Here is a 58,193-nt window from a genome sequence, read left to right as displayed (position 1 = left end):
ATTCAGATATTAATGTAACATGCACGGTAAATAAAAATATATTTTTTAAAATAATAAAAAAAATACAACCCAACAACTCGGAACCCTATTTCAATGGTTCAATTCACCAATCGAACCAATTCAAAATTTAAAATTTTGGGTTAGCCCGAGCGAGAGAGACTTTAAAAAAATAAAATTAGAGTCAATGGGGAAAATAAAAAATTAATTTTGGTAGGGAGTTTCCACCTAATACAGTTTCCTTGGCATTTATGAAGTCAACAAATAGAAAGTCAAACAAACAATATTTTTGTCACAAAAATATAAATATAAAAAAACCAAAAATAAAAATATTATTTAATTCCCCCAACGATATTCCTCAACTATCCTCCAATTATTCAATACAAAACAGCCCCAAAATTGACCGAAATTCCCGATTTTCTCCGATCAATTTCCGATTCGCCTCCGCCAGATCTGCCATGAACCCGCCGGGATATCCCGCCGGCGGCAGCCCCAGAAAGAAGGAGATCCAGCTACAGGGTCCCCGTCCGCCGCAACTCCGCGTCAGTCAAGATTCCCGCAAAATCAAGAAGCCGCCGCCACACCCTCAACCGATTCCCCCAGCCGGACGCCCACCTCTCCCACCCGGCGCCGGCGCCACCCAATGGCCTCAGCCACTCATCATCTACGACATCTCCCCTAAAGTCATCCACGTCCCAGAGAACAACTTCATGTCCGTCGTCCAACGACTCACTGGACTCTCTTCCTCCGGCGCCGCCGCCCCCGACGGCGATCTCTCCCCAGCGGCGAGGCTGGCCGCAATCGAGAAAGCCAGTCCCCGACCGGAAAGAGAAAGAGAAATCGACGTTAGCGAGATGATGGATTTGGGGGAGATTTCGGTGGAGTTATGGCAAACCCCTGGAATCCTATCTCCGGCTCCGGCGAGTCTTGCTCCGATTCCGACAGGGTTTTTCTCGCCGGCGACTGAGCTTCAAAATTTGTCGTATTCGTTAATTCAGGAGCTGAGCCCTCATTGGCCAAGCCCTTCTGCTCTGTTTTCCCCAATTTCTTCACCAAATCTTTTCAACAATCTCTTTGATTTCTAGCTAAGTTTTTTTTTTTTTTTTTTTTTTTTTTTTTTTTTTTTTTTTTCACGACATTTTTCCTTTTTGCCAATTCGTTAAATTACCTTAAAAAATGTAATTTTTGTTTTTTTTTAATAAATAAATACCATTTTTAACACCTCATTTATATTTGGTATTTCTAATTGTAGTATTAAAGAGATAAATTAAAATTTCTAATTATTTAATTTATATATATATATATATATATATATATATATATATATTATGATATTAATTAGGGAATGGGATCCAAGGTTGACTATTTGTTAATTGCTATATGAATTAGATTTTTTTTTTTAAAAAAAAAAATTAATTTGGTCTAAAATATTGGTCTTTTATGTGTAGAATTGTTGACTTTTCGACATGCATGATATTTAATTAGTTTTATGATGTCTTTATTTTCAAATTACAATATCGCTAACGAAACGTCCTACGTCCTACTAAACTCTTATAAAATATTTTTTTTTATTACGTGATCCGATGAATGTTTTTGGTAGGGATGTGTATCGATGAAGTTGAGTTGAATTTTTTTTTTTTTTTTTATTCACTTGAAATTTTGGGTTAGTTGGATTGGTGACCAAGCAACTCGAATAGAGTAACCATGGGTTGTCGGTTGGGTTCTCATCGAGTTTAAATATCAAATATTGTTAATTTTTATAATAATCTTAAAAGTAGAGTAGGGTTGAAACCCTCTTTTTTGGTTGGTCGGGTTGGCTCAACAAAAAAAACCTATCAACTCACGAGTCGATTGAAATTTGTAGTTCAATCGGAACGAGAAATTTATTTTAATCCAACTCAACTTTTATAATTTGAGCTGGGTACTTCAGGTTGGTTGGGTTATTGCTTCGTATGAACACCCCTAGTGTGAGATTTCACCTCGGTTGTTGATAAGGGTGTGGAAACCTCTCCCTAGTAGACGCGTTTTAAAACCGTGAGTATCAGAGCTAGGCACTGAGTGGTGTGCTAGTGAGAAAGCTGAGCTCCGAATGGGGTGATTGTGAGATCCCACATCAGTTGGAGACGGGAACGAAGCATTCTAAGAGTGAACCTCTCCATAGTCATTTTTTAAAAGGGTGTAAAAACCCCGTTTTAAAACCGTGAGAATGATGACTATACATAACGGGCCAAAAGTGGGATTTGAACCTATACCCTCTCACAAGGACTAGAACTTGAGTCTGACACCTTAGAACACTCGGCCATCATGACCTATAATCAAGAACTAATAGTAAATATATAACATTTTGAAAATCCAAGTAGATCTGAGTACCCTAATCCCTTGCCAACAGATGAAGATACGCTCAATGGAAACATTGTTGATGAGATAGAAAACGAGGATGTCATTATCTCTATGCATTATGAGGACTAAAACGTGTAGTCTACTACCTTCTAATGGAATTCTCTAGTAGTTGTTAACGAAACCTTCTTACCAAAACATGAAACACTACCAAAGAGACTGGAAAACCTTTCAAAAATAGTTTCCCATATTGATTTGTTAGTACGTAGCGTATGAAAAGAATTCATTAGTTGGGTTCGAATATATAAATAACTTAATAAGTTGAGTTGGTTCATGCGTTCTTTCCGTCGTAAAACAAACGTATCCATAGAGTTCAAGAATTATCAGCCCACACAGAGATGAAAAGGTTTTCGGTATAAGTCGTTATCAATTTTTAATTGGATAACTATCTTGTTAACCTTAGACTACTCAACCATCTTGACTTTTATTTTCTTCAAAATTTACTTTAAATATATATCGTTTTTAAATTCAGGCAAATTCGAGCTAGCAATAAGGAAGTATAATGACTTCAGGTTAAGCAGCTACATAAGTGGCTCTACTGTTGGTTCGGTTGGACGAATTGTATGATGTATGATGATATGTTATGCCCTATTGTGCTATATCAGGTTTATAAGCTATGCTATAATAAGATTATATCATATTGTAGAATTCTGTTTATGATATTGATAACCTGTGATGCATTAACCTCCATACACCAGCTATGTTAAGTACAAAAGATTTATGAGGAATTAAGTATGCATGATTTTTAGGTTCGTTATGTCATTAATGAATGAATGTTTGACTTGCATCATAACTTATGTCATGATTTTAAGCTATGGTGACTTCATGCAATTTTTTTTGTGTCATATGCATCGGGAGAATTCTCCATTATGATTAGTACGAATCCATACCTTACAAAATTTATGTTCGTCATGATATTATGCGGGTCCTTTCCCTCCGTGGTGTTCGGTAGCATGAGGGTGCACTAACCTGATGAGCCAGACTTAGAGGGTATGTAGTGAATCTATGTGCCGATGCGTAGACAGTGTGTAGGGAAGTACTACTCATCCAACCTTGTCCGAACAGGAAAAGAGTTTAAGGTCATGTCTTGATGTTTTTATAAAATGATAGGTCTCTCCATAATTTTGACCTCAACAATATCGTTACTAATAAAGTATTTTTTAAGATACTCAAGTCACATTCATGTCCGTTTGGTAACCCATAGGTTAGATAAGCTTGTTTTATTTTGTTTAAGCTCAAATCATTTATACTCCACTCTCTTATTCCATGACATTGTTGCTTTAAAGATTTTTTTTTATTTTTTTATTTTTAAAATGTTAAGTTAAAGATTTTTTTTATTTTTTTATTTTAAAAATGTTAAGACTATAATATAGGTTACAAAATATTTTAAATGAATGTTTCTGCACATGTTCTAACATGTAGTGACAACCTTATTTTTAATAAAGAAATAGGGTCGTTACAAAAAGTATGGATTGAATAAAGAAAATATGTGTATTTATTATGATCGATTAAATCGGTTATAATCTAAGATAGGTTACCATTTTTATTATGATCCATTAAATCGGTTACAATCTAAAATGATATTCCTTTGTTAACTCTTTTAAATTTGATGATTAATCGTTTTTTTTTTTTTTTTGTATGTAAAAATTGCACGTGTTATTTTCAAATTAAAATGAGGATACTAACGATAAATATATATTAAATTTAAAGATATTATCGAAACTTTTTAAATTTAAGCAATATTCTTTTGTTCTAAGCAAAAAGTACAAATTACAAAAAAGCCTAAAAAGAGAACATTTCACACTATCCTCTCCAACTGGTTGCTCTATTTTTTGCGTTTGAGAGGTCCAGTCTTGTAACCACACTTAGTTGGCTTCCCCCAGGGTGTGCGAGACCCTTTCCCAAAGCTCCCACTACTCTTGCTCCTACCCTCACCTCCTCCATGAGGATGATCCACCGGGTTCATCGCCACTCCTCGAACCACTGGTCGTCGACCCAACCACCTACTTTGCCCTGCCTTTCTCAGTTTTCGGGTTCCATGGCTTGGGTTAGACACCTGACCGATTGTCGCCCTGCACTTAGAGTCGATCAACTTCTCTGTACCTGATGGGAGTCTCACCAGGCAGTATCTTGACGTTGGCTCTTTTAATATCTTTGCACATGTTCCTGCTGCCCGCACGAGCTTCCCGCCTTGACCTGGATTCATCTCGATGTTGTGGATAATCGTACCAATGCGCATAGCAGAAAGTGGCATACAGCTTCCAATTTGTGAATTGATGTCAAGGGTAGCCATGTAATTTGTCATTCGTTCACGTAATGTCCGACCATATGTCCCAGCTATATCTGATAAGAATGACGTAAAAGTAATCTTAACATAATGACACTAGAAGAAAACATTCTTCAGTAATCTCTCATCTGTCCAGGTTTCTTCATTCTTCAGGTGATCATGTAGCAATAATAATAATTGAAAGCAAAAGAAAAAAAAAAAAAAAAAAAAGAAGATAATTATCGGTCTTTTCTGTTCCAAAAACTAGCTTATTTGAGTAAACTTAACACAGAGGACAACATTGAGTTGGAAGTACCTTGCTTTGACGTTGAATAGCTCAGTTCAGCCACTGTCTTTAGCAGGTGAAGATTAATTTCACTTATCTATTCACTGTCCTTACAATGGTAAGATTTGAAAACAGCTTTTCAAGACTTTCATTTTGGCATGGGTGTTTGATAAAAGCTTGAGAATAAATTCAACTTATGAGCTACGAACTTGAAGAAAAAAAGCTAAACTATGATGAAGAAATGCGGCCAAAGCTATTCTTTGGAGTATTTGGTCTGAAAGGAACCGAAGAAAAAAAAGATAGATGGGACTTTGGAAAGAATTTGCATATATTTTTTGAGATCCAGAAACAAAACATTCAAGTGTAGAAACCTCTACCTAACAGACGCGTTTTAAAACCATGAGGCTGACGGCGATACGTAACGAGCCAAAGCCGACAATATCTGCTAGTGATGAATTTAGACTGTTACAAATAGTATCAAAGCCAGACATCGGGCGGTGTGCCAGCGAGGATGCTGGCCCCAGAGGAGGTGGATTGTGGGATCCCACGTCAGTTGAAAAGGGAAACGAAACATTCCTTATAAGAGTGTGGAAACTTTTCTCTAACAAACACATTTTAAAATCATGAAACTGACCGCAATACATAGCGAGCCAAAGCAGTAGTAGGAAATTTGGGCTATCTGTCAAGTCCATTTTCATTCTACAAATGTAATCAATTTTATTTTTTTGGGGTAATGTTCAATTAATTGTTGATTAGTGGATGGGTTGTTTTTTTTTTTTGTTCTTCCATGGGGACTTTTCTTGCTAGCGTTAACTTGAAGAGATCCCTCTGCGTTTGGTTTTTCCTTTTTATTTGCATAGACTTAGTCCTTATGCTTTTAATGATATTATGGATAAGTTTTTGAGTAAAACATTTTATTAAAAATTAGATCAAAAAGCAACTTATGCATAAAATATGGACACTTCTGTAATTACAAGGTTTAAACCATATACAAAGAAGTAAAACAATGAAAAAAATAATAACAGAAAGTTTAGGAAATGAAGGCTCTTATCGGGAGATGGTAAGACTTTGTTTAATGAAACCAAAACCCAACAATTTTGGGCCAAAGACCCCCAAAAGAATCCATGGCTAAAAAGCACCAGGTGTGCACCTCACATAGAGGTGAAGCACAATTCTCTTGCTTGAGGGTGATTTATGCCAAGTCATACTTTAAATCATTGCAAGAATCCAAAGCCATATTATCTCAAGAATGTATCAATTTTTGTATAGCTTTCTCCTCCAAAAACATTAGGCTAAGCATAATTCATTTCATATATATTGTCATCCACATTTACAATCATCATTATTATTATTTTCTAAGGACAATTCGTACAAAAGACTATGGAAAAAGAGATCAACCTAAAGAAAAGGAGCCACCAGAACAGAAAAAGTTATTGCAGAAGCTGTATATTGAAAGGATGAAGAGTCTCGCTTAGGTGCCTTGCTTTGATCAATGGAAGTGGTCAATGTAGTAAAGGTCCATTTTACAGGTTCTTTGCTAATGAAATTTCTTATGTGGAAGGTTGGGTGGCTAAGGTCCAAGGAGCTGAATGAAGAGTCATGTTATTTTCTTTTTTTTTTTAAAAAAAAAAAAAAGGAGAAGAAAAAAAGAGTGATGCAGAAGATAAATAGATTCAAGTTTTGATTTTGAGTTATTAGCATCCAGATTCAGCTGGTTCAGTTAGTTTGTATGAAAGGGTTTGGTTTAGATCAACAAAAAGATGGAAAAGAAAGGCCAGAAAAAAGAAGGAAAGATTAGAAATGAAGAGGAGAAGCATGGTTGCAGATGGTGGGATGTTCTCTTGAGTTTTTAAGGGCTTAGCTTTCAAAGTTTTAATTATCTAGAGTGTAGTATCAAGATGATTTCAGAGGATGTATGCGTTGACGCTGGTCCTTTGCAGAAAATGGTGAAGTTGTGGCATTAAAGTGAGATCTGTTGAGGTCCTAAGTGGAAATAGACTAAAGGTAATGCAATATTCATGTAGTAGCCCAAGCCGAATACGTATTGCCATCAGCCTCACGATTTTAAAACGCATCTACTAGGGAAAGGTTTCCACACCCTTATAAGGAATGTTTCGTTCCCCCTTTCCAACAAATGTGGGATCTCACAATCTACCCCCCTTGGGAGCCCAACGTCCTCACTGGCATACCGCCAGGTGTCTGGCTGTAATACTATTTGTAAAAGCCCAAGCTCACCGCTCGCAGATATTGTTTGCTTTGGTCCGTTACGTATCACCGTTAGCCTCACGGTTGTAAAACGTGTTTGCTAGGCAGAGGTCTCCACACCCTTATAAGAAATACTTCGTTCCCCTCTCCAACCGACGTGGGATCTCACAATTCTAAAATTTTGAAGAAGCATCGAAAGGAAGCTGGGTTAATTCTCAATGGGTGATTCTTAAGTTGGAGATTGTCTTGTCTTCAAGCTTCATTGTCACAATAAGAAGAGTATTTTAGTAATTTTTAAGTGCTTAAGGCTTATGGGTGGGGTCTGCATTATTATTCTTTTTTATTGGAAACATGACATTACATTAGAACAGTGAATATACAAAAGAGGGGGGAAAGAACCAGCCCCCAAAGTTAAAGAAGATTACAGAAAAGCTCTTCAATTAGCCAAGAAATCCAAAAATAAATAGTTACAAGAGATTGTTAAGCCTACATCCATAAAAGAAGAGAAATTTTGGTCTTCTCCCACAAATATTCATTGGTTTCTTCCAATCCAAGTGCACCATAGAAAGTTCAAATAAAGTTGAGCCAAAAACATCGGCCTTGATTAATAAGAAGAGAAAAGGCTGCTGATTGAAAAGCAAGTGTAGAAAGTTAGAAAGCTCTAAAGAATTTCCGATGGTTTGAGCACATCCATGAGAGTCGAGCTTAACACCATTACAAAAAGAACCGAAATGAGCACGAGTAGAAAAGTTATCATTAACAAAAGGTGTGCTTATTAATAACAATTGGAAGGCCCCACTGCCCCTAGACTGATTTGTTCCACCTTTTGTTAGATTGTATGTATAGTTTCTTAGTTAAGAAGAGAAAAAAAAAACGAAGTGCAGAAAGGTTTTGTAGGCTTCAGTTAGAATATAAGGCTATTCAGCTTAGAATATAAGGCTATTCAGCATCAAAGACACGGTAATCCTCTCTACTAGCTTCACTGTAGTTTGCAATAGCTTACGCCATGAGGCTGTAGCCTTGGGTCGGAGTTCAGATGTTGCTATGGAAACTAAAGATTGTTGTTATTCATTGGTGAAGGAGAGAAAGATTAGTGATTAGCTTCACTGTAGTTTGCGATGGCTTACGCTATGACGGTTGAGCTTTGTGCGACACTTTGAGTGGTAGGGATGTCCTTTTTCTGTTTCGTTTGGTTTGTATTGATCTCAATAGGTCTGTTGGATGGTTTGAATTTTTCTTGTAAGTTTTTGTCTCTAGATTGGTTTTTTATTTGCTTCTTTTGGGAACCTTGTACAACTTTCTTCAGAGAAAATTCTGTTTCCTTGGAAGAAAACAAAAGTTACAGAGAAAGGGCTCCAAATTACAGTTGTGTTCTTCTTTATATAGCCAAGTGACCACCTAGAATTGTTGCTTCCCAGCACATGGAACATTCTAAAAGCCCTTTCCTAGTATAACAGTCAAAAGCTTATCATTTTCTCCCAATGGAAAAAACAATTTAACCCAAACAACAAAACAAAAGCGTTCAATTTCCTTAGAAGATGAAACCGTTAATTGACGAGAACCAATCAATCAATCAATCAATCAATCAATAAAACCCTTTCGGAGTTCAGAATTACACCAGAGATTCAGTACTTCGGACGTAACAAATGAAGAAAGTAACAAAAACCAAAAATGTACATTAACATTCTGCGATCCAGAGAATAAAAAGGAAGCAATCAAATCACAATACGCTTCACAATAGACAAACATTCCAACCAGAATGAAATCTTTGAACTCAAAATCAAATGACGAAGAAAGTAAACACAAAGAAAGCCGTAGAACTGAGAAGAAGGACTTACCAGAAACTAAGAGGTCGGCGTTCGGATCCTTATTGATCGGAGCTGAAATAGAACTTCTGGAAGAGAAACTCCTGAGGCCCCGAAGAGCAACCGAGGCCGCGGATTTCATAGCCATAATTCAAGGTACTTTGAGTTTCTTCATATAATCAAAACGAAATGTAAGGTTACAGAAATCACAGCCATGAAATCGAAAGCATAAGAATCTACACTTGCAATGAAGAAACGAAAGGGAAAGAAAATTAGAGAATAATACCTCAAAGAGATGAGATCGCGAAGAAAGCAAAGAAAAATACGACGGCCGGAGAGGGTTTTGTGGCTTTCGGCTGCCGCTGCTCGCCAGATCCAGAGACGAGGACTAGGAAGAAGTAATGGACTGAGTGAATGTTAGACCGGTTTTCTCTGGGTTTTTTACCAAACAGAAAACCGATCCGATTTTTTTCAAATACTTAAACAAAACCGGGTTTTTTTTTTTTTTTTTTTTTTTCAAATACAATTTTGTGTTTTGGAATAATTAATACATTTATTTGATATAAATTGAATTTTAAAAATTATGAAATAAGCCTAAAACTTAATTTAAAATTTTTCGGACTTATTTGGAAGGTTAAATTAAAATTCATATATTTATTAAAACTAATAAAAAATTTATTAAAGTATAAAAAATTAATACATTATTTATAAACTAGAATATAAACAAATTTTATAAATTTATTAGGGTGAATCTTTTATAATTAATATATTTTATACCTTAAATTAAATTTTTTTAATTAGAAAAATTTAACATAGTGAATGGGGGAATATCTCAAAAGAGATATCTTTTTTAAATATAAATTAATTTATTTTAATATATTAGATATTAAAATCATTAATATTATATATAATATATTATATATTATATTTATTTAAATTATATTTAAATAGCATAAAATATTGTCATTCTAATTTCAAATATTTTTTTTTTATATTTTAATTTGTCTATGATACAAGAATTATTTTAATTCTATTAAATATTAGTTTTAACGCTTCATGCTACAGTGATGATCATATGATGTATGATGATGTTTTACAATGTGTTAATGATGACGATGCATGCTAAAGTGATGGTCATAGGTTGATGGTGATACGTAATGCGCCAAAGTGGACAATATCAGCTAGTGGTGGGCTTGATCTGTTACAAATGGTATTAGAGCTAGACACTAGGCGGTGTGCCAACGAAGATGCTGGCCCCTAAGGGGTGGATTGTGAGATCCCAGATCAGTTGGAGAAAAGATTAAACATTTCTTATTAGAGTGTGGAAACATCTCCCTAATAGACTGCCAGCGAGGATACTAGAAAACCTCTCTATAGTAGATGCATTTTAAAACGGTGAGACTGATGGCGATATGTAACGAGTCAAAGCAGACAACATTTACTAATGGTGGGCTCTCAATTATAAATAACTGGCTAGAGTAGCTTAATTGGTTAGAGCGTGTGTTATAATTTTTAGTTCTTTTTAGGGTAGCTTCGACTAGTTGAAAAAAGATACAACTTCAACCATATAATTAGCATCCAAATCATATTTTAATATTGACGTTGTCTTCTTCTTGATGATGTTGAACGCCACGTTTCTGGATAGTGTCAACCGGATCAACCCTAAGACTTATCGATCCTTGAGCTTCCACTACTTCGTGGTCGTGGTCGTGGTCAACCGGTTCATGAAGATCTTTCTGGTAAAGATAATCTTCAATCTCCATCTTCCATAAACTGAAATCGAATCCATCGAACTTCTCAATTCCAGTTTGTGAACTTTTTATCTTCACAGATCGTGGTGAATTTTGCCTAGCTCTGATACCAGTTGTTAGGATCGCACAACAATGCACACACTCGATCTAGATGAACACAAAGAAAGAAAAGAGAAAATGCAAAGAGAACTCATGGCTAAAGAATTTGTATTGATGACTTCAGTAAGAAAGAATATAGAAAAGTACATTTTCAACCCTATACCTAAGGGATATATATAGTTTAGTTTATTTACCATATATAACCATTACTGTATATAACTATCTACCGTATATAGTTTTCTAGTATACAAAGCTATTTATTATTTATGACAATTTACTTTATATGTCATAGTATATAACTTTACTATGTATAATCGTTGACTAAGCTAGAAATAAGTAGCAGACTCCATAACCTAACAATCCAAAACCACGAACTCACACCTACAACAACCAAATCCGACAATGAAACGCTTGGTTCACGACACGAAAAAGATCACCGACAATCCCACATATACAAGAGGTAAGCTTTATACGTTTGAATAACGTCGTGTGTCGTCGGAAACTAGATTCAATTTTTAGGTTTTAAGAAGCTCATAGATCTGTCGTTTTAGGCATCTACAAGCAACGAGACTTCGTGGAAAGAGTTAGAGGAGGAAAATGATGAGAAAAAACTTTGGAAATAGCCGTAGAGAGAAGAGAGAAGAAAACCAAAAAATAGCGTTGAGTCAGGCGAAGAAGACGAATCAGTCGGATCCATATTCGAATCCGAATCTTGGTCAGACTCAAACCCACAACCCACTACCAATCCATTGGTTCAGCCCAACACACGCTCACGACCCAATTATAATAGCCAACCCAACCCAACCCAACGTCTACCGCCTAACTCAACAGCCCAGCACCCGCGATCCCACGTCTGCCTATCCAACCCGCAATGCCTGCAGCCCAAAACCTGACAGTCCATGGCGAAGCCCAATTACCTAAGACCCACCTGCAATAGCTCAGCACCCAGGCCGCGACCTAGTAATCGACACTTGAACCGCGCCTCGACCCAATTTAGCCTGCACACGCGTCAGAGTCTTATTGCGCCACGCGTCAACTTGCAGCAAAAAGAACCCCTTGGCTTCATTGCTCAGCTTGGCTGCGCATAGTCCTTAGGCTTAAAACACTCGGTTTGGCAATTCTGACACCGACCCCTACGTTTTCTACCCTCCCATAGTTGATTTGACCATAATTAAGATAAATAAGACCAGTATGATGCACTGTTTAATCAATTCAGGTTAAACTACATTATAAATGTGAAATGTTAATGAAATGAAATGAACGCTTTAATAGGAAACGACAACCGGTAACGTTTGGAGCAACTTCGAGGAACGAAAGCTTAATAAATCCGAAAGTAGAGAAATGCCGGTTAAGACCAACCAAGTAATTAGTGTTACTATAGGATAGTGTAACGACCCTAAATTTCCACATATCTAGAGTCGCCACTAACGTCTCATGCTCATCTTTAATGCAAAATATAACTCTAAGAATGCTCATCTTTATTAGCGAAAAAGTTTAAAACTTCAGAATACGTTAAAACATTAGAAAACACTGTCGGACTTGTGTGTTTCAAACATCATGCTGGAGTTCAAAATAAGATAAAACAATTACAAATTAAATAATTTAAATAAATGAGATGCAAACACCCTATCCTAACCAAGACAAGGAATTTTAAATATGCAACTATCCTATACATGCGCCCCAGCCTTTGATTACAATGTCACCGTCAACCGTACATGAGCGCCTCGCCTTTACCTAAAAAAACAATATGTACTTTTGGCAATTTTCAACCAAGTTTGATTTTGGTAAGATAACTAAAATTTAAATAATTGAAAAAGAGATGTAAAATAACTTTTCTATCTAAAAGAAAAGGAGATCTAACTTACCAAACTTTTCTATCTCTTGACAGAAGACCATTTCCAATTTTTCTCTCCCAAAATCTGCTATCTTTCTTTTGTTTGTTTAAGGATAATTCTTTCACTCTCTTTTGCTTATTATTTATATCTAAACATCACCCTTTATTGAAAAGGTAAAAGATCTAAATAAAAAGTTCTGATATGATATAACAACCCAACGACAAGGGTGTAGTAGATGTTATTCATTTTCGCTAGCCATTAGACTAACACACCTACAAGGACCAAGCTCGACGTTGAAACGCTTGGTTCACGACACGCAAAAGACCACTGACGATCCCACATACATGAGAGGTAAGCTTTATACGCTTGAATAACGTCGTGTGTCGTTGGAATCCAGATTCAATTTTTAGGTTTTAAGAAGCTCATAGTTGTGTCATTTTGTGCATCTACAAGCCATGAGATTTTGTGGGAAAGAAGCAGAGAGTCCAATAAAGAGTTAGAGGAGGAAAACGATGAGGAAGAACGTCGAAAATAAATGCAGAGAGGAGAGAGATGAGAAATAGAAAATTGCGCTGAGTTGGTCGAAGAAGACGAATTAGTCGGATCAAGATACGAATCTTGATCTGGGTCAGACTCAAACCCACAACCCACTTGACAAACACATCGAATGGATCACCAAACTTTTCATAATACCTCCGTTTGACCATTTGACAAACACGTCGAATGGATACCAAACTTTTAGACCGCATGTAGGGAGTGACACTGATTTAGTTGGCCACTCTCCAGCCATTTTTAGGATAATTTATATTTAAATAGGAAATCTGAATATTAAATTTTTAAGCGCAGTTAAAATTTCAGCTTCTCTCTGTTATTTTTAAGCATTTTATTTTTTTCTTCCAACAACCTCTTGTTGAAGATTTCCTCTCACCGATAAGAAGGATTTCCCTGGCTGATTATCGAAACAGCGTCAACGGCTTCATAGCTCAGCTTTGTTGCGCGTATTCTTTAGGCTTAAAACGCTCGGTTTGAAAATTCTAATACCGACCCCAAAGTTTTTTACCCTCCCGGAGCTAATTTGACCATAATTAAGATAAATAAGGCTACTATGATGCACTATTTCATGAATTCAAGTTAAACAACATTATAAATGTGAAATGTTAATAAAATGAAATGAATGCTATAATAGGAAATGAAATGAATGCTATAATAGGAAACGACAACCAGTAACGTTTGGAGCAACTTTGAGGAACGAAGGCTTAGCAAATCTGAAAGTAGAGAAACGCCGGCTAAGGAGGAACGAAAGCTTAGCAAATCCGAAAGTAGAGAAACGCCGGCTAAGGCCAACCAAGTAAGTAGTCTTGCTATAGGATAGGCTCTGCAATTGTTTGATTTACAACGAAATGTGCTCGTGCAACTAGGCACGTGTCCTTTATGCTTTATTAATATGATGTATGATGATGTGTATGAGTTATACAATGATGACGATGGATGCTAAAATGATGATCATAGTTTAGCTTTTTTTCTTCACCCTATAATTTTAATTGTGTCAGAAGTGGAATTTGAACCCACGCCTCTTACGAGGACCAAAACTTGAGTCTGGCGCCTTAGACCACTCGACCATCTTGACTACTTTTTGATAAATCCCACATTGGTTGAAGAGGGGAATGAACCATTCTTTATAATGGTGTGGAAACCTCTCACTAATAGACGCGTTTTAAAACTGTGAGGCTGACGACGATCCATAACAGGCCAAAATAGAAGATATGTGCTAGTGATTGGAGAGGGTGAGGAAGCATTTCTTTTAAGGGTGTGGAAAAATCTTCCTGCTAGATGCATTTTAAAATCGTGAGGCTGGTGGTGATACGTAATGCACCAAAGTGGACAATATCTGTTAACGATGGGCTTGAGATGTTATAAATGATAGCAGAGCTAGTCATCAAGTAGTGTGCCAGCGAAGTTGCTGGGCCCCTAAGGGGGTAGATTGTGAGATTCCAGATGGTTGGAGAGATGAAACATTTCTTATAAGGGTGTGGAAACCTCTCCTTAGTAGACCGCCAATGAGGACGCTGAAAAACCTCTATATAGTAGAGGCATTTTAAAATCGTGAGGCTGACGACGATATGTAACAAGTCAAAGCAGACAACATCTACTAGTGGTGAGCTTGGACAATTTTAAATAACTGTCTTGAATAGCTCAGTTGGTTAGAGCGTGTGGCTGTTAACTACAAGGTTGGAGGTTCAAAAATATTATTGTCTTACATTTTCTGTCGAATCATAACCCTTGAATTGCGTCGAAATTTGAGCCCAATTCTTTACCAATCAAGTGTTCCTTAGGAGGGAGTGTCTTAAAGCTTTACCCTTGTCGTGAAGATTTTTATGGTAAAAATAATATAATCTTCAATCTCCATCTTCCATAAACCGAAATTGGATCATCGAACTTCCCAGTTCCAATCTTTGAACTTTCTATCTTCACAGATCGTGACAAATTTCGCCTAGCTCTGATACCAGTTGTTAGGATCGCACGGCAACGCATTCCACCACTGCTTCGTGTTCATGATATCATGCTTTACCTTCACAGATCGTAGCAAATTTCGCCTAGCTCTGATACCAGTTGTTAGGATCGCACGACAACGCACACACTCGATCTAGAAGAAACTACAAGACTACCAGTTGTTAGGATCGCATGGCAACGCATTCCACCACTGCTTCACAATGCACACACTCGATCTAGAAGAAACTACAAGACTACCAGTTGTTAGGATCGCACGGCAACGCATTCCACCCATGCTTCATGTTCATGATATCATGCTTTACCCCTACAGGGGTTTGTGAAGATCTTTCTGGTAAAAATAATCTTCAATCTCCATCTTCTATAAACCGAGATCGGATCGCTTCATGTTCATGATATCATGCTTTACCACAACAGGGGTTTGTGAAGATCTTTCTTGTAAAAATAATCTTTAATCTCCATCTTCCATAAATCGAGATCGGATCGCTTCGTGTTCATGATATTATGCTTTACCCCCAACAGGGGTTCGTGAAGATCTTTCTGGTAAAAATAATCTTCAATCTCCATCTTCCATAAACCGAAATCGGATCCATCGAACTTCTCAATTACAATCTTTGAACTTTCCATCTTCACAGATCATGGCAAATTTCGCCTAACTCTAATACCAGTTGTTAGGATCGCACGACAACGCACACACTCGATCCAAAAGAAAATGCAAGACTCTACCTAATATATTTATAGAGTTTAGTTTAGTTTACTATATATAGTTTTACCAAAGATAACCATTTACTATATATAACTATCAACCATATATAGCTTTACTGTTTACTGTTCTTTTGACCATAGGTAGCTACTTACGGCTTATAACAATTTACTTTATTTGTTATATATATATTTTCTTTGACTAAGCTATAAATGCGCAAGGGACTCCATAACGTACAATCCAAAATTCCATTGGTTCGGCCCAACACAAGCTCAAGACCCAATTATAATAGCCAACCCAACCCAATGTCTGCAGCCTAGCTCGGCAGCCCAGCACCTGCGATCCCACGTCTGCCTATCCAACCCGCAACGCCTGCAACCCAAAACTCGAAAAGTCCATGGCGAAGCCCAATTACCTAAGACCCACCTACAACAGCCCAACAACCACGCCGCGATCCAGCAATCGACACTTGACTCGTGCCTCGACCCAATTTAGCCTGCACACGCGTCAGCGCCTTATTGCGCCACGCGTCAACTTTCAGCAAAAAGAACCCCTCGGCTTCATAGCTCAGCTTGGCTGTGCATAGTCCTCAGGCTTAAAACGCTAGGTTTGGCAATTTTGACACCGACCCGTACGTTTTTTACCCAATCGGAGCTTATTTAACCATAATTAAGATAAATATTGCTAGTATGATGCACTATTTCATGAGTTCAAGTTAAACTACATTATAAATGTGAAATGTTAATGAAATGAAATGAATGATATAATAGGAAACGACAACAGGTAACGTTTGGAGCAACTTCGAGGAACGAAAGCTTAGCAAATTTGAAAGTAGAGAAACGTCAGCTAAGGCCAACCAAGTAAGTAGCCTTACTATAGGATATGCTAGGCAATTGTTTGATGTATGACGATACGATGACGTTTTATGATGATTATGAAGTGTTGATGATGACAATGTATGCTACAAGGATGATCATAGTTTAGCTTTTTCTTCACTCTCTTTTGCTTATTATTTATTGTAATTAAATTCGAAAAGAGGTAAAATAGTTAAGAAGTTCATATCATTTTATGATATAACCACCCAACTTGAGTTTGGCCCCTTGGACCACTCGGCCATCCTGACTACCAATTAATAGATCCCACATTGGTTGGAGAAGGGAATGAATCATTCCTTATAATGGTGTGGAAACCTCTCACTAATTGACGTGTTTTAAAACTGTGAGGCTGACGACGATGCATAACAGGCCAAAATGGAATATATCTACTAGCGATTGGAGAAGGTGAGGAAGCATTTCTTTTAAGGGTGTGGAAAAATCTTCCTAATAGACGCATTTTAAAACCGTGAGGCTGGTGGTGATACGTAAGGCACCAAAGTGGACAATATCTGCTAATGGTGGGCTTGAGATATGGTATCAGAGCTAGTCACTAGGCGGTGTGCCAGTGAAGACGCTGGGCCTCCAAGGGGGTGGATTGTGAAATTCCAGATCGGTTGGAAAGAAGATGAAACATTTCTTATAAGGGTGTGGAAACCTCTTCCTAGTAGACTGCCAGCGAGGACGCTGGAAAACCTCTCCATAGTATATGCGTTCTAAAACCGTGAGGCTGACGGCTATACATAACGAGCCAAAGCAGATAACATCTACTAGTGGTGGTTTCGAAAAATATTAAATAATTGGCTGGAATAGCTTAGTTGGTTAGAGCATGTGGCTGTTAACCACAAGGTCGGAGGTTCAAACCCTCCTTCTAGCGATGGTGTTTGAGTGTTCCTTACTAGTTATAAGAGGTATCTAAATTGGTATATATAATTGCTCTATAAAACTTTCTACCATATATAGCTTTTTACTATACAAACCTTTTATAATCTTTGAACAAAAGACAATTTACTGTATATCTCATTTAGCATATATAGCTTTTTATAATGGTTGACTAAGCTATCAATAAGCAGCATACTCCATGACCTAACAATCCAAAACCACGAACTCACACCTACAATGACCAGACTCGACGTTGAAACGCTGGTTCACGACACGTAAAAGACCACCGATGATCCCACATACACGAGATGTAAGCTTTATACGCTTGAATAACGTCATGTGTCGTCAGAATCCAGATTCAATTTTTCGAGATGTAAGCTTTATACGCTTGAATAACGTCATGTGTCGTCAGAATCCAGATTCAATTTTTAGGTTTAAAGAAGATTATAGATGTGTCGTTTTAGGCATCTACAAGCCACGAGACTTCGTGAAAGAGAAGTAGAGAGTCCAATAAAGAGTTATAGGAGGAAAACGATGAGAAAGAACTTTAGAAATGTTGGGTTTTATGTTATAAAACTCATAGTTTGTAAACAAAAACATATTCTATTTTCAATAAAGTTATTATTGATGTTTATTGGGTAAAGATTGTTCTTGAATAAAGTAAATTTTACGATCATCAATCTAAATCCAATAAACTAAGAACACTCTAGCTATAGTATGATTACTTGAACTATACATAGAGACATAAGAGTGGATCAAGTTTAAGTATATAGTCAAAATGATCTATAGTATAGGGATAAGGCTGAGTACCTTATCCTGGAGACACTATGGATGCGGCCCACTTTTGTATATGATATAAACAATGCGATCACTAAATTGTACATGTGGAGACATGTGAGTGGGGGCGTCCTATGCAATGAGTATTGCATAAAATCTAACCATGAAGAAAATCACTCTCACTTTATAGTGTCGTTTACTGTTGAGACTAATTTTTTCATTTGATGACCAAGGTAACCCAATTTTAATCCTGAGTTAACTATGAATTCCTATTTATTCGGAATTATCCTTAGATTTACATGAGTGAGAGTGACTCGAGTTCGCCGACTCAATTAGCCTCCCATTTCAGGGGTAAGACTAGGTGAATAGCCGGGGACATAGGGTGCAAGATGGAATTTACTCCTACCCGCTTTTAGGGATAGTAGAGAGGTTGTTCCCTTAAGTATTAACTCTAGGTCTTGAACAAGAGGCCCCACCCTCTCATTGGCCTGAGAGGGATTCGGTTTAGTGGTTGGACCACAAACCAATTGTTCATTAGAGGATCAGTGGGACATAAGAAACAAGTAGTAATTTCAGGGGTAAAACGGTAAATTGACCCATCTGTAGTTACGAACCACTCGTGAAAAATTGACTTACTAATCATGGTTATATCAAATGGACAGAAAAATATCTATAGTGATGGGAGTGCAACTACTAGGCTATAGTGAAGTGTCCTAGTAGTTAACGAATGTTAGTTAACAAGGTTAATGAGTTTAGCTGGTTAATCTCGGAGCGTTGGAGCCTATGATCGATCTATAGGTCCATTAGGTCCCCTTGCTAGCTCATATCAAACTAAACCATAGAACAATGTGACGAATGAGTTCGAAGTGTTCGAATTCAAATTAGAGAATACGCGCTAAATATATATGATATATTTAACCGCATTTTTGTTTTAATTACGAATTTAACAAAAAGAGAGAACTGGTGATATTTAAATAAGATTTAAATATTTCAATTATGAATAGGGATTCATAATCAATATGTGCTGAAATTTGAATTACTGTTAAATATTAATTAAATTGTTTAATTAATCATTTAATATTACTTTAATTTGAAATTAATTGTTGAATTAAAACAGAAAAAGTCAAAAGGTTGACTTCGCTTAATGGAAAAATCCATGTTTGAGTGCGTGGAATATTGAGTGTCAATATATGGTTTAACCAAACTTGCATGTTTGTCACATAATCCCACAAATTTGAGTGAAATTTTGAGTGTCAAAATTTGGTAATCTCAAATTTGCATGAGCCTTCATATTTAACTCTCTCTTCACATATACTAAATCCCTTCCAAGTTTACTCACTCAACGGATTTCACAATCCTGTTCTAAGGCCGGAGAATAGTAGGGAATGTTAAGTCACTCAACGGATTCCACAATCCTGTTCTAAGGCCGGAGAATAGTAGGAAATGTTAGGATCGCACAACAACGCACACGCTCGATCTAGATGAACACAAAGAATGAGATAGAGAAAATTGCAAGGAGAACTTTGGCTAAAAGAATTTTTTTATTGATGACTTCATGTATGTACAACAAGAGAGAGTACGAAGAAAAGAAAGTACATCTCAAAGCTCTACTGGACGGGATATATATAGTTCAATTTACTATATATAGCTTTACCAGATTTAACCATCTACTATATATAGCTATTTAATATATATAGCTTTACCCGATTTAACCATCTACTATATATAGCTTTACCCGATTTAATCATCTACTATATATAGCTATTTACCATATATAGTTTTACCGGATATAGCTTTACCAAATATAGCTTTACCGGATATAACCGTTGACCAAGCTATAAATAAGCATCAGGCTCCATAATCTAACAATTCTCTCACTTGGAGACTGATCTAGTCAACCAAGAATTTCATTCTCAAACGACCATGAGCATCTTCATGGTCTTCATGGCACCATATCAATTGAGGCTTTGCACAACCACAATATTCCAACATCAACACATTTTCATCAAAGATCACATCACAGTGTCTTAGGATTTTCATTTTTTTCTCATCCCAAAACCTGTACCCGAACATGTCAGAGCCATAGCCTATGAAGTAGCATTTCACAGCCTTAGCATCAAGCTTATCTCTCTTCTCTGGATCAACATGAACATACGCAGTACAACCAAAGGTTCTCAAGTGAGAGTACTTGAGTTCTTTTCCTGTCCATACTTCTTCGGGCAATTTGAACTTCAAGGGTACTGACGGCCCTCTATTAATCAAATATGCTGCTGTGTTCACAGCATCAGCCCAGAATGTCTTTGGCAGTCCAGAATGAATCCTCATGCTTCTTGCTTGCTCATTCAATGTTCTGTTCATCATTTCTGCAATACCATTTTGTCTTGCCTTACTGGGAATTGTTCTTATTAATCTAATTCCCTCAACTACACAAAATGTTATAAACTCTGATTTGTTGTACTCTCCTCCATTGTCAGACCTCAGGCATTTGATCTTCAAGCCGGTTTGATTTTCAACTTCAGCTTTCCACTTCTTGAAGGTGGTAAACACATCTGACTTGTGTTTCAGAAAGTAAACCCATACCTTCCTGCTGAAGTCATCGATGAAGGTGACATAATACCTTGATCCACCAAGTGATGAAACTGGAGATGGTCCCCAGACATTTGTATGGACCATTTCCAACCGCATTTTCTTCGGTTCTCTGACAGCCTTTGTGAAACTAACTCGTTTCTGTTTGCCCATAACGCAGCTCTCACAAAGACCCATATCAACAGATTTTAAGCCTCCTAAAGCTCATTTCGCTGTCAGCATCTTCATTCCTTTGACGCTCATATGTCCAAGTCTATTGTGCCATAGACTTGAATTGGAAGCACTCTCAGCAGCAGCAGTCATGTTTATACACTCTGCAGTAGTGTATAAGGTTCCGAATTTTGTGCCACGTGCAACAACCATGGCGCTCTTCTCAATCTTCCATGAACTCTTTCCAAACTCTGCTGCATAGCCTGTGCTATCCAACTGACCAATAGAGATCAGGTTCTTCTTGAGACTAGGAATGTATCTGACATCTTGTAATGTCCACTGATTTCCTGCTGGAGTTTGTATGGAGACATCTTCCTTTCCTTCAATCTCCAAGGTTTTGTTGTCGGCAAGATACACCTTCCCGAAATTTCCTGATTTGAAATTTCGAAACAATTCTTTACTTGGAGACGAATGGAACGATGCACCTGAATCCAAAATCCAGGATTCAGCTGGGCTGTCCACACTAAGGATTAAAACATCCTCAGCATCTTCTGTTGTATATATAGAATCATCATCATCTTCAGATTTATGATTCTGCTTCTTCTTCAGTTTTGTACAATCTGTCTGAAAGTGTCCTTTTCCCCCACAGCTCCAACACGTTACGTTGGGTTTGTTTGGAGATTTTCCCCGATTCTTTGATTTTGAACGTCCATGTTTGTTTGAGCTCTTTGATTTGCTTCTTCCCCATCGATCAACACTGAGAGCATTGCCTGATGAATCTCCAGTTTCCCGTTTGCGAATACTTTCGCTGAGAACTACATCTCGAATTTCATCAAACTTTAGTTTATCAGATCGTCGGGAACTGCTGATTGCGGCAACAACAGTATCCCATGACTCGGGTAAGGATGACATCAAAATCAACGCTTTAATTTCATCTTCGAAATTAATTTCCACCGAACTCAGTTGACTTATGATCATATTGAATTCATTTATATGATCAGCAACACGTCCATCTTCAGACATCTGCAGATTGAACAATCTACGCATCAAATACACCTTGTTCATAGCCGACGGTTTTTCATACATATTTGACAGCGCCTTCATCAGATCTGACGTTGTCTTCTCCTCGATGATGTTAAACGCCACGTTTCTGGATAGCGTCAACTGGATCATCCCTAAGGCTTGTCGATCCTTGAGCTTCCACTGTTCTGTGGTCATGGTATCCGGCTTCACCCCCAACAGAGGTTCGTGAAGATCTTTCTGGTACAGATAATCTTCAATCTGCATCTTCCAGAAACCGAAATTGGATCCATCGAACTTCTCAATTCCAATCTTTGAACTTTTCATCTTCACAGATCGTGGTGAATTTCGCCTAAGCTCTGATACCAGTTGTTAGGATCGCACAACAACGCACACGCTCGATCTAGATGAACACAAAGAATGGGATAGAGAAAATTGCAAGGAGAACTCTAGCTAAAAGGATTTTTTTATTGATGACTTCAGGTATGTACAACAAGAGAGAGTACAAAGAATAGAAAGTACATCTCAAAGCTCTACCGGACGGGATATATATATAGTTCAATTTACTATATATAGCTTTACCAGATTTAACCATCTACTATATATAGCTATTTAATATATATAGCTTTACCCGATTTAACCATCTACTATATATAGCTTTACCCCATTTAACCATCTACTATATATAGCTATTTACCATATATAGTTTTACCGGATATAGCTTTACCAAATATAACTTTACCGGATATAACCGTTGACCAAGCTATAAATAAGCATCAGGCTCCATAACCTAACAGGGAAGACACTAGTGGTGGTTTGAAACCGGTTCGTGAGGAAAAAGAAATTTGAACTACAGAAGTTTAGTACCACTCCTTGAGTTTTAATGCTTATGAACATGCTAGCTAATTTACTATAATTGATGTACTTTGAGTGCCTAAGATCCAAATTGATTCCGCATGTGTTATATTAACACCATCAAGACATAAGCTGTAGAGAGGAGAGAAATAAAAACTAGAAAATTGCGTTGAGTCAGGCGAAGAAGACGAATCTGTCAGATCTAGATCCGAATCCAGATGTGGGTCAGACTCAAACCAACAACCCACTGTCAATCCATTGGTCCGGTCCAACACACGCTCACGACCCAATTATAATACCCAACCCAACCCATTGTTTGTAGCTCAGCTCAGCGGCTTAGCACCCGCGATCTCACGTCTGCCCATCCAACCTGCAACGCTTGTAGCCCAAAACCTGATAGTCCATGGCGAAGCTCAATTACCTAAGACCCACCTACAATAGCCCAACACCCATGTTGCGATCCAACAATCGTCCCTTGACCCGCGCCTCGACCCAATTTACCTGCAAACGCGTCAGCGCCTTATTGCGCCACACGTCAACTTGCAGCAAAAAGAACCCCTCGGCTTCATAGCTCAACTTGGTTGCACCTAAGATCCAAATTTCTTCTGCATGTGTTATATTAACACCATCAAGAAATAGCCCCAGAGAGGAGAAAGATGAAAACCATAAAATTGTGTTGAGTTGGGCGAAGAAGACGAATCCGTCGGATCTAGATCCAAATCCGAATTTGGGTCAGACTCAAACCCACAACCCATTGCCAATCCATTGGTTCGGTCCAACACATGCACACGACCCAATTATAAAAGCCAACCCATCCCAACGCCGGAGCCTAGCTCAGCAGGCCAGCACCCGCGATCCCACGTCTGCCCACCCAACCCGCAATGCCTGCAGCCCAAAACCTGACAGTCCATGGCGAAGCCCAATTACTTAAGACCTACATGCAATAGCCCAGCACCCAGACTGCACACGCGTCAGCGCCTTATTGCGCCACACGTCAACTTGCAGCAAAAAGAACCCCTCGGCTTCATAGCTCAGAGTGGCTGCGCCTAGTCCTTAGGATTAAAAATGAAATCAACTCTCTAATAGGAACGACAACCGGTAATATTTGGAGCAACTTCGTGGAACGAAAGCTTAGCAAATTCGTAAGTAGAGAAATTCTCATAGTTCACATCACCATTTATTGTAATTAAATTGGAAGGGTAAAAGATCTCAGAAGTTCATATCATTTGATGCTAAATAAAGATATTTTGCTAACCATTAGACTAACAATAATTTGAATTGTGTCAGAAGTGGGAGGACCAAAACTTGAGTCTAGCACCTTAGACCACTCGGCGATCCTGACTACCAATTAATAGATCCCACGTTGATTCAATAGGGGAATGAATCATTCCTTAAAAGGGTGTGGAAACCTTTCCCTAATAGACGCGTTTTAAAACTGTGAGACTGACGACGATCCATAACAGTGCAAAATGGAAGATATCTACTAGCGGTTGGAGAGAGTAAGGAAGCATTTCTTCTAAGGGTGTGGAAAAATCTTCATAGTAGATGCATTTTAAAACCGTGAGGCTGATGATGATACATAATGCGCCAAAGTAGACAATATCTGCTAGCGATGGGCTTGAGCTGTTACAAATGGTATTAGAGCCAGTCACCAGGCAGTGTGCCAGCAAAGACGCTGGCCCCAAAGAGGGTGGATTGTGAGATCCCAGATCGATTGGAGAGAAGATAAAACATTTCTTATAAGGGTGTGGAAATCTCTCCCTAGTAGACTGCCAACCAGGACACTGGAAAACCTCTTCATAGTAGATTCCTTTTAAAACTGTGAGGCTAACGACGATACGTAACGAGCTAAAGCATAAAACATGTGCTAGTGGTGGGCTCGGACAATTATAAATAATTGGCTGGAATAGCTCAGTTGGTTAGAGCGTGTGGCTGTTAACCACAAGGTCGGAGGTTTCAAACCCTCCTTCTAGTTATTGGTAATCTAGTTTTCCTTATGAGCGACTTGTGATAATATTATTGTCTTACATTTTCTATTGAATGAATCATAACTTTGACCCTTGAATTGTCTTATTTTAGGTTTGGGCTATAAGGTTCTTGCTTAATTTAATCAAATAATGACATTGTCTTCTCCTTGATGATGTTGAACGCCACGTTCTTAGATAGCGTCAACTGGATCAACCCTAAGACTTATCGGTCCTTGAGCTTCCACTGCTTCATGGTGATGGTATCCGACTTTACCCCCAACAGGGGTTCATGAAGATCTTTCTGGTAAAGATATTCTTCAATCTTCATCTTCCATAATCTGAAATCGGATAAATCAAACTTCTCAATTCCAATCTTTGAACTTTTCATCTTCACAGATCGTGGTGAATTTCACCTAGCTCTGATACCAGTTGGTAGGATCGCACAACAATGCACACACTCGATAAGAAAATGCAAGAAGAACTCTTGCTAAAGAATTTGCATTATAACTTCAGGTATTTCCCGTAAGAGAGAATACAGAAAAAGTACATTTTCAAAGCTGAAGGGATATATATGTATACATAGATAGTTCAGTTTACTATATATAGCTTTACCACATATAACCATCTAATATATATAACTATCTACCATATATATATAGCTTTAACCGATATAACGGTATTTACTATTTATGACAATTTACGTGATTTGGTAATACACCAATTTGTCCACTATTCGTAACTAAAATCATTTCTTTCACTTCTGAAGCCCAAATAATTCGATTCGGAGTCAGGACACTAAGATTTAAGGTCATTCTTCACTTTTCTCTCCATTTCTAAGTTCGTAGCCTTCGCAGTAGCTTCATTGATGTTACCTAACAAATAAAAGGCTTGTTCGGGAAGACCATCTAATTCTCCGGAAAGGATTAATTTAAACCTTCTAATTGTTTCTGCTAGCCCAACGTATTTCCCCGGGGAACCCGTAAATACTTCTGCTACGAAAAAAAGGTTGTGATAAGAAACGCAAAATTTTTCGTGCTCATGCTACGGTTAAGCGATCCTCTTCGGATAATTCGTCCAACCCAAGGATATATAGCTTTTCTATTTATAATGGGTGACTATGCTATAAATAAGCAACATACAACATAACCTAACAATCCAAAACCACGAACGCACACCTACAATGACCAAACTCGACGTTGAAATGCTTGGTTCACGACACGAAAATGACCACCGACGATCCCACATACACGCGAGGTAAGCTTTATACGCTTGAATAACGTCATGTATCGTCGGAATCCATATTCAATTTTTAGGTTTTAAGAAGCTCATAGATGTGTCATTTTGCGCATCTACGAGCCACGAGACTTCATGGAAAAGAAGCAGAGAGTCCAACAAAGAGTTAGAGGAGGAAAACGATGAAAATAGCTGCAGAGAGGAGAGAGATGAGAAACAGAAAATCGTGCTGAGTCGGTCGAAGAAGACGAATCAGTCGGATCTAGATACGAATCTGGATCTGGGTCGGACTCAAACCCACAACCCACTGCCAATCCATTGGTTCGGCCCAACACACACTCACGACCCAATTATGATAGCCAACCCAACCCAACGTCTGCAGCCTAGCTTAGCAGCCTAGCACCAACGATCCCTCGTCTGCCTATCCAACCCGCAACTCCTACAGCACAAAACCTGACAGTCCATGGCGAAGCCCAATTACCTAAGACTCATCTGCAATAGCCCAGCACCCATGCCGCAACCCAGCAATCGACACTCGACCTGCGCCTCGACCCAATTTAGCCTACACACACGTCAGCGCCTTATTGCGCCACGCGTCAACTAGCAACAAAAAGAACCCCTCCCCTTCATAGCTCAGCTTGGTTGCGCGTATTCTTTAGGCTTAAAACGCTCGATTTGGCAATTCTAACACCAACCCCAAAGTTTTTTACCCTCCCGGAGCTAATTTGACCGTAATTAAGATAAATAAAGCTAGTATGATGCATTATTTCATGAATTCAAGTTAAAAAAACATTATAAGTGTGAAATGTTAATAAAATGAAATGAACACTGTAATAGGAAACGAAAATCAATAATGTTTTGAGCAACTTCGAGGAACGAAAGCTTAGCAAATCTGAAAGTAGAGAAACGCCGGCTAAGGCCAACCAAGTAAGTAGTCTTGTTATAGGATAGGCTAGGCAATTGTTTAATTTATGACGACACGTGTCAGTGCAACTAGGCACATGTCCTTTATGCTTTATTAATATGATGTATGATGATGTGTATGAGTTATATGATGACGTTTGATGATGTTTTATGATAATTATGATGTGTTGATGATGACGATGTATGCTAAAATGATGATCATAGTTTAGCTTTTTTTCTTCACTCTCTTTTGATTATTATTTATATCTAAGCATCACCATTTATTGTAATTAAATTCGGAAAGGTAAAAGATCTAAATAAAATGTTCATATCATTTTTTGATATTAACCACACTATCATTTGAATTGTTTTGGAAGTGGGATTTGAACCCACAACCAATCACAAGGACTAAAACTTGAGTCTGGCACCTTAGACCACTCGGCCATCCTAACTACTATTTAATAAATCTCACATTGATTGGAGAGGGGAATGAAACCTCTCACTAATAGACGCGTTTTGTGCCAGTGAAGACGCTGGGCCCCAAAGGGGGTGGATTGTGAGATTCCAGATCGGTTGGAGAGAAGATGAAACATTTCTTATAAGGGTGTGGAAACCTCTCCCTAGTAGGCTGCCAGTGAGGACGCTGGAAAACCTCTCCATAGTAGATGCGTTTTAAAATCGTGAGGCTGACGACGATACGTAACGAGCCAAAGCAGACAACATCCACTAGTGGTGAGCTCGGACAATTTTAAATAACTGGTTGGAATAGCTCAGTTGGTTAAAGTGTGTGGCTGTTAACCATAAGGTCAGAGTTTCAAACCCTCTATCTAGCGATAGTAATCGTAATCAAGTGTTCCTTAGGAGCGAGTTTACATTTAATTAATCAAGTGTTCCTTAGGAGCGAGTTTACATTTAATTAATCAAGTGTTCCCTTAGGAGCGAGTTTACATTTAATTAATCAAGTGTTCCTTAGGAGGGAGTTTACATTTAATCAAGTGTTCCTTAGGAGGGGAATTTTGTCGATGAACCTGAAGAACATCGAAATTTGATCTAGATGAACCTGAAGAACATCGAAATTTGATCTAGATGAACCTGAAGAACATCGAAATTTGATCTAGATGAACCTGAAGAACAGGAAAGAGAAGAAAGAGATCACTGCTTAGCTCCCACTGCTTCGTGTTCAGAACGAACAGGGGTTTGTGAAGATTTTTTAGAAAAATAATCTTCAATCTCCATAATAAATTGAAATCGGATCCGGATCCATCAAACTTCTCAATTCCAATCTTTGAACTTTCCATCTTTACAAATCGTGGCAAATTTCGCCTAGCTCTGGTACCAGTTGTTAGGATCGCACGACAATGCATTCCACCACTACTTCGTGTTCATGATATCATGGTTTACCCCAACAGGGGTTCGTGAATATCTTTCTGGTAAAAATAATCTTCAATCTTCATCTTCCATAAACCGAAATCGGATCGCTTCGTGTTTATGATATCATGCTTTACCCGCAACAGGGGTTTGTGAAACTGCAAGACTACCAGTTGTTAGGATTGCACGGCAACGCATTCCACCACTGCTTCGTGTTCATGATATCATGCTTTACCCCAACAGGGGTTCGTGAAGATCTTTTTGGTAAAAATAATCTTCAATCTCCATCTTCCATAAACCAAGATCGGATCGCTTCGTGTTCATGATATCATGCTTTACCCCCAACAGGGATTCGTGAAGATTTTTCTGGTAAAAATAATCTTCAATCTCCATCTTCCATAAACCAGTTGTTAGGATCGCACGGCAACGCACACACTCGATCGAGAAGAAAATGCAAGACTCTACCTAATATATTTACATAGTTTAGTTTAGTTTACTATATATAGTTTTACCACCTATAACCATTTACTATATATAACTATGAACCATATATATCTCTATCCATACTCTTTACTATAGAAACCTATTTACTATTTATGACAATTTACTTTATTTGTTATATATATCTTTTCTTATAATCGTTGACTAAGCTATAAATACGCAGCCGCCTCCATAACCTAACAATCTAAAATCACGAACTCACACCTACAATGACCAAACTCGACGTTGAAACGCTTGGTACACGACACGAAAAAGACCACCGACGATCCCACATACACGAGAGGTAAGCTTTATACGCTTGAATAACATCGTGTGACGTAAAAATCCATATTCAATTTTTAGGTTTTATGAAGCTCATAGATGTGTCGTTTTAGGATTCTACAAGCCACAAGACTTCGTGGAAGAGAAGCAGAGAGTCCAACAAAGAGTTAGAGGAGGAAAACGATGAGAAAGAACGTCAGAAATAGCTGCAAAGAGAAGACGAATCCGTCGGATCCAGATACGAATTCGGATCTAGGTCAAAATCAAACCCACAACCCACTGCAAATCCATTGGTTCGGCCCAACACACACTCAAGACCCAATTATAATAGCCAACCCAACCCAACGTTTGCAGCTTAGCTCAGCAGCCCAGCACCTGCGATCCCACGTCTGCCTATCCAACCTGCAACGCCTGCAGCCCAAAACCTGGCAGTCCATGGCGAAGCCCAATTACCTAAGACCCACCTACAACAACCCAACACCCACGCCGTGATCCAGCAATCGACACTTGACCTACGCCTCGACCCAATTTAGCATGCATACACGTCAGCGCCTTATTGCGCCATGCGTCAACTTGCAGCAAAAAGAAGCCCTCGACTTCATAGCTCAGCTTGGCTGTGCATAGTCCAAGGATTAAAACGCTAGGTTTGGCAATTCTGACACCGACCCCTACGTTTTTTACCCAACCGAAGCTTATTTGACCATAATTAAGATAAATATTGCCAGTATGATGCACTATTTCACGAGTTCAAGTTGAAATGTTAATGAAATGAAATGATATAATAGGAAACGACAACAGGTAACGTCTGGAGCAACTTCGAGGAACAAAAACTTAGCAAATCTGAAAGTAGAGAAATGCAAGCTAAGGCCAATCAAGTTATTAGTCTTACTATAGGATAGGTTAGGCAATTGTTTGATGTATGACGATATGAAGTATACTAAAAATGTTTATTGTAATTAAATTCGTATCTAAGAAGTTAAAGTTCATATCATTTTATGATATAACCACCCAACACCATGGTTAGTTGTAGATGTTATTCATTTTTGCTAGCCATTAGACTAACACACAATAATTTAAATTATGTTAGAAGTGGGATTCGAACCCACACCCTCTCACGAGGACCAAAACTTGAGTATGGAGCCTTGGACCACTCAGCCACCCTAACTACCAATTAATAGATCCCACATTGGTTGGAGAGGGGAATGAAACATTCATTATAAGAGTGTGGAAACCTTTCCATAATAGACGCGTTTTAAATCTGTGAGACTGACGGCGATCCATAACAGGCCAAAATGGAATATATCTACTAGCGATTGGAGAGGGTGAGGAAGCATTTCTTTTAAGGGTGTGGAAAAATCTTCCTAGTAGATGCATTTTAAAACCGTGAGGCTGATGGTGATACGTAATGCGCCAAATTGGACAATATCTGCTAGCGGTGGACTTGAGATGTTACAAATGGTATTAGAGCTAGTCACCAGGTGGTGTGCCAGCGAAGACGCTGGGCTCCCAAGCGGGTGGATTGTGAGATCCCAGATCGATTGGAGAGAAGATAAAAAATTTCTTATAAGGGTGTGAAAATCTGTCCCTAATAGACTAATCTGTCCCTAATAGACTGCCAGCGAAGACACTGGAAAACCTCTCTATACTAGATTCGTTTTAAAACTATGAGGCTGACTGCGATACGTAACGAGCCAAAGCATAAAACATCTACTAGTTGTGGGATCGGACTATTATAAATAATTGGCTAGAATAGTTCAGTTGGTTAGAGCGTGTGGCTGTTAACCACAAGGTCGGAGGTTGAAACCCTCCTTTTAGCGATGGCAATTAGAATGAACGGTTTCTTATGAGCTAGCTTTGGCTAGTTGTTTCTTATGAGCTAACTTAAGCTAGTTGAAATAAGATGTAAATGCAAATTTGAGTCCAATACCTATATTTATTTATGAGTGTTAAAGCTAAATAGAAACTTATTTTAGGTTTTTGCTATAAGGTTCTTGCTCAATTTAAACAAATAATATACAACTTCAACTACATAACTAGCAGCCATATCATATTTTAACTCTGACGATCTCACATGCACGAGTGGTAAGCTTTATGCGCTTGAATAACGTCGTGTGTCGCCGGAATTCAGATTCAATTTTTAGGTTTTAAGAAGCTCATAGATGTGTCATTTTGCGCATCTACAAGCCATGAGATTTCGTGGAAAAGAAGCAGAGAGTCCAACAAAGAGTTAGAGGAGGAAAACGATGAGAAAGAACGTTGAAAATAGCTGCAGAGAGGAGAGAGAGATGAGAAATAGAAAATCGCGCTGAGTCGGTCGAAGAAGACGAACCAGTCGGATCCAGATACGAATCTGGATCTGGGTCAGACTCAAACCCACAACCCACTGCCAATCCATTGGTTCGGCCCAACACACGCTCACGACCCAATTATAATAGCCAACCCAACGTCTACAGCCTAACTTAGCAGCCCAGCACCAACGATCCCTCGTCTGCCTATCCAACCCGCAATGCCTACAACACAAAACTTGACAGTCCATGGCGAAGCCCAGTTACCTAAGACCCGCCTGCAATAGCTCAACACCCATGCCGCGACCCAGCAATCGACACTTGACCTGCGCCTCGACCCAATTTAGCCTGCACACGCGTCAGTGCCTTAAAATGCTCGATTTGGCAATTCTTACACCAACCCCAAAGCTTTTTACCCTCCTAGAGCTAATTTGACCATAATTAAGATAAATAAGGCTAGTATGATGCACTATTTCATGAATTCAAGTAAAACAACAACTGGTAATGTTTGGAGCAACTTCGAGGAACGAAAGCATAAGTAGCCTTGTTATAGGAAATGTTGATCATAGTTTAGCTTTTTTTTTCTTCACTCTCTTTTGCTTATTATTTATATCTAAACATCACCATTTATTGTAACTAAATTCGAAAAGGTCTTAAGAAGTTCATTTCATTTAATGATATAACCCAACCCAACCAAACCATGGTGTTAGTGGTCACTAGCCATTAGACTAACACACAATAATTAGAATTGTGTTAGAAATGGGACTTGAACTCACGCCCTCTCATGAGGATAAGAACTTGAATCTGGCACATTAGACCACTCAGCCATCCTGACTACTTTTTAATAAATCCCATATTGGTTGGAGAGGGGAATGAATCATTCCTTATAATGGTGTGAAAACCTCTCACTAATAGACGCATTTTAAAACTGTGAGGCTGACAACGATCCATAACAGGCCAAAATGGAATATATCTACTAGCGATTGGAGAGGGTGAAGAAGCATTCCTTTGAAGGGTGTGGAAAAATCTTCCCAGTAGACGCATTTTAAAATCGTGAGGCTGGTGGTGATACGTAATGTACCAAAGTGGACAATATCTGCTAACGGTGGGCTTGAGATATGGTAACAGAGCTAGTCACCAGGTGGTGTGCCAGTGAAGACGCTGGGCCCCCAAGGGGGTGGATTGTGAGATTCCAGATCGGTTAGAGAGAAGATGAAACATTTCTTATAAGGGTGTGGAAACCTCTTCCTAGTAGACTGCCAGCGAAGATGCTGGAAAATCTCTCCATAGTAGATGCGTTTTAAAACCATGAGGTTGACGGCTATACGTAACGAGCAAAAGCAGACAACATCTACTAGTGGTGGGCTTAGAATATTTTAAATAATTGGCTGGAATAGCTCAGTTGGTTAGAGCGTGTGGCTGTTAACCACAAGGTCGGAGGTTCAAACCCTCCTTCTAGCGATGGTGATCAAGTGTTCCTTACTAGTTGTTGTTAAGGCATTTGAAGCATATTGACAATACCTATATTTCTTGCTCAATTTAATCAATTAATAACATCAACCATCCTCGATCCTGAGTCCCTTAGCTTCCACATTGCTTCATGGTAGTTTAGTTTTCTTTACTATACAAACCTATTTATGAAAATTTATTAGCTTTTATAATCGTGCTTTATGGTAGTTTAGTTTTCTTTACTATACAAACCTATTTATGAAAATTTATTAGCTTTTATAATCGTTGACTAAGTTATAAATAAGCAGCAGACTCCATAACCTAACAATCCAAAACCACGAACTCACACCAACGATGACCAGACTCGACGTTGAAACGCTTGGTTCACGACACGTAAAAGACCACCGATGATCCCACATACACGAGAGGTAAGCTTTATATGCTTGAATAACGTCGTGTGTCGTTAGAATCCAGATGAACTCACACCAACGATGACCAGACTCGACGTTGAAACGCTTGGTTCACGACACGTAAAAGACCACCGATGATCCCACATACACGAGAGGTAAGCTTTATATGCTTGAATAACGTCGTGTGTCGTTAGAATCCAGATTTAATTTTTAGGGTTTAAGAAGCTCATAGATGTGTCATTTTAGGCATCTACAAGCCACGAGACTTCGTGAAAGAGAAGCTGAGAGTCCAATAAAGAGTTATAGGAGGAAAATGATGAGAAAGAACGTCAGAAATGTTGGGTTTTATGTTATAAAACTCATAGTTTGTAAACAAAAACATATTCTATTTTCAATAAAGTTAATATTGATATTTATTCAGTAAAGATTGTTCTTGAATAAAGTAAATTTTACGATCATTAATCTAAATCCAATAAACTAAGAACACTCTGGTTATAGTATGATTACTTGAAATATACATAGAGACATAAGAGTGGATCAAGTTCAAGTATATAGTCAAAATGATCTATAGTACATGGATAAGGCTGAGTACCTTATCTTGGGGACACTATGGATGTGGCCCACTTTTGTATATGATATAAACAATGTGATCACTAAATTGTACATGTGGAGACATGTGAGTTGGGGCGTCCTATGCAATGAGTATTGCATAAGATCAGACCATAAAGAAAATCACTCACTTTATAATGTCGTTTACTATTGAGACTTATTTTTTCATTCGATGACCTAGGTAACTCGATCTTAATCCTGAGTTAACTATGAACTCTTATTTCTTCGGAATTATCCTTAGATTTGCATGGGTGAGAGTGGCTCGAGTTCGCCGACTCAATAAGCCTCCGATTTCAGGGGTAAGACTAGGTAAATAGCTGGGGAGATAGGGTGCAAGATGGAATTTACTCCAAGATGCTTTTAAGGATAGTAGAGAGGTTATTCCCTTAAGTACTGACTCCACGTCTTGAACAATGGGTCTCACCCTCTCATTGGCTTGAGAAGGATTCGGTTTACTAGTTAGACCACAAACGAATTGTTCATCAGAGGATCAGTGGGACATAAGGAACAAGAAGTAACTTTAAGGGTAAAACGGTAAATTGACCCATCTCTAGTTACCAACAACCTGTGGAAGATCGACTTACTAATCATGGTTATATCAAATGGATAAAAATATATCTATAGTGAGGGGAGTGCAACTACTAGGCTATAGTGGAGTATCCTAATAGTTAACGAATGTTGGTTAACAAGGTTAATGAGTTTAGCTAGTTAATCTCGAATCGTTGGAGCCTATGATTTATAGGTCCATTAGGTTCCCCTGCTTCCTCATATCAGACTAAACCATAGAACAGTGTGACGAGTGAGTTCGAAGTGTTCGAATTCAAATTAGGGAATACACACTAAATATATACGATATGTTTAACCGCATTTTTGTTTTAATTACGAATTAAACAAAAAGAGAGAATTGAAGATATTTAAATGAGATTTAAATATTTTAATTATGAATAGGGATTCATAATCAATATGTGCCGGAATTGATTGGGATTGACATTTGAATTAATGTTAAATGTTAATTAAATTGTTTAATTAATCATTTAATATTACTTTAATTTAAAATTAATTATTTAAATTAATTGTTGAATTAAAACGGAGAAAGTCAAAAAGTTGCCTTCACATAATAGAAAAATCCATGTTTGAGTTAGTAGAATATTGAGTGTCAATATATGGTTTAACCAAACTTGCATGTCTGTCACATAATCCAACAAATTTGAGTGGAATTTTGAGTGTCAAAATTTGGTAATCTCAAATTTGCATGAGCATTCAAATATAACTCTCTCTTCACATATACTAAATCCTTTCCAAGTTTAGTCACTCAACAGATTCGACAATCCCGTTCTAACACTGGAGAATAGTAGGGAAGACATTAGTGGTGATTCGAAACCGGTTCGTGGGGAAAAATGAATTTGAACTACAGAAGTTTAGTACTCAAACTCCTCGAGTTTTAATGCTTATGAACATGCTAGCTAATTTACTATAATTGACGTATTTACAGTACCTAAGATCCGAATTGCTTCCGCATGTGTTATATTAACACCATCAAGAAATAGCCGCAAAGAGGAGAGAGATGAAAACTAGAAAATCGTGCTGAGTCGGGCAAAGAAAACGAAACAGTCGGATCTAGATCTGAATCTGGATCTGGGTCAGACTCTAACCCTCAACCCACTGCCAATCCATTAGTTCGGTCTAACACTCGCTCACAACCCAATTATAATAACCAACCCAACCCAACGTCTACAGCCTAGCTCAGCGGCCCAGCACCCGCGATCCCACGTCTGCCCATTCAACCTGCAATGCCTGCAGCCCAAAACCCGAGAGTCCGTGGCGAAGCCCAATTACCTAAGACCCACCTGCAATACCCAGCACCCACGTCACGACCCAGCAATCGTACCTTGACACGCGCGTCGACCCAATTTAGCCTGCACACGCGCAGCGCCTTATTGTGCCACACGTCAACTTACAACAAAAAGAACCCCTCAGCTTCATAGCTCAGCTTGGTTGCGCCTAAGATCCAAATTGCTTCCAGATGTGTTATATTAACACCATCAAGAAATAGATGCATAGAGGAGAGAGATGAAAACCAGAAAATGGGGTTGAGTTGGGCGAAGAAGACGAATCCATCGGATCTAGATCCGAATCCGAATCTGGGTTAGACTCAAACCCACAACCCACTGCCAATCCATTGGTTCGGTCCAACACACGCTCCCGACCCAATTATAAAAGCCAACCCAACCCAACGTCTGGAGCCTAGCTTAGCAACCCAGTGTCACGTTCATGCTCGTCCAAGGGGTGTTGTCCATGGCCGCATGCCCATGACAAGCCCAACCCTTTATGTCTTTTCATATTCTAGTGTTTTACTTTTGTATTTCTAGGAAGTATGACGTTTCAGAAATATCATGTCTAGGCCTGTCAAACATGAAATGCCTCAGAATGTACTATAGGGGGATACGACTAGTTGTCAACTTCTCCCTACCCAAGGTTATGTATTGTAAGCCGTTGTTATTTCTCTCTTGCTTGCTTATATAACGTCTCTTTCAAAAATCTCTCTTTCGAAAATCTCTCTCTACCCTCGCTTTCTAAAACCTTCTCTTAAAACCGAGGCCAGAGGCTCGAGCATACGGCGCTTGGCCGTAGGCGACGTAAGAACGAATTGACTTAGCTCACTTGTCGTTGGAAAGTGAGTGCCGCACAATCGCAAGTCCGCTGCCATTAAAAGTGCGATTGTGACACCCAGCACCCGTGATCCCATGTCTGCCCATCCAACCCACAACGCCTGCAGCCCAAAACCTGACAGTCCATGGCGAAGCCCAATTACTTAAGACCTACGTGCAACATCCCAACACCTAGATTGCACACGCGTCAGCCACACGTCAACTTGCAAAAAAAAGAACCCCTCGGCTTTATAGCTCAGCTTGGGTACGCCTAGTGCTTAGGCTTAAAATGCTCAGTTTGGCAATTCTGACACCGACTCCAACATTTTTTACCATCCCGAAGCTGATTTGACCATAATTAAGATAAATAAGGACAATATGATAGCATTATTTCATGAATTAAAGTTAAACTACATTATAAATGTGAAATGTTCATAAGTAAGATAAATAAGGGCATGTGTCCTTTATGCTTTAATATAATGTATGACATATGATGTATGATGATGTATTGATTGACGATGCATACTAAAATGATGCACATAGTTCACATCACCATTTACTGTAATTAGATTCGAAAGGTAAAAGATCTCAGAAGTTCATATCATTTGATGCTAAATAAAGATATTTTAAACCAAGAAACATCACCCCCCATTAGACTTACCAATAATTCGAATTGTGTAAGAAGTGGGATTTGAACCCACACCCTCTCACGAGGACCAGAACTTGAGTCTGGCGCCTTAGACCACTCGGCCATCCTGACTACCAATTAATAGAACCCACATTGGTTGGGTAGGGGAATGAATCATTCCTTATAAGGGTGTGGAAACCTCTCACTAATTGACGCGTTTTAAAACTATGAGGCTGACGACGATGCATAACAGGCCAAAATGGAATATATCTACTAGCGATTGGAGAGGGTGAGGAAGCATTTCTTTTAAGGGTGTGGAAAAATCTTCCTAGTAGATGCATTTTAAAACCGTGAGGCTGATGGTGATACGTAATGCGCCAAAGTGGACAATATTTGCTAGCAGTGGGCTTGAGCTGTTACAAATGGTATTAGATTGTCACCAAGCGGTGTGCCAGCGAAGACGATGGGCCCCCAAGAGGGTGGAGTGTGAGATCCCAGATCGGTTGGAGAGAAGATAAACATAAGGGTGTGGAAATCTCTCCCTAGTAGACTGCCAGCGAGGACACTACAAAACCTCTCCATAGTAGATTCGTTTTAAAACTGTGAGGCTAACTACGATACGTAACGAGCCAAAGCATAAAACATCTACTGGTGGTGGGCTCAAACATTTATAAATAATTGGCTGGAATAGCTTAGTTGGTTAGAGCGTGTGGCTGTTAACCGCAAGGTTGGAGGTTCAAACCCTCCTTCTAGTGATATGGTAATCACGAGAGGTAAGCTTTTATACGTACACTTGGTTCACAACACAAAAAAGAAGCAGGAGAGTCCAACAAAGAGTTAGAGGAGGAAAACGATGAGAAAGAACATTGAAAATAGACGAATCAGTGGATCCCAAACCAATCCATTGGTTCGACCCAACACATGCTCACGACCCAATTATAATAGCCAACCCAACCCAACGTCTACATCCTAGCTTAGCAGCCCAGCACTCACGATCCCTCGTCTGCCTATCCAACCCGCAACACCTACAGTATAAAACCTGACATCCAGCACCCATGTCGCGACCCAGCAATCGACGCTTGACGTGCGCCTCAACCCAATTTAGCCTGCACACACGTCAGTGCCTTATTGTGCCACGCGTCAACTAGAAGCAAAATGAACCCTTCGGCTTCATAGCTCAACTTGGTTGCGCGTATTCTTGAGGCATAAAACACCCAGTTTGGAAATTCTGACACCGACCCCAAAATTTTTTACCCTCCCAGAGCTGATTTGACCATAATTAAGATAAGTAAGGCTAGTATGATGCACTATTTCATGAATTCAAGTTAAACAACATTATAAATGTGAAATGTTAATAAAATGAAATGAACGCTATAATAGGAATCGACAACCGATAACGTTTGGAGCAATTTCGAGGAACGATAGCTTAGCAAATCCGAAAGTAGAGAAAGCCGGCTAAGGCCAACCAAGTAAGTAGCCTTACTATAGGATAGGTTAGGCAATTGTTTGATGTATGACGACACGTGCCTAGTTGCACTGGCACGTGTCCTTTATTGCTTTATTAATATGATGTAGGACATATGATGTATGATGATGTTTTACGATGATTATAATGTGTTTATGATGACGATGTATGCTAAAAAGATGATCATAGTTTAGCTTTTTTCTTCACTCTCTTTCACCTTAGGCCACTCGACCATCCTAACTACTTATTAATAGATCCCACATTGGTTGGAGAGGGGAATGAATCATTCCTTATAAGAGTGTAGAAACCTCTCACTAATAGACGTGTTTTAAAAGTGTGAGGCTGACGACGATCTATAACAGGCCAAAAAGGAAGATATATGCTAGCGGTTGGAGAGAGTAAGGAAGCATTTCTTTTAAGGGTGTGGAAAAATCTTCCTAGTAAACGGATTTTAATACCCTGAGGCTGATGGTGATACGTAATGCGCCAAAGTGGACAATATTTGCTAATGGTGGGTTTGAAATATGATATCAGAGCTAGTCACAGGCGGTGTGCCAGCGAAGACGCCGGATCCCAAAAGGGGTGGATTGTGAGATTCCAAATCGGTTGGAGAGAAGTTGAAACATTTCATATAAGCGTGTGGAAACCTCTCCTTAGTAGATTGCCATCAAGGAGGTTGGGAAACCTATCCATAATAGATGCGTTTTAAAATCGTGAGGCTTACGACGATACGTAACGAGCCAAAGCAGACAACATCTACTAGTACTGGGCTCAGACAATTTTAAATAATTGGTTGGAATAGCTTAGTTGGTTAGAGCGTGTGATTGTTAACCACAAGGTTGGAGGTTCTCAAACCCTCCTTATAGCTTTACTTGATACAGCTTTTTACTATACAAAACTCACACCTATAATTACCTAACAATCCAAAACCACAAACTCACACCTATAGTGACCAGACTCCATACCTAACAATCCAAAACCACAAACTCACACCTATAATGACCAAACTCGATGTTGAAACGTTTGGTTCACAGCACGAAAAAGATCATCGACGATCCAACATACACGAGAGGTAAGCTTTATATATGCTTGAATAACGTCGTGTGTCGTCAAAATCCAGATTCAATTTTTAGTTTTTAAGAAGCTCATAGATGTGTCGTTTTTGGCATTTACAAGCCACAAGACTTCGTAAAAGAGAAGTAGAGAGTCCAACAAAGAGTTAGAGGAGGAAAACGATGAGAAAGAATGTTGGAAATAGCCATAGAGAGGAGAGAGATGAAAACCAGAAAATCGCGTTGAGGCGGGCGAATAAGACGAATCTGTCCGATCTAGATCCGAAGGTTAAACTCAAACCCACAACCCACTGCCAATCCATTGGTTCGGTCCAACACACGCTCACGACCCAATTATAATAGCCAACCCAACCCAACGTTTGCAGCCTAGCTCAGTAGCCCAGCACCCACGATCCCACGTCTACCCATCCAACCCGCAACGCCTGCAGCCCAAAACCTGATAGTCCATGGCGAAGCCCAATTACCGAAGACCCATCTGCAACAACCCAGCACCCATGCTGCGACCCAGTAATCGTCCCTTGACCCGCACCTCGACCCAATTTAGCCTGCACAAGCGTCAGCGCCTTACTGTGCCCCACGTCAACTTATAGCAAAAAGAACCCCTCAGCTTCATAGCTCAGCATGGCTGCGCGTAGTCCTTAGGCTTAAAATGCTCGGTTTGCCTATTCTGACATCGACCCTTACGATTTTTTACCCTCCCGAAGCTGATTTGACCATAATCAAGATAAATAAGGCCAAATAAGGCCAATATGATGCACTATGTGGCCCACGCCTCCTATTTGTTCAGGATGAAATGAACACTATAATAGGAAACGACAACCGGTAACGTTTGGAGAAACTTCGAGGAACGAAAGCTTAGCAAATCCGAAAGTAGAGAAATGTCGGCGAAGGCCAACCAAGTAAATAATCTTACTATAGGATACACTAAGCAATTGTTTGATGTATGACAACACGTGCCTAGTTGCACTGGCACGTGTCCTTTATTCTTTACTAATATGATGTTTGACATATGATGTATAATGATGTGTATGAGTTACATGATGATGTTTGATGATGATTATGATGTGTTGACGATATATGCTAAAACGATGATCATAGTTTAGATGTGTTGACGATGTATGCTAGAACGATGATCATAGTTTAGCTTTTTTCTTAACTCTTTTTTGCTTATTATTTATATCTCAACATCACGATTTATTGTAATTAAATTTGAAAATGTAAAAAGATTTCTAAAAAAGTTAAATGATATCCACCCAACCATGGTAATAAGTAGATGTTTTCCATTTTTGGAAGCTCATTACAGTAACACAATCATTTTAATTGTGTGAAAAGTGGGATTTGAACTCATGCCCTCTCACTAGGACCAAAACTTGATTTTGGCACCTTAGACCCTTCAGTCATCCTAACAACTTTTTAAAAGATCTCACTTCAGTTGGAGAGGATAATGAACCATTCCTTATAAAGGTATGGAAACCTCTCTTTAATAGACGCATTTTAAAACTGAAGCTGATGGCGATCCATAAGAGGCCAAAATGGAAGATATCTACTAGTGGTTGGAGAGGGTAAGGAAGCATTTTTTTTAAGAGTGTGGAATAATCTTTCTAGTAGACACATTTTAAAACCGTGAGGCGGATGGTGATACGTAATGCGCCAAAGTGGACAATATCTGCTAGCGATGGTCTTGAGTTGTTACAAATGGTATCATAGCTAGTCACCAGGCAGTGTGTCAGCGAGGACGCTAGGCCCCCAAGGGGGTGGATTGTAAGATCCCATATCGATTAGAGAGAAGATTAAACATTTCTTATAAGAGTGTGGAAACCTCTCCCTAGTAGACTGCCAACGAGGACGCTGGAAAACCTCTCCATAGTAGATGCATTTTAAAACCGTGAGGCTAACGGCTATACGTAACAAGTCAAAGCAAATAACATCTACTAGTGGTGGGCTCGGAAGATTTTAATTAACGGGTTGGATTAGCTCAGTTGGTTAGATCGTGAAGGTCGGAGGTTCAAACCCTCCTTTTAGGAATGGTAATCAAGTGTTCCTTAAGAGTTTTTTTTTAAGGTCAAGGTATTTGTTTGAAGAATATTGACAATGCCTATAAATATGTTGAACGCCACCTTCCTGGATATCAGAAATCAGATCAATCTTAAACATGTCGATCCTTAGCTTCCATTGCTTCTCAGGGTCAGATAGTCTCCATCTACCATTATATAGCTTTACCATATATGTCATTTAGCAATGACTAAGCTATAAATAATGAGTAGACTTCATAACTTAGAACTCACACCTACAATGACCAAACTTGACGTTGAAATGCTTGATTCACGACACGAAAAAGACCACCGATGATCCCACATACACGAGACTTCGTGAAAGAGATGTGTCATTTTAGGCATCTACAAGCCATGAGACTTCGTGAAAGAGAAGTGGAGAGTCCAACAAAGAGTTATAGGAGGAAACGATGAGAAAGAACATCATAAATGTTGGGTTTTATGTCATAAAACTCATAGTTTGTAAACAAAAACATATTCTATTTCCAATAAAGTTATTATTGATGTTTATTAAGTAAAGATTGTTATTGAATAAAGTAAATTTTACGATCATTAATCTAAATCCAATAAACTAAGAAAACTCTAGCTATAGTATGATTACTTGAATTATACGTAGAGACATAAGAGTCAATCAAGTTCAAGTATAATCAAAATAATCTATAGTACATGGATAAGGCTGAGCCTGAGGACACTATTGATGTGGCCCACTTTTGTATATGATATAAACAATGTGATCACTAAATTGTACATGTGGAGACATGTGAGTTGGGGCGTTCTATGCAATGAGTATTGCATAAGATCAGACCATTTAGAAAATCACTCTCACTTTATAATGTCATTTACTATTGATACTTATTTTTTCATTCGATGACCTAGGTAACTCGATTATAATCCTGAGTTTACTATGAACTCCTGTTTATTCGGAATTATCCTTAGATTTTTATGAGTGAGAGTGGCTCGAGTTCGCCAACTCAATAAGCCTCCCATTTCAGGGGTAAGACTAGGTGAATAGCTGGGGACATAGGGTGCAAGATGTTATTCTCTCCTACCCGCTTTTAGGGACAGTAGAGAGTTTGTTCCCTTAAGTACTGACTCCATATCTTGAACAAGGGTCCACACCCTCTCATTGGCCTAAGAGGGATTCGGTTTACTGGTTGGACCACAAACCAATTGTTCATCAGAGGATCAAAGGGACATAAGAAACAAGAAGTAACTTCAGAGGTAAAACGATAAATTGACCCATCTCTAGTTACAAACAACCTGTGAAGGATCGACTTACTAATCATGGTTATATCAAATGGATAGAAATATATCTATAGTGAGGGGAGAGCAACTACTAGGCTATAGTGGAGTGTTCTAATAGTTAACGAATGTTGGTTAACAAGGTTAATGAGTATAGCTGGTTAATCTCGGATCGTTGGAGCCTATGATCTATAGGTCCATTAGGTCCCCCTACTTCCTCATATCAGACTAAACCATAGAACAGTGTGACGAGTGAGTTCGAAGTGTTCCAATTCGAATTAGGGAATACGTGCTAAATATATATGATATGTTTAACCACATTTTTGTTTTAATTACGAATTAAACAAAAAGAGAGGATGAGAGATATTTAAATAAGATTTAAATATTTTAATTATAAATAGGGATTCATAATCAATATATGTACCGGAATTGATTGGGATTGGCATTTCAATTAATGTTAAATATTAATTAAATTGTTTAATTAATCATTTAATATTACTTTAATTTGAAATTAATTATTTAAATTAGTCGTTGAATTAAAATAGAGAAAGTCAAAATGTTGACTTCATTTAATGGAAAAATCCATGTTTGAATTAGTGGAATGAGTCACATGAAATAGCCGAGCACCCATGCCGCGACCCAACAATCGTCCCTTGGCCCATGCCTCGACCCAATTTAGCCTGCACACGCATCAACGCCGTATTGCGCCACACGTCAACTTGCAGCAAAAAGAATCCCTCGGCTTCATAACTCAGCTTGGATGCGCCTAGTCCTTAGGCTTAAAACGCTCAGTTTGACAATTCTGACACCGACCCCTACGTTTTTTACCCTCCCGAAGGTGATTTGACCATAATTAAGATAAATAAGGGCAGTATGATGCACTATTTCATGAATTCAAGTTCAACTACATTATGAATGTAAAATGTTAATGAAATGAAATGAACGCTATAATAGGAAACGACAACCGGTAACATTTGGAGCAACTTCGAGGAGCGAAAGCTTAGCAAACCCAAAAGTAGAGAAATGCCGGCTAAGGCCAACCAAGTAAATAGCCTTACTATAGGATAGATTAGACAATTGTTTGATGTATGACAACATGTGCCTAGTTGCACTGGCACGTGTCCTTTATTCTTTATTAATATGATGTTTGACATATGATGTATGATGATGTGTATGAGTTATATGATGACGTTTGATGATGTTTTACGATGATTATGCCTAGTAGATGCGTTTTAAAACCGTAAGACTGACGGTTATACGTAACGAGCCAAAGCAGACAACATCTACTAGTGGTGGGCTCGAAAATTTTTAATTAATTGGCTGGTTAGGGCGTGTGGCTGTTAACCACAATGTCGGAGGTACAAACCCTCCTTCTAGCGAGTTTTACCTCCAACAGGGGTTCGTCAAGTTTTTTCTATTAAAAATAATCTTCAATCTCCATCTTCCATAACCCCCAAATAATAATAGATAAAAATAATCTTCAATCTCCATCTTCCATAACCCCCAAATAATATGTAATAAAAATAATATATCAATGCTTTACCTCCAACAGGGGTCCGAGAAAGTTATCTTATTTATAATCAAATAACTCATCCATTCTCAATTCCAATCTTTGAACTTAAGAATGTAAGAATGTTTGATTAATCCACCACACCTAAAGAATGTTTGATTAATCCACCACACCTAAAGGGTGAGAAAGTTATCTTATTTATAATCAAATAAATTACAAGGATATGGAAATAGTAATAAATGGAAAGTAAACTATAATTTATTACTAAATATCCTTAACACCTTACCGCAAGCTGAGCATCGGATTTGAACGAACGTGAAGCTTGGATCTGAAAAATTCTAAGAGGTTGAGAAACACTTTTTGTGAAGATGTCAACAACCTTGTTCAGAGGAGACGTAGAGAAACACTTTCTTGGCCATCGAAAATTGTAGAGGGATCGCCGCTCAGCAGCGATGCTGCCTTGGCTTCGGCGAGAATATGTCTAACCCATGAAGCCTGTTGCTTAGCAACGATGCTGCCTTGGCTCTGGTGAGAATATGTCTAACCACAAGAAGTAGAAGGGGAAACCTAGAGCAAGGGACAAAGACAATGTTGAAGCCGAAAGATTCGCCACATTGGGCGAAGGAGCCAATTTTGGAGAGAAGGGCGGCGGCAACTTGGTTGGCGAAGAGGCCAATGCGACGCCCAGATTCCAAAGGTAAATCTCTACATAAGGTCGATGGGCTGATCGAGATTCTGTATATTTTCGAAGAGAACGCTGATGAAGATCCTAAGATTATGGTTTCTATGAAGGATGAAGGATGAAGGGAAAATTGGGAAGAAAATGAAAGAGACTATGTTTGGAAAATGTGAGGTTGCATGTATAGAGTATGGCGAAGGATGATTTGGAGGTCAAAAGGGTGGAGCCGAAAAGTAATCAATCGACTCTGCATGTGTCAGCCATGACGACTGCCCCTGCGGCGTCAAGCCAGCAGTGGTGGTGGAGAAGAACAGTAGAAGATTTCAAAAGCCATTGAAAACAAAGAATACGGGTTGCTAAACCAAAATGGCTCTAATACCATGAGAATGTTTGATTAATCCACCACACCTAAATGGTGTGAAAGTTATCTTATTTATAATCAAATAAATTACAAGGATATGGAAATAGTAATAAATGGAAATAACAATAAATGGTAATAAGACAATATTAAATATTTGCCTTATAATAAAATATCAAATATAACAATCCAAAACCACGAACTCACACCTACAATGACCAAACTTGACGTTGAAACGCTTGGTACACGACACGAAAAAGACCACTGACGATCCCACATACACGAGAGGTAAGCTTTATACGCTTGAATAGTGTCGTGTGTCGTCAAAATCCAAATTCAAATTTTAGATTTTAAGAAGCTCATAGCTGTGTCGTTTTAGGCATCTACAAGCCATGAGACTTCGTGGAAGAGAAGCAGAGAGTCCAACAAAGAGTTAGAGGAGGAAAACGATGAGAAAGAATGTCAGAATAGCTGCAAAGAGGAGAGAGATGAAAAACAGAAAATCGCGCTGAGTCGGGCAAAGAAGACGAATACGTCGGATCTAGATACGAATCCGGATCTAGGTCAAAATCAAACCCACAACCCACTGCCAATCCATTGATTCGGCCCAACACAAGCTCAAGACCCAATTATAATAGCCAACCCAACCCAACGTCTGCAGCCTAGCTCGGCAGCCCAGCACGTGCGATCCCACGTCTGCCTATCCAACCCGCAACGCCTGCAGCCCAAAACCTGACAGTCCATGGCGAAGCCCAATTACCTAAGACCCACCTACAGTAGCCTAACACCCACGCCGCGATCCAGCAATCGATACTTGACTCGCAGCTCGACCCAACTTAGCCTACACACACGTCAGCGCCTTATTGCGCCACGCGTCAACTTGCAGCAAAAAAAACTCCTCGGCTTCATAGCTCAGCTTGGCTGCGCATAGTCCTCAGGCTTAAAACGCTAGGTTTGGCAATTCTGACACCGACCCCTACGTTTTTTACCCAACTTAGCTGATTTGACCATAATTAAGATAAATAAGGCTAGTATGATGCACTATTTCATGAGTTCAAGTTAAACTACATTATATATGTGAAATGTTAATGAAATGAACGATATAATAGGAAACGACAACCGGTAACGTTTGAAGCAAATTCGAGGAACGAAAGCTTAGCAAATCTGAAAGTAGAGAAACACGGCTAAGGTCAACCAAGTAGGTAGCCTTACTATAGAATAAGCTAAGCAATTGTTTGATGTATGATGATGGCGTTTTATGATGATTATGATGTGTTTTTTTTCACTCTCTTTTTGCTTATTATTTATATCTAAACATCACCAATTATTGTAATTAAATTCGAAAAGAGGTAAAACATCACCATTAATGGTAATAAGTAGATGTTTTCCATTTTTTTGCTAGCCGATTAGACTAACACAATAATTTTAATTGTGTCAAAAGTGGGATTTGAACTCATGCCCTCTTACAAGGACCAAAACTTGATTTTGGCATCTTAGACCACCCAGTCATTCTAACAACTTTTTAATAGATCCCACATCGGTTGGAGAGGGTAATGAATCATTCCTTATAAGGGTGTGGAAACCTCTCTCTAATAGACGCATTTTAAAACTGAGGCTAATGGCGATCCATAACAAGTCAAAATGGAAGATATCTGCTAGTGTTGGAGAGGGTAAGGAAGCATTTCTTTTAAGGGTGTGGAATAATCTTCCTAGTAGACACATTTTAAAACCGTGAGGTTGATGGTGATACGTAATGCGCTAAAGTAGACAATATTTGCTAGCAGTGGGCTTGAGCGTTTACAAATGGTATCAGAGCTAGTCACTAGGCAATGTGCTAGCAAAGATGCTGGCCCAAGGGAGTGGACTGTGAGATCCCACATCGATTGGAGAGAAGATGATATATTTCTTATAAGGATGTGGAAACCTCTCCCTAGTATACTGCCAGCAAGGACGCTGAAAAACCTCTCCATTGTAGATGCATTTTTAAAATCATAAGCCTAACGGCTATACGTAATGAGCCAAAGCAGACAACATCTACTAGTAGTGTGCTCGAAAAGTTATAAATAATTAACTGGAATAGCTCAGTTGGTTAGAGCGTGTGGCTGTTAACCACAAGGTCGGTGAATGAAACCCACCGACAAAGAAAGTTCGTGTCTCCTACACTAAAGATGTCGGATCATTAGTAATAAGTAGGTGTTTGGTTCTTTCTCTTTTTTACTTCACACCAAACCTCTCTTCACACTTATCCAAATACAATAAACCAACACTAACAAAACCCCATTTTTATGGCTTCTTCCCCAAAAGGGTCATTTCCAAATCTTTCTTCAACCCCTTCAAGAAAACACAACGATATTGGAATAGTCTAAGTCCACCACTAATAAATATTATCTGCGTTGGTCCATTACATATCGTCATCAGCTTCAAAGTTTTAAAATGCGTCTAGTAGGGAGAGATTTTTACACCCTTATCAGGAATGTTTCGTTCCCTTCTCCAACTGATGTGGGATCTCACAATTTACTCCCATTTAGGGCCCAGCGTTCTCATGCATTGTCCTCTCCAACCAATGTGGTGTCTCATAATCCACCTCATTCAAGGTCCAGCGTCCTTGCTGGTACTCGTTGTCCTCTCCAATCGATATAGGATCTCACAATCCACCCAACATGGGATCACACTGTCAAGACAAATATCTATTAGCGGTGAACTTAGGCTGTTACATAAACTTTTCGTCTTATATCTGATAGGTCCTTTTAAGTCACTGAATTTTTTTGTTTTGGGTCAATTTTGAGTTTTTTTAAGTCATTTAGTTCTCGATAGGCTATTGAATTTTCAATTTTGGGTTCGATATATCATCGACTTATTGTCATCTTTTAAAATAATTCATACATATTAGATCCAAAATATCTATTAGATCATTTTTTTTTTTTTAAGAAAATTAAATATGTGAAAGAGTGGTGGGACACAAATTGAAAGTTGGGTAACTTATTAAATATAGTTATACGAATTGTTCTAATTGTATAATCATCAACTACTGACGTCGGTAAACGACCATTTTTTTTTATTATTATAATTCAATTCGTGACGACAATAAATAGAAAGTTCATATTCTTCAATCATTGATAAACAATTTCTTAGACAATATTCAACGCAGTTATCATAAAATATTCAGATCGTGAATCAATACTGTAATTAAGCAATCGTTTATGAGTGGTGGGACACAAATTGAAAGTTGGGTAATTTATTAAATATAGTTAAAGTTGAGGAACTACGAATTGTTCTAATTGTATAATCATCAACTACTGACGTTGGTAAACGACCAAATTTTTTTTTTATTATACTTCAATTCGTGACGACAATAAGTAGAAAGTTCATATTCTTCAATCATTGATAAACAATTTCTTAGACAATATTCAACGCTATTACCATAAAATATACAGATCCCGAAATCAATACTGTAATTAAGCAATCGTTTCTTTCGAATATCCGTTTCCAATTTCCAATCAAAATCTAGTAACATTTTATTATAATATAACCTAAATAATAAAAATTTGAACCTCTTAAAAAAAAATTAGTATACCAACTAATTCAAAAAAAAAATGTTACTATGTTTCAACCAATGAGAAATTAAAAAAATTTATTATTATAACTAATTAACTATGCAGAAGAGTTTCCCGGTTAACATTCAAATTGGTCGATAATTTAATGTGACACTCGAGAGTAAATGAGAGGTACATAGATCCTAAGACTAAGATGATTAAAAAAGGCTTAAAAGAATTGAAAGTCACTACCTATACTTATGAGGTGCACCTTCCTTTTCGGTGGCTCAATCACAAAAACTCTAGGTCGAGTGTGCTTTACTTGAAGTAATCCTATGTTAGGTAACCTCGTAAGAATTTTTCAAAATGCATGTGAGTGAGGACAAAACATGATATTTGGTCTTATGAAGGATAGTCTTCACTCAGAATGTCAATATAACAGCCTAAGCCCACCGCTAACAAATATTTTTCACTTTGGTCCGTTACATATTGTCGTTAGCCTCACAAGTTTAAAAAACGTGTCTACTAGGGAGAAGTTTTCACACCCTTATAAAGAATGCTTCGTTGCTCTCTCCAACCAATGTAGGATCTCACAATCTACCCCCTTCAGGGCCCAGCATCCTCGCTGACACTTGTTGTCCTCTCCAACCGATGTGGGATCACACAATTCACTCAATGTAAGATCACAAAGTCGAAAGAGCATCAGATGCCGAATTTGAATCATGATCCAAATCTTGAGCAAGGATCACTGCATTGAATATAGGAACGACAAGTTCATTAATTATTATACATAAAGGGTACGATGGTCGGATAAAATTATGAGACTAAAAACAACCTAACCAAGTATATATAAAGAATACAAGCATTTAAGCGTGATATATTTTTCTAATTATGAGAAAAAAATTTGAAATAAATAGAAGATGATAATTAATAAATAAAATAGTTCAACAATATGCAATAAATCATAATAACAGTTTCGAAATTAAATAGGAAAAAGTTGGGGAAAAAGCGATTTTAATGTTTTACGCCTATGCTAGATACAAAATGCACTAGTAAATCACATGGATCTACGAACGACTTACTGTATTTGATTTGATTTTTCTGTCTTTCATTATTCCATAGAATTTTTTGATTTGGGATTTATATTTATGAATCGTTCATTCTAATCACTATTACCCATATAATTCTATATAGAAATGGAGCTGGTTACTTAGTGGTTCAGCCGGGTGATGATCTGACTTCTTTACCTTCCTATTTGATACAACCCTCCTTCCTTCTCTCCTGAACCTCCCTCGTAAACAAGGAAAGAAAGACTCAGCCACCAAGAATGCTCCTTTCCTTGCCTCAATCACCTACTTGTCTACTCAAAATATCCTCGTGTCACCGGTTCCATCCAATTTGACAATAAGGCTAATGTGTAGGAACAGTATTGCTCAGTTGCTAGAGCGGAGGACAGAAAATCCTCGTCTCCCAAGAGACAAACAGGCAAATTGAGGAGCGAGCTCTCACTCAGACCTCTCATTCTTGCTTGTTTCGTCTTTCCTTTCAACACTTTCTTTTACCTTGTTCAATCTAGTTCATTCTTCTTGAGTCTTTGTTTACAGTTCCAGAATAAATAGGTGAAGTAGGGAGCTTGACTGCAAGACCCACCCGTCGAGCAGGGACGAAAGTCGGCCTTAGTGATCCGACGGTAATGAATTACATACAGGAAGGGGGTAAAGTCAAGCTAACTTCTAGTGACGAGAAAGCCCATGGAGGGTCATCATTGATTAGTTTTCGAAATAGCCTTTGTTTTTAGCTTAGACCAAGGCAATGTATACATGGCTCAAGATATAACACCGTAGTTACAGTGGTTCGGTCAAACTCGACCTACTCTACTCCCAAGTGCCTCTTGGGAATTTGAATAAGTTTTTTTTTTTTTTTTTTATTCATACTTCATGCACCTTTTGGGAATTTGAATAAATCTTTCTTGACTCTTTCCTCGAATTAGAGCTCAACCGCTACACCGCTCTTTTTACGAATTCAAGAGCAAACTCAATTCTTTCCACGAATCAAAACGGTTTCCACAGCTCAGGATCAAATCGATACAAGTATCTGAATTTTGTAGGAACACACCACACCTCTCTAAACTATTTACTCGCAATACAATAAAAATCTCTCAATAATAAGATGAATAAAAATTTCTCTCAAGAATAAGATAAGGAGAAACAAATTTAGAATAAGGAGAGAGCTAAAAAAAATTGAGACGGTAGAAATTAAGGAAGTCGTGTGTTATAAAATATGGAGAAGAGATGAGTTTAAATAAAGAAAAATGGACAGAAATGAAAGTGGACCATTAAATTATTTTTATATTTATTGTTAAAAGAAAAAGAAAAGTAAACCATTAAAATATTTTTAAGGGTGAGAAATGACAGGTGGACCAAATTTTTTTTTCCAAATTATATATATATTTGAATATATATATATATATATTTGAATATATATATATATATATATTTGAATATATATATATATATATATTTGAATATATATATATATATATTTGAATATATATATATTCAAATATATATATAATATAAAAATAATAAAAATCAAAGTAATAATTTTTATTTTTACTTTTATTATTATGATTATTATTATTATTTTAATTCAAATGATATTTGACTCGTACCAAATTAAAATATATGATTATGTGTTCTTCTGTTAAAAGAATAGAAATAGAAGTAAAGCAAAGGAGTTTTTAATTATTTTAAGAAATAGAAATAAAAACAACTATCATATATTTTAATTTGATATAAAACAATATCATATATCATTTAAATTATTAAAAAAAAAATTACTTTGATTTTTATTATTGTTTTAAGTCTATCTTTCAAAAATATAAAAATACTTCGAGTCTATCTTCTATTTCTCTTTTAACAATAAATAATTAGTCACGTTAATTTCAATCCTTGAGAGATTATTTATTTCTCTCCATCATATTCGAGAGATTGTTAATTTTTCTTCCTCTTATTCTTCCGAGAGATGGTTTATTTTTCTTCATATCTTATTCTTCAGAAAGATTGTTTATTTTTCTTCATCTTATTCTTCGTCTTAGCTTAGTCTTCAAAGAGACTTCATCTTATTCTTTGGAGAGACTTCATCTTATTTTTCGTCTTATTCTTGAGAGAGATTTTTATTATAGTGTGAGGAAATACTTGTGAATTATCAAATTGTGTTCCTACAAAATTCAGATACTTGTATCGATTTGATCCTGAGTCGGAGAAAATATTTGTGAATGATCAAATTGTAAATCTACTCTTGTAGAGACTTGTAGTGTGTTCCTAGAAGATTCAGATACTTGTACCGATTTGATCCTGAGCCGTAGAAAAGATTAAGTTTCGTAAAAAGAGTAGTGTAACGGTTAGGCTTGATATGAGAAAAGAGTCAAAAAAGATATATTCAAATACCCGAGTGCCGCTAGGGTTGGAGTTAGTCAAGTTTGACCGAACCACTGTAAAACTACGGTGTTTTCTAACTCTTCTTTTATTTAATTTCGAAATTGTTATTATGATTTACCCTATTCACCCCTCTCTCGGGTTGCCATACCAATTCAACACCCAAGTAAACTGCACATCCATAATCTATATATAAAGAAGACGAAACCATTTATATCAAAAATGATAAAAAAAAATCACAAACTATTCAATCTTTCATTTCTACAATGGTTGAACTCAAATGGTTTCAAACTGTTGCAAAGCTCGAGTTTACTCTTGGATATTTAAATCATATGGTGAGTCCTAAGTGAAGAATGAGGCGTAAACAGTAAGGCACATGAAAACATTAAAAATGACTATAAACAAGGTTACCTTTACCAGATTACACAAACACAAAATGGACAATGACATTAGAGAGTTCTGAAAGTTATTAAAAAAAATCCGATTAGATCATGTCTAATCAGTACAAGAAGTCAACATAGAGATCTAAGAACGAAGACTAAGCATCATAAGATAAGAAACCAAAGGCAAAATGACAGGAGTGCATGAAAGAGAAAAATATCGAAAAATAGAATCACCTTGTACATGCATCTTTTAAAATTTTTGTAAATTTTTTGGTCTGACAATTTATTGTGAGATCCCGCTAGAGAAGAGTACGAAGCATTCTTTATAAGAGTGTGGAAACCTTTTCCTTAGCGGTGAACTTGGACTGTTTCAAATGGTATCATAGCCAAACAATGAGCAGTGTGTTACCAAGGATGCTGAGCCCCGAAGGAGGGTGGATTGTGAGATCCCACATCGATTGGAGAGAGGAAATGAGTGCCAGCGAGGACACTGGGCTCCGAAGTGGGGTGGATTGTGAGATCCAACATCGATTGGAGAGGGGAACAAAACATTCTTTATAAGGGTGGAAACCTCTCCCTAATAGATGCGTTTTAAAACTTTGAGTGGAAGCCCAAAAGGGAAAGCCCAAAGAGGAAAATATAGCTAGTGGTGGGCTTGAACTGTTACAAAAATTGTGAGATCCCACATTGATTGGAGAGATGAACAATTGTCAGCAAGGGCGTTGGGCCCCGAAGGGGAGTGAATTGTGAGATCTCACATCGATTGGAGAGAGGAAACGAATGCCAACAAGGACGCTAGGCCCTGAAGGGGGGTGAATTGTGAGATCCCACATTGATTAGAGAGAGGAAAGAGTGCCAGCGAAGATGCTGGGTCCCGAAGGGGGGTGAATTATGAGATCCCATATCGATTGGAGAGAGGACACGAGTGCCAACAAAGACGCTAGGCCCTGAAGGGGGGTGAATTGTGAGATCCCATATTGATTGGAGAGAAGAAAGAGTGTCAGCGAAGACGCTGGGTCCCGAAGGGGGGTGAATTGTGAGATCCCATATCGATTGGAGAGAGGAACGAGTGCCAGCGATGACGCTAGGCACTGAAGGGTGGTGAATTGTGAGATCCCACATTGATTGGAGAGAGGAAAGATTGTTAGCGAGAACGCTAAGCCTCAAGGGGAGGTGAATTGTGAGATCCCACATCGGTTGAAGAGAGGAACGAGTGCCAACGATGACGCTAGGCCTCGAAGGGAGTGGATTGTGAGATCCCACATCGATTGGAGAGGGGAGTGAAACATTCTTTATAAGGGTGTGGAAACCTCTCCCTAGTAGACTCATTTTAAAATCTTGAGAGGAAACTCAAAAGGAAAATCTTAAAGAGGACAATATTTGCTAGAAGTGGACTTGGACGGTTACCTCCAGATCCCTCCTGTATGGTCTAGTAGGTTGAAGTGCAAATAGAATTGGTCATAACCTAAAGCATTCATCATACCACTCCATCCCCAGATGCCTTTGTTTCTTAACAAAAAAAAAAAAAAAAAAAAAAAAAAAAAAAAAAAAAAAAAGATCTATATTCTTATATGAATGTATTCTTTTGTTTCTTGCCCAAAATACAGAAGAAATAAAGAAATTTGTCTGTGAAAGTTCAATCATATACCGTCATAGTGACAGGTTCGGTCAACCAATCTTCAAGACTACAAACATATATCTATATACTAATGTACAGATAGAGATCACGTATTCATTGCATATATGTAATGTTAATTTAATTCATACGCATAATGTCCCACTTCAAAACTCAGATTGATTCCAGTGAATAGAACCGAAATGCAATAATGGAATGGAAACTCTTTATGGTTCAATCATGTGAAGGAGTGGGAATCTAAACCAATGACCTTTTCATCGAGATTAAAATATCTAAATCAGTTGAGCTAAAGTTAAAGAAACTCTTTATATCCCAAAAAATGGCACAACATACTTAACTCCTAGAGAATCCTGAAGCATAATCCTGTCATGGAAACTATCCAGAATGCCAAATAATTCTGTAGGCAAATTTTTCTGGTGAAGATACACAAATTTAGGAACAACTCTTTCATGCTAGGAGATTCAGAGTTGTTACCTCTCCAGGGATCTGATAATCAGTTTTGATTATTGGATCATAGTTAGGCAAGGCATTCGATGGAAGATTATGAGTATTGCAAAGCATACAATCTAATACGAGAGTGTAGGGAGAGAATTCGAACCTCTAACCTTTTAGTTGGGGACATACTCAAGAACAAGATTAATCGCCTTTATGTTGAGACAAGAATTTCACTGAAACCTCATCTTTGCAGAAGTATAAGGCTAGCAGTCAGGTTAAGATATTGTCGAGGTTTAAATCAAATATAGACAACTAAGAGTAACATCTAGATGTAAAACTTAAAATTTTGCGGCAGCAATCCACCTGTACTTATTACAGTATGCAGATATTCCGTTAAAAGGTGTACACTTCCAAAGAGCCTATAGAATCATGTTAAGGCCTTATTCAAAGCATCAAAAACACTTTGTAAGCTTACCTCCTCCACGATCACAACCTTGTCTCTGGATTTAGAGCCACAACCTATAGATAATTGTCTTCTTTTGACACCTAAAACCTGCAATAAATATAAAAAGACTTAAGGAAGCATCGTTCGTGTAACAGCCCAAGTCCACCACTAGCAGATATTGTCCGCTTTGGCCCGTTACATATCGCCGTCAGCCTATAGTTTTAAACGTGTCTGCTAAGAAGAGGTTCCTACACCCTCATAAAGAATGTTTTGTTCCCCTCTCCAACCGACGTGGGATCTCACAATCCACCCCCCTTGGGAGCCCAGCGTCCTCGCTGGCATACCGCCCAGTGTCTGCCTCTGATACCACTTGTAACAGCCCAAGCCCACTATTAGCATATATTGTCCGCTTTGGCCTGTTACGTATCACTGTCAACCTTATGGTTTTAAAACGCGTCTAATAAGGAGAGGTTTCCACACCCTTATAAGGAATGCTTCGTTCCTCTCTCCAATCGATGTGCGATCTCACAGTTCATCAAAGGAGATCTTCAATTCAATATTTGGAATACCAAGCTTCACGAGAAAGGAGAAGAAGAGAAAGAGGAACTTCAAGGCAACAAGAAAACACCAAATCTGAAAGCTCTAATTTAGGTGCTATTTAGTGTTTGATCCATAAAGATGTGTTTACCATGTATTTCTCATACAACTTTATTTTGAACTTCATGCGTAATTTATATAGTCCTTTTACATAGCTCTTAGCCCAAAGAGTGCAGCCAAGTGTGTTTTGGCCCATCTGAGAAACTCCCATTTTACTTGTAACCAAACACTATTCAAATTAGTTCTTTAGTTGGCAAATCACATGAGGCAGTTTAAGGCCTTCATTTTTAAATTTTGAGATGCTAGACATTTTGATGAAATAAAATGAGAGTTTCCCTTTTTTCCTCCAAACCAAGAGCATTTGCATCCTAGCTTGTTTCGACGTTTGGATTGAGAATAGTTTTCTCTATTCAAAGCCTTGACCATCAAGGTTAGTCCGTTTCTTATTTCTCTGGGGTGAACCCTTATGTGTGTAATAAGTGTTACTGTGTGTTGTGTTCAGGAGTTGCTAGTTTTAATGTGAACGGCCTAAGCCACATATAGTAGGGTTGAGTGAATCATTTGGTTTCATAGCTTCCTATGCCAATGATTTTGTATCATTTTTACCAAAAAGAAAGGAAGAGCACATTAACTCTCTCACAGCTAACTTCACGGCGGAGGGAAAGATTAAAGAATGTCTAAATAGAAGACCCAAGTAGCAATCAAGCAAAAAAAAAAAAAAAACTGTTATGAGCTGTGTGAAAACTTGACAAATGAGAGATGCTTCAATACAAACAAGTGCTTATAAACATGAATTCACTTCAATTAAACAAGTTATGGATAATTCGAATGGAGAAATGAGGTAGGAAGCTTGTAACATGTAACAGGCCAAGCTCAAGCCATTGTCCTCTTTGGGGTTTTCCTTTCGGACTTTCCCTCAAGGTTTTTAAAACGCGTCTACTAAGGAGAGGTTTCAACCCCCTTATCTAGAATGTTTTGTTCCCTTCTCCAACCGATGTGAGATCTCACAATTCACCCCCTTTGGGGCCCAATGTCCTTATTGGCACTCGTTCATCCCTCCGATCGATGTGGGATCTCACAATCCATCCTCCTTCGGTGCCCAGCATCTTCGCTGGCACACTGCCCGATGTCCACCCCCCTTCAAGGGTTAGTGTCCTCGCTGGCACACCGCTCGATGTCTGGCTCTGATACCATTGGTAACAGCCCAAACCCAACGTTAGCAGATATTGTCATCTTTGGGTTCTCCGACTTCCCCTCAAGATTTTTAAAATGGATAGGGAGATGTTTCCACACCCTTATAAAGAATGTTTTGTTCCGCTCTTCAACCAATGTGAGATCTCACAATCCACCCCTTTGGAGCCCAGCGTCCTCGTTGGCATTCGTTCAATCGATGTGGGATCTCACATAACAACGGCTAGGAAACGGAAAGCTATTGTTGGTAATTCATCCAACTTGTCTGATTTGGGAATCGTATAGCTACTACTGTCAACATGTGTGAAGTTTTAAACAACCGAAGATCGAAAATACTACACAGCAAGTAGATAGAAGACTTCAAATCCTTCGAGCAACAGGAATAACAGCCTTCAAATTCAAATGGGTGATCAAACACCGGATTTTCAACAAACTAAGAACAGCAATAGAATCCGTTCGCTAGACCAATACGCTCAAAACAATTCCAATTTTCGGAATCTTCACCAAAAATCCCAAACAACAAAAACAATCAATTTCAACTTTAAGCCAAATGGTTAAATGGCGCAATGAAAGTTCAAGTACTAGGAATGAAAAAGCAATTCGAAATCAAATAATAAGCAGCAAAGAATGCCCAACTCACAGAGCTCATGTAATCAAGAAGCGCAGCATTAGCTTCTCCATCTTTCGCCGGTGCGTCGATTTGCACTCCCAACGCATCATCGCCAAAATCTGCAAGGATTTCGAGAAACATAATACTTCAATTTCATAAACGGAAAAGAGTTAGAGCGAAGGAGAGAGAGAAATACCTGTGATAGAGGCGATCTTGGAGCCAGGCTTTGCGTGGATGGTAATGGCGACGGAAGAAGAAGAAACAGAGCGAAGACAAGAAGGGTAATTGTTCG

At 38.3% G+C, this 58,193-nt stretch overlaps 3 protein-coding genes and 8 non-coding genes across 11 annotated transcripts in view; 6 read left to right on the top strand and 5 right to left on the bottom strand.

Moving 5' to 3' along the window:
• Positions 1-218: 218 nt before the first annotated feature.
• Positions 219-1,113, top strand: LOC111777161 (protein MKS1-like). The gene has a single exon (XM_023656627.2). It carries the CDS (start codon positions 249-251, stop codon positions 1,080-1,082), a length of 834 nt encoding a protein of 277 aa, XP_023512395.2. The 5' UTR covers positions 219-248; the 3' UTR covers positions 1,083-1,113.
• A 2,975-nt stretch (positions 1,114-4,088) lies between these two features.
• LOC111777160 (large ribosomal subunit protein uL2my, C-terminal part) lies at positions 4,089-9,397 on the bottom strand. Its single transcript, XM_023656626.2, has 3 exons — positions 9,243-9,397; positions 8,990-9,125; positions 4,089-4,737 (listed from the first exon to the last, which is right to left on the bottom strand). The coding sequence occupies exons 2-3, from the start codon at positions 9,102-9,104 to the stop codon at positions 4,220-4,222; spliced, it is 633 nt and encodes a 210-aa protein (XP_023512394.1). The 5' UTR covers positions 9,105-9,125; positions 9,243-9,397; the 3' UTR covers positions 4,089-4,219.
• Positions 9,398-14,185: 4,788 nt separating this feature from the next.
• Positions 14,186-14,268, bottom strand: TRNAL-CAA (transfer RNA leucine (anticodon CAA)). Its single transcript has one exon. It is a non-coding gene; the product is annotated as a tRNA-Leu (tRNA).
• Positions 14,269-17,527: 3,259 nt separating this feature from the next.
• On the top strand, positions 17,528-17,601 carry TRNAN-GUU (transfer RNA asparagine (anticodon GUU)). The gene has a single exon. It is a non-coding gene; the product is annotated as a tRNA-Asn (tRNA).
• Positions 17,602-24,894: 7,293 nt separating this feature from the next.
• Positions 24,895-24,969, top strand: TRNAN-GUU (transfer RNA asparagine (anticodon GUU)). Its single transcript has one exon. It is a non-coding gene; the product is annotated as a tRNA-Asn (tRNA).
• Positions 24,970-30,308: 5,339 nt separating this feature from the next.
• On the bottom strand, positions 30,309-30,392 carry TRNAL-CAA (transfer RNA leucine (anticodon CAA)). The gene has a single exon. It is a non-coding gene; the product is annotated as a tRNA-Leu (tRNA).
• A 578-nt stretch (positions 30,393-30,970) lies between these two features.
• TRNAN-GUU (transfer RNA asparagine (anticodon GUU)) lies at positions 30,971-31,044 on the top strand. Its single transcript has one exon. It is a non-coding gene; the product is annotated as a tRNA-Asn (tRNA).
• A 1,855-nt stretch (positions 31,045-32,899) lies between these two features.
• Positions 32,900-32,973, top strand: TRNAN-GUU (transfer RNA asparagine (anticodon GUU)). The gene has a single exon. It is a non-coding gene; the product is annotated as a tRNA-Asn (tRNA).
• Positions 32,974-37,304: 4,331 nt separating this feature from the next.
• Positions 37,305-37,388, bottom strand: TRNAL-CAA (transfer RNA leucine (anticodon CAA)). The gene has a single exon. It is a non-coding gene; the product is annotated as a tRNA-Leu (tRNA).
• Positions 37,389-37,937: 549 nt separating this feature from the next.
• Positions 37,938-38,011, top strand: TRNAN-GUU (transfer RNA asparagine (anticodon GUU)). The gene has a single exon. It is a non-coding gene; the product is annotated as a tRNA-Asn (tRNA).
• A 17,233-nt stretch (positions 38,012-55,244) lies between these two features.
• LOC111777165 (uncharacterized) overlaps positions 55,245-58,193 on the bottom strand; it is a 3,042-nt gene continuing 93 nt past the window's right edge. Inside the window, exons 1-3 of the mRNA XM_023656632.1 lie at positions 58,098-58,193; positions 57,932-58,020; positions 55,245-55,611 (exon numbers count right to left, since the gene is read on the bottom strand). The exon at positions 58,098-58,193 is cut by the window's right edge and continues 93 nt beyond it. Coding sequence (XP_023512400.1) covers positions 55,486-55,611; positions 57,932-58,020; positions 58,098-58,193 — 311 coding nt within the window. The 3' untranslated portion in view covers positions 55,245-55,485. The remainder of the gene's footprint in view (positions 55,612-57,931; positions 58,021-58,097) is intronic.

Source organism: Cucurbita pepo, chromosome 16 (assembly GCF_057944985.1).
Source record: "Cucurbita pepo subsp. pepo isolate OVF chromosome 16, ASM5794498v1, whole genome shotgun sequence".
NCBI classification, from domain to species: Eukaryota; Viridiplantae; Streptophyta; class Magnoliopsida; order Cucurbitales; family Cucurbitaceae; genus Cucurbita; species Cucurbita pepo.
Note: the sequence above shows the minus strand (reverse complement) of the source record. Positions and strands in the feature narration are given on the sequence as shown.

Bases quoted from the DNA above. Each gene is read 5' to 3' on its own strand.
- LOC111777161 (XM_023656627.2), top strand. From the start codon at position 249: ATGAAGTCAACAAATAGAAAGTCAAACAAACAATATTTTTGTCACAAA.
- LOC111777160 (XM_023656626.2), bottom strand. From the start codon at position 9,104: ATGGCTATGAAATCCGCGGCCTCGGTTGCTCTTCGGGGCCTCAGGAGT. The intron at 4,738-8,989 runs GTAAGTCCTTCT...CATTCTTATCAG, and splicing joins CGCCGACCTCTTAGTTTCTG to ATATAGCTGGGACATATGGT.